The sequence below is a fragment of the Lycium barbarum genome, chromosome 6 (genome assembly GCF_019175385.1).
Source record: "Lycium barbarum isolate Lr01 chromosome 6, ASM1917538v2, whole genome shotgun sequence".
Classification (NCBI taxonomy): Eukaryota; Viridiplantae; Streptophyta; class Magnoliopsida; order Solanales; family Solanaceae; genus Lycium; species Lycium barbarum.
The window spans coordinates 32,004,945-32,077,033 of NC_083342.1; the positions used below are offsets into that span (position 1 = coordinate 32,004,945).

The following is a 72,089-nucleotide window of genomic DNA, read 5'->3' on the forward strand; positions in this document are numbered from 1 at the left end:
AATTCATGAATTGAGGGTTCTTACTATTTTGGGGGGTTTTGGCTTAATTGATGAAATTGAAGGACCAATTGTGGATAGAACTCCACGAAATTAAGGATAATGACTAATGAGACCACCTTTAATTCTGGTTTTACCCTCGTGAGTCGATAAGGGTATTTTGAAGTAATTCTCAAACCGATTCTCTTTCCGATTAGTTGAATTGTTGTGGTCATTTACTTACTTAGCACTGTTAATATTAGACTTCGATCGTTCTAAAGCACTTCGAAAGGGGAAAGCTCAAGTGGAGTAGTACGTGATTCCTGTTCGGCATTTGAGGTAGGTTACAACTTACTTTAGTTAGACTTTGATTAGTGAAACGTATGTATGTGTAGAATTCACGGCAGAAAGCATGATTAGGTCTTCGGACATGATATTGGGATGGATATACTCTTAGGTTGGTATGACTTCTGATTATGTGGGCTTGTCGCCGTTATTTTACATATTCTGATGTGTGGTGTACTTGTTAATGTGATTTAGGTAATGTGAGATGATAGATTCACTATGATGATTGAACTTTTTATTGTTTCCATTTTCCATGGTTGTTGTGATTTATGCCTATCTTGTTATGGCTTATAGTGCTTTGTGATCTCCATAGTATACTCATTGGCTTGGTTTCATTGCTATCTCATTCTTGCATTCATACATTCATGCATGATGGAAATGTTGTGGAAAATAACGGAATGAAAAGAACTATGGAACAATTGATGGAAAAGGACTTTGGAAACATATGATAGAAAGTGAAATGTGAAAGTCATCTCTAGGCTTTGTGCAGAGTGGCTAGATTTATGGAAGTCACCTCTGGGCTTTGTGCGCAGTGACTGGTACATGGACACCACGGGTTCCCCGGGTCATGACTACCGAGACGTCGAGATTTCTGTCCGGAGCATATGTGTACAGGTTGTGTTATTGGCCATTGCATCACATTGACATCCATCTCATTGCATTGCATATTTCATCATCTTATTTTACTTCTATTGATTGGATTGTGGTTGTACTTGTGTTTTGGCTATTTTGAGGAATAGTGAAAGACTTGGCAAACTTGTGTTTAGGTGCTACACCATAGGCTATGACTCGGTTATTGATCAATTGTGAATTGTGTGGATGTTTGTGCCTGTCTGCTTATCTTGTCTGATTCTGTGTTTTACATGCGTGAGCTAATCGTAGTCGGCCTATGATGCTTACCAGTACGCGTGTGTACTGATACTACCTTGCTGCACCCTTTTCTAAGTTCAGATTGTGAGGCAGGACCTTTATCGAGACCTCGTTTCTAGCCTTGAAGCTATTTGACCGAGATTCCGAGGGTGAGCCATCTTCCCGCCTACAGCCCTGGATTCTTATCTTCTATTGTCTACTACTATCCATTAGACAATATTTATTTATGTTCAGATAGATGTACTATTTCTAGACATGGTTTGAGTAGATGTTCTTGTATTACTGACTTCACGTCCTTGGGTTGTATTATGACTAGTACTTTCGCACTTATTATTATTTATGGAATTGACTTAGACTATTTATTATTGATCTTGCTATTTATGCTATTTTGGAAATTGAATAAGTAATTGACTAAGGGGATGGTTCGTCCACCAAGGGGTTAGTATGGGTGCCAGTATGGGTGCCGTCACGACGGTATTTAGGTCGTGACATGCTTTATCCTCGATTTCCATATTAATTGATTTAGGTAAATAGGCCAGCAGATCTATAAGAACTTTTACTCTAGCACAACTATGTCTGCCACTGTAACACCTCATGCATTCGGGCTAAGGTTTGACTCGTAAAGGTTTGACTCGTAAATAAACCCAATATGAGTAGTGTAGAAAGGATGTTTGAAACCTAATCAAGTCATACGAATAGTCCGTGGGCAAAGTAAAGTCGGAAGCTACCCTACGGAGCATGTTTTCAAGTGAGTTTACACCAGGTCTCACTTAAAGTGAGTATACGGAAAAAGCTATAAGGAATTTGGAAAAACTTCCTTCATGAACGTTATATTTCTTTGAAATACCTTTCCAACGATATATTATGGAGGTCAAACGAACATCTGTATAAAACGTTATGTACGATTTACTAAACAGTGTTCTCCCCCTCCGTAAAAATGGGCCGTAAAATTGGCAGTAAAAAATCCAGAAATATCCATCACACTGTTACATTTCACGGTATAATTTACGGGTCGTAAGATAGGCCCAAAATGAGCGTAAAACAGGTCCAACAACTATAAAACTTCATTTTTTTTTCTCTTTTTCTCTTCATTCTTCACATCCTCAAGCCCTAGAACGACCATTCTCTCTTCCCGTCATCCTCCTACACCAAGGTAAGCCTTTTCCAATGGAACGACCTGTTTGGTAATAGCGCTTTTGACCCATTTACCCCTGTTGATCCTTCCCCGAGCCCTATTAGTATGATTTTGAACTACGGGGATGGGTGGTACGGTTCCCGAGATAAGCGGGCGAGTTTTATGATGACTTATGCGAAATAGAGCCCTAAAGTGAAAAATATTTGACTCATAGTTGACTTTTGGGTGAACGGACCTTTTTCAAAAATCTATCGATTCCGAGAGGTCCAGATGGTCGATTATGACTTGGTGGGATGTTCAGTTCAGTTCCCGAGGTAGTTGGGAGCGTTTTGGGTTATTGGTTGGGTAGTTGGTCTTTGGCCATTGGGTGTTGACCTAGTCAAATAGATCCCTGTTGAGAATTTCAAGACCACGAGTGAGTCCATAGCGTACTTTTATGTATGGTTGCATGTCTGGTTTGTATCTAGGAGCTCTCGGGGGATTGTTGGATTTTGGGATTGAGTTAATGAAAAATCAGGATTATTCTGGTGTCTGCCGTAGCGGCACCATTTGCATGGTAGCGGTCCCGCTATAGCGAGGGTCGGCCGCTATAGAGAGTAGGTGAGGATCATAGTGAGTCGCCGCAGCGGACGAGGATCCGCTATGGCGGACGAGTGATAGCGAGAGGAGGGCTGCTGTGGCAAGCCTGCTGTAACGGACGGCCAACCGCTGTAGCGAACGACAGGACCAGAATCCTATTTATTGCCTAGTTAAAACCCTTCATTTCCTATCCCTTCATTTATTGTTCCTAACCATCCTTGAGGCGATTTGAGGAGGTGTAAATTAGATTTCTCTTGAGGGTAAGTTCTCTAACCTAGATTTCATTCTTTTACCTTTCTTAAGCTTGAATCCGTGATAGAAAATCTATAGAACGTTAGAAGGTAGATGGGTTTTGATGTTTGCTTTATTATTTGAGTTTTAGTCTTTCTAAATGAGATTTGTTAGTGGATTTGACTAATCTAAGCATGGAATTTGATGAATTAGTGACTAATAGGCTTGAATTTTCCATTTATGTTGATGAATTGAAAGATTGAAAGTTAGGGTTTATACCCAAATTGGAGGTTTTGACTTGAATGATGAAATTGGCCTAATTTGAGTTAATCAAGCAATTGAATAGTAGAATTGAACTTCTAGAATGTTGGGTTACTGATTTCACCTTTGAAATACCTATTTTGCCCTTATGGGCCAATTTTCCCCTTTTTCATAGTTGTTTTTTATTCGAAAGATAGTATAGCAAAATGGGTATCGTTGCTTCTTATTCTAACTTAGAATTTGATAATTGATATATTTTAAGTACTTGGAGGCTCTCCGGAAAGGAAAGGCGAAGGTTTAATTGTTCGTGGATCCCGCTCGGCTGCCGGTAGGTTACGGCTTATCTTATGGTTAGACTTCAGTTAGCGAAGCATGTGTAGAGTTAGTGATTATCAGAGAAAGCATATTACACCTTCGGGTATGAAGTTGGGATGGATTACCTAGGTTGGTACTGTTGTTTGATTGTGGGTTTGTTGCCTTGTTGTGATCTATTGGCTTGTTGCCACGTGTGTGATATTAGATTTGATACTTAGTCACCTTATCGTGATTGTCAAACTGCTATCCCTCGCTTATTAGGTATTATCTTGGATAGAGGAAAGAACTTGACTTATTATTGATATTGTGATATGTGTCCATGTGTGGCACGATTGATTTGATATGTTATCATTGATGATATTATGCATAGCACTCATTCTCATCTTTCATGATACTGATATGAGCTGAGACTTGGTACTGATGATGATTAGAGAGATGAGAGGCCGATGCCCAAGGTGTGTACTGGGATCGCGAGAGTGGTACATGGACTTCGCGGGTCTCCCATAGGTCATCACTGTCAAGGCGTGGCGGTATTCTTCCCAAAGCATGTGTGTACGGAGGTTACATTGGCCATTGCATTTCATTGCGTTGCATATGCATTCATTATCATCATCTCATTTTACATCTATTGATCGGATTTGTTGGTTGTACTTGTGTTTGTGGTTATTCGGAGGAAATGTGGGAAACTTGGCAGACTTGTATATAGGTGCTTCACCATAGGCTATGATTCGGTTATTTGATCTTTCTGTACTTGAATTGCTATTCTTGAGCTGTGTTGTGTTTATACTTGAATGTGAGCATGTCTATTCTTCAGTCTCTTACTTTATATATGTTAGCTAACTGTTGTCGGCCTATGATACCTATCAGTAAATAGTATTTGTACTGATACTACCTTGTTGCATTCTTTTATGAGTGCAGAGCACGTGACAGGTTCCATATCCACTCCTCGCGATTGATTCCCGAGGCATTTGTTGTCGAGTGTCTAGGGTGAGCACATTGATGGATCCGCAGTCCGGAGACTCTTCATTATTACTTGCCTTATCTTCCTATTACAAGACAGTATTTCTTATTTTGAGACTTGTATTTATTCCAGATTTGTAGTGATGTAGTTTGTAGCTTGTAGCAACCCCCTAGGGAGGATGATACTAATCAAAATTTATCCATACTAACTAATTTAAATATTCGTCCCGAAAGTATTTTTGCAAAATAGACTAATAACCAAATTTAAGGATAAAATTTATTTTTCAACATGTTCACAAGTAGACCAAAATAATAAATATATATGTACTCGAGCATACCACAAAATGTAGAAGAAACAAATTTAAAACAATGATTTTATCATGTGGTAGCGGAAATAGGCCCATATGAATAAGTTTCCAAATACGACATATCAACATAGTAGGATCTAAAAGAAACCTTCTTAAAAAAATAGAATATCCAATCGTAAAAAATGGACAACACCTATTTTGAGTTAAATCAACACTTTAGAATTCATCCAACACGTAGTAGAGAAATATTTTTCATGCTACAACATCCAAGGCTCATACCAAGCATGAAATTCAACTCCCAATCTCAAATACAAACTAGTTAAGTTCCCAAGTTCAACATAAGTACTGAATTTAAAATATCACAAGACTTGGGCATGGACACTCCCAAAATAGTCAAGTCATTCATCAAAACCAAGTTATAAAATATTAGCATCATGACCCAACTTTCATCCAAAAGTGCATATCTAAGTGTATCACATGGATCACGTACAAGTCCCCAAAAGTATACAAAATGAATGTGCTCATGCAAATGTGATCTTCATCTAAGCATCCAAAGAGTTTACTTCAAATGGTCATCCTCAAGTCTCTTTCGGAACATCACCTACGATAGTAACAAACTATCGTTAAGCATAAAGATTAGTGGCACATAAACTTAACTAACACTTAAAATAAAAATATAATGTAAGGAGTACAAGAATATATTCTAGGAATAAGCTTGTCAAAATCACTATCAAGAACTAAATGAAGGTACAATCCTTTCAAGAAAATAAAATATCAAATATTAAAATAGTTCAAGATATCAATATTCAAAATCTCAAATATCAAGAAGATTTCCAAAGCAAATCCAAGAAAATTCACCATTTGGTTAATTTCGCCCAACAAGAAGGACCGGAGTCTCAAATCAAGTAGGGTAGTCACCCAATAATTAAGAGAATCAAGAACCATGTTGAAAGTGGCTTCCCTATTCATACTTAAGATGGACCAAGATCCATAATTAAGATGAAATGTGAATCCAAAGTTAAGATCGGACAAGATTCGAATAATCTCAAGAGACATGCCAATATAAGTGACAAAGTCACTATCACAAGAAGGACAAAGTCCCAACGAAAACGCAATAATGGTCAAGCAATCCGTATATGTGGGCAAGTTAGTTTGTCTTACAAAAGCATTCCACATGATACCAAATGATACTCAAAGTTGCCGAGTGACTCAAAGTGTTCATACTCAATTAAACATAGCAAAATAAGAATTTAACTAGCAACAACCGAATAGGATAGCAAATTAAATTAAAGACAGGAGTTACCCAAGCTTAAGATATTCAACATACTTCAACAAAATAAAATATGAAATTCAAGAATATGTGCAAACCTTGGAGCTTTAGTGCCTTTAAAGCTCAAAGAAAAACACCAAGAAGTTACAAATCCCCAAAGCAACGATCAAGCAATTATATCGACTTCCTTAGATTTTACAAGAGCCTTTTGTACCTTAAATACACAATGGAATACTCACTTAAGGTCTAGAGTTTAACAATATAGAAGTTAAATCATGACGAACAAAAGCGGGGCTAAATGGGTCACCATTATTGCAAATTTTTAAATAGAAAAATTTCTGGACAGCAGTTATGTGCTGCCTTGCAGCCCATTTTTGACATAGTAAATAGAGGAATTAGAATTTTTGCAAAACACTAAAGTTGTGGAAAAAATTTCTTATCTTTTCACTGCATTTTGAATCACCTAATTCTGCCTTCTACGTAAAAAGTTATGATCTGAATACTAACTGCTGCCAGTTCAAAAACGGGATTTAATTTCCTTACTTCAAGATTTCAAAATCTCCAACAAAAACTTGAATATTTCACCCAAAATATGTGGAATAACAAGCTTACCATAAGATTGATTGAACTTCTTCACAAACCCAAAATCTAGGATTTTCTAAACAAGGCTTAACCCATCTTGATTCTTGGTGGAAACCTTCCAAAATACATTCAAAGCATGACAACTAGAAAGATTTTGATGATGGTTGGAGAGTAGCGTAGGTGGATTGGGATTTCTAATGGGGGGTTTAGGAGAAGACGAAGAAGAACAAGTAAAGAGTGGGGTGAAAGAAATGGTTTTTTTTTCCTTGACGTAGAAAGGTACCCCTTTTATCAAATGGGTCCAAGATCAAATAAAATATGACAAGTCTAATTTTTTTTTATTTCAAACAAAAACTAAAATTTTAAACTCAAGAAAAATAATAAAAAGTATTCACTACAAAAGCAAGATTATTTAAGTGCCAATGATAAATTTAGGGTGTTACAGTAGTAGTGGCTCTTGTACTGTCTTTAGACCAGATTCCTTGGGGTTGTATTAGTATTGTGTTCCGCACTTATTTATATTTACGTTTGAGACGTATATTTCCATTGTCCTATTTACTTTATTGTTGTTAAATCAATGATTTATGAAAGGGTTCGCCTACCAAAGTGGGAAACGGTAGGTGCCCGCACGACTAAGCGATTTTGGTTCGTGACATCCAAGTGATTCCAAGTGTTTCTAACATCAACACATGAATTCTAAGTGAAAATCCATTATTCCTAACCAAGGGTTTTCAAGAAAACCCATCTCAAGGTTCTAGATTCAAGCTTTTGGAAGTCTTCTTCAAAGATTCAGACTTTTCTCAACTTTGGAGCGATTAAGGTATGTAAGGTTTCTAACCACGTGTGGGAACATCATTGTTCTTCCCCACTCTACGTTCATCCATGAAAATATGAAGTTCCACAAACCTAGGGTTGCTACTCTAATTCATGATGACCCTAAGTTACATGTACCATGACATACCATATTCGTATTAATAATTCGTTATTATATTCTTGATATTCCATTTTGGTTATTAGAAATTTGTCCGTAATCCATGAACACCATGCTTTGCATTCCATGGGTTCTTAAATGTAAGATATGAACTATTATGTTTATTTTCATGAAAATCTACATGCTTTCCATGTTTTCATACAAGTTATACTATATACTTATATTCATGCCATATTATACTGACGAATCATGTTTACAAGCCATGTTTACGAATCATGTCTACAAGTCATACTTACAAGTTATGTTATACAAACCATGGGCTCGGATGCCGCCTATATCCATGTTCATGTTTTTGGGAGTAGCATAAGTTTACAGAGAAGGCTCAGACAACCTGAAAATACATATGCCAACATAGGGTAAGGGTTGATCCGACGATATTAGGATGACACCTTCAAAAAATTGAATTGGATCCTTTCATGTCATGCTCATGCCTCACACCCTGGCAAGGTATAGGATTATTGTCACGCCCCGAAACCCACCCTAGACGTGACCGGCATCCGACGTCGTGAACAACATCGGAAGAACCTCAATGAAACAATGATAACACTTGAACCCGCCAGGTTCAATATTCGCCTCCAACGGTTTATAAAAAAATGTAACAAATCATGAATATATATGAATTAAATCAGCGAAAGTCGTTATAATTTAAATAATTCACCCAAAACATGATAGTGTGCCCGAAAGAGTTAAACGACAACTCCTCTTCTACCCACATTTGAATGTATACTAAGGAGCTTCTAAGAATAAGGAGTAAATGTCTAACCCATAGGGACGCAGCCCGAAAACTAAAATAAATAAATGGAATTAAATAATTAGAGTGTCCCACGAATGAACGTGTGGGCTCACCAAATCAGTAGCAACAACAAGTCCTTCCTAAACGCCTGGAGTATCAAGAACCTGCTCTTCTCTGTTACCTAACATACCATCAAAAACAACAATGGTATGCTTGAGTACTTCGTACTCAGTGAGTGTGTCGGGGACAATAAGTAATAAGAAAATAGAGTACATAATACATAAAGAAATTAGTCTTGCCAGTCAAGTGAGAGCAATGTAAGAACAGTTATTCAGTTTATGTATCTCAATAATAAGTATCAAAACCGATTATAAAGCCTCTTGTCAAGTTACAACTTCAAATATGGCTTTTAAATCAATTAAGATAGTCATCAACAATTCCATAAGAGAATAAGAATGTCACACATGCCAATACAGGCCCAAGAATCAAGCATACCGCGCATGGCGCACCACACCGGAACATATAATTCTCGGTGGCTATCCTTCCTCCCGAATAGTTAGGCATAAATCACACCCCGGGTAGCGAACCCAGCGGTGGTCACTCTTCCTCCCGATTGGCTAGGCAATAACACACCAGGATCCATAGTGGCTACCCTTCCTCCCGAGTAGCTAGGCCAAACACAACAACAAAGTTCATAGCATAGAAGTCGATTCACAATTTGTCTCAAAGTAGTCACACCATCAAATAGCATTAAAGCTCATTATGCCATTACGAAAATCCATAATTTCATAGATAATCACGAAAACGTTCCACTTCTTTAAACAAGATTACTTTGTCATAGTTCCTTTGTAAAATCTTCAATACCAATAATTAACCATTATCACTAAGCATCTCTCATAGAGGAAAACATTCATAATATCTTATACATATATAGGGTTTGTTATAATCTAAGTTTAATGTGGGCTCGTCCTCTCACACACATTAACCATTAATCAAGGCATGTAGTAGATTTCAAGAATGTAAACCAATTCATTATATCATTCAAAACAAGCTTTTATAAAGAATCAATCTTTCAAGAGAGTTTGTAAAAGAGACATATGAATTACTTTTATATTCAAAAAGGATTTTATTTTTAAAGATACATACCTTAATCCCGTTAAAAAGCTACTAAATTGAATTCCCAAGGTTCAACAATCACAGACGAATTCCACACGCCCCTATCTTCTTCTTCTTGAAAATACAAGAACTTAGGATTTTAGAGAGATGATTTGCTATCAAGAGGGGATGGATATGGTGTGGAATGATCAATATTGAGTGAGACCTCACCTTAGGGTTAGAGAGACTTTTCTGGGGTTCTTTTCCTCAGAAATATTGATTTGAAACGAAGTGGGAAATAACACAACAAAGTAGGACTTAAAGAAAATTCGGAATCATAAAATAATTCCCGATCCGTGCTGAGTCCGCGTCGCGGGTTCAGCACCTGATCATGTTTTTATTTTGGTCTGTAGCTAATTTCTTCCGTGCTGGGTCCGCCATGCGGGCCCAGCACATTTTTTTTCTTTTTCAACAATTGACCTTCGCTCAGTAAAACAATCATAATTTTTTCTACATAACTTTGCTGGGGCTGGGAGACCTACCATTGGAAATATATTTCAAAGATCTACAACTTTTATCTAGGAATTTTTTCCAAATTCGCAACACATTTTCATGAAAATCGCCCAGAAGACATACCTACCAAAACTTAGGCGAATTTAAGAGCCCTTAAGAACTTCAATTGTTGGTTTCAAGAATGGATTCATATAGGTATAATATCATCTTAACACTATATTTTTACACATTCACACCTAACTCGAATTTACGGGATGTTACATTTTCTCTACTGGTCAGGCCAGGTACCAGACTCCACGTACCCACGTGGTGATTTCATGTTGTCGGTCATACTACGGCTCTCCCACAAGATACATATATACATATGTACTTAAAAAGTTATTACTCATGTTATAAATTATTCATGTCAGATGATGCTCATGTTCATGTTCAGCTTCCAGTTTCAGTTTCACTTTCAGTTCTATTATTTAATGTGCCGCATTTATTTCATTAAGTTGTTTTACATACCAGTACAATTCAAGTATACTGAAGTCCCCTTTATTGCCCGGGAGCCTGTATTTCACGATGCAGGTATTGATTTACAGGACAGCGGATCTGCTCGTTAGGACATTGCTCGTATCAGCTTTTTGGTGAGCCCCATCTCATTCGGGGTTTTGTCATTATTTATATTTCATATTCATGTTAGTTATGCAGTCAAGGTATGTCGAGAGCCTTGTCCTGGTAAAGAGTTTAGCAGTCAGACTCACGTTTGGAGGCTTTATAGACTAGTTCAGTTATGTCATGTCAGATATTCAGTTGAGTTGGCCTTGTTGGCTACGTTACTATACTTTCAGACTATTTTCGCATTTATGGTATATTATTTTCAGACTTATGATTATTAGGTCCCATGTTTTAGTCAAATCATGCATGTTTAACTTATATTCCGCATCAGTGCATGTCCCATGTTAATTCAGTAAGCCACGTGGTTCGCTCGGTCACATGCAGCAAGGCACTGATCCAGATGTTGCTAGATCCAGCAGGTCACGATTAATAGTTGCTAGATCCAGATGTAAAGTCTTCTACATTGCAGAATCTAGGGAAAACAAAGATTCCTTCACATAATATATTAGTAGAAGGTTAGGAAACGATATCCATGCAATCACCTTTGAAGTTTTTTCATCAATTTTGAATTTTGAATCAGATTCTAATTGAAGCATTTGATAAGAGTATTCATCCCTTGACTTCACGTAATATGCACTCTTCAACATTAGATTCACAAAATCCTCCATTAGAGATAACCTAATCAATACATGTCTATTCTGAAACAATCCAATTCGGCACTCTCGTTTAATACCACATTCTGCAGGGATAATTCTCCTAAGCTCGTCCATGTTTGTCCATCTAAAAGAGAATTTCCCAATCACAACATGTTGTAGATTTTCCATGATTTCCATAATTTCCACTTCCTTTTGTGTCCACCCGAGAACTAGCTCCCTATTGCGGTACGTTATTGTCTTCATCGGTAGTGTTAATATTGATGTAGGATTTTGCATGAAATTATTTATGATCATAGGCTTAAGAAATTGAGCATAGTTAAGCTTTGGAGGTTGTGTAGGGTTTGTATTGTTGGATGTTGACGATGAGGGATCACATGAGGGCTGGCCAGCCATCAGAGGAGGTTGGTCAGTGGCTGGACTGACTATAACTCCGGTGCTAACAATAAATTTTTTGAGGTTTTTCATGTAGGGTTTCCACTAGGCTAGAGAGTTTTTTTTTTCACTGATAAACTCTTCTACTGACATAAACTTGTTGAAAAGTTTAGAGAAATCTATTACTTAAGTGAGCCTAAATGAGATGAAGCATTCTGGTTATGTGCCACTGACACAATGTATGTATAGTTCCAGACATCACTTCTCTAATGGCAATTGTCGTTCTTTAAACTTGATCAGTTATAATGGTTTGCGGAACAATGCCTCCCATTGACTTTAAAATGTAGTGGATAGCCATTTGAAAGATTCTGCTGACTCATTAGACAAAACAAGTACAGCTAAAAATTATATTTTGTCAATGATTATTTATTTTAATAAATAATGCAAAAATAATACAATACTTGTTTGCTCGATATGTGGTATCAAAAGAAAGGACATCACCAAAGTTAGCTATACGCCCTTGAGAATCAAGTTGAGCATCCCAAAAAAAAAGAGTCTCACTCGCTTTTTTATTATTAAATTCTTTAACAGCACTTAGAGCATCCCCAGCTTCCACCTTAGATTTCATCAACTGGTGTATAAAATTAAAATAATCATTCTTTGCATATCCTAGAACATTAGTGTCACGACCCGACTCGTGGCCATGATGGGTACCCGGAGCTGACTACCGAGCACCACTTATCATGCTGACTACCGAGCACCACTTATCATGCTGACTACCTGGACATATATCACTCTCAACATAACTTATCATGAACCAACCTCCAAATACCTCCCAAAACATATATATAAGCATAGGCCCGTAAGACTATAAAAGTGATATACAAAATACAATGAAGTGATCACATGACATCTACAACCCACATATGGGTATCTACGAGCCTCTAACTGGAGTACTGGAATCGTAAGGACGGAACAGGACACCGCCAAGCCCCAATATGTACACAAAAGAATATACAAAGAGATGGTGACTCAGGAGTAGTGGAGTGCTCCTGTAAATCTACTGAAGATCTCCTAGGTGTTCACACCATCTCCCTGTCTACCTGTGGGCATGAACACAACGTCCATAAAGAAGAGGACGTCAGTACGAACAATTACTGAGTATGTAAGGCATGTACAACAGCATAATAAGGACATAAGAAAACATAAAGCTGGGACCAAACCTGCAACTGGATGTCTCTTAAGGCGGAGTCACGCATGCTAACTTTTATAATAAAAATAACATCATATCATACATATATAAGTTTCCCGACCATATAGGTACGGTGTGATCATCTTTAGCCTGAGTCAAGGCCTCTCGCGTCCGGGGTAAGCTGCCCACTGCAGTGGTGTGTCTGCCCGGTCATGTAGGCACGGTGTAATCATACATAAAAATACATAAGCATGCATGAGAATCCAAGTGAAAGCTATAACTCTATCGGAGTGACGTAAGGTCCGTAACCTACGATTATGTTATGGGATAGTCATGATCGTCATGTCTCACCTTGAAGGAACTAGTAGCATGAGGGGAGACTAACAACAAGAAGCAACATCAATGAAATCATAAGGGTAAGAACATCGGGCTCATCATAGCATCATTATTATCATCATCGTTATCATAGAACATGTCTCATCTTTATCTCATAAGGAGCTTTTAAGAAGCTTTAACCTTCCTCTTTTAGAGTGTAAGAAGATTATGGGAATATAGAAAAATAGTCACGAAATAAGAGTCATGCCCTTGAAAGAAGGGAACTAGCCTCACATACCTTTACACCTCTCTAACTTTATCGATTAAACGCTTCCCTCCAATGTTCACGATTCTACATTCAAGAGAATTCGTACTAAGGTTAGATAACCATAAATATGCGTAAGCTTAAGCTAAAGCTAATGAAAATTGAGCAGCATCTCCTTTGTTTCTACAACTTTCTCCATATAATATAACAACTCCCAACGTCAACAACAACACCCACAATATCACAATCAATAAACTTCGTTGAGCTGAACGTTGTTCAACTCTCAAAATTCCCTCTCAAAGTCACCCATAACCATAGTTATAATATGACACCACATTCATCCTTATATAATACTTCTTTAACATTATTTATATCATTTTTAACAATATTATACTCATAACATGTCAAGAACTATGATTCAAGTCAAGTTACTATCCAAGAATACCATTATTCTCATATTTGAACTCCATATTCTGCTTTCTTCTTCAATCCAAATCTTTCGACCATTCAATATTCTTAATAACATGAAATGATCATAAAACTCACCTTTGATTATGTAGGAATGGGCTTTGGATGAAAACACTTTACTTGGAGAAAACCCTAACTTCAATTCCAAGGAAATTTCTGGCTTCCATGAACCCTTGTTAGCCTCTTTGCACTTGATTCCACTAATTATTGGTGTTTGATCTTGGGTTCACCTTGAGTTTATTTTAATTAAATGTATGGAACCTTCTATAGGTCTTGAGAGAAGTGGAGAAGATGTAAAATGAAAAATTAGAAGTGGGAACTTATATTTATACTGGGAAAATAACTCAGCCCGATGAAATTATACGGTCCGTATAAGAGACTGTATTTCACCATCAGGGAATTTCCCCTTTCTGTAAGGTTATACGGACCCTTATACGGACCGTATAAAGTTATATGGACCGTATAAAGTTATACGAACCGTATAAAGTTATACGGACCGTATAAGTGGTCGTATAACTCCACTTTTCCGAAATTATTCCCGCTATTCCGTTTGATCTCCAATCCTTATGGAACCTTTTTAGCACTTGTTTAACACTTCATTAACAACCTAAGGAGCGTTATAACCCTTCCTCAAGACATTATTAAATCAACATTAGTCCCGTTCTTTCCAAAACCTTTCCAAAGCACGACTTATACTTTGCCTTCCTCAACGAACTTTCTTCTCTTGCCTCAAATGTCTTTGAAATCTTAATTAGAATCAATGATTACGCTTTCTTACTTGTAGGAACGTCATATACTTCTTACCCTGCGTTAGTCTATTTACCGCGCAACGACATGAAATTTTTTCGAGGTGTAACAATTAGCCCCTCCAGCTTCTTCTGCCAAGTAAGAATAAGTTGAAGTTGGCTTTATACCAGCATTAATCATATTTCCAATAACTAGCTTTTTGGTTTTAGTTACGAACGAGCTGATATTAGTAAATGTCTCTTTTTTTGTGAAGCCATCTCATGGTCATGTTTTTTAAGTAATCTATCCACATGAAAGGACTATTTGGAATTTGACGCTTAAAGCTTATCATTGCAGGAAATTTTGATTGGCGTGTCTATATGATTGCAAAGTGCCTTACTAAATTTTCTTAGCGTTTCATCTTTTTCCCATGACTATAGCATACGAAACAGTTTTCTCTAACCACTTCAGTACCTTAAATATATTATTATTTATCCTTCCGTACACTGAAACTTTTGAAATGTGCACATTCACAATACAAGTTATAAGGTTCTTCCTCGTCTTTAATTATTTGATTTTTCATTTTCCCTTTTAATTTAATTATGACATCTTCTAAAACTTCCTTTTGTATTTTTTTCTCATCCTCGGTTTATGTTCTAATAATTTCTAATAATACTTATGTCATTATTTACCTTCTTAAAAGTTGATATTTTGATATTTCAAACAAAGAGAAAAGTACTTTTTACTATATGTAATAAGTGTTAGTGAAAAGATTTTGTCGTCCTTAGTTCCATTTGAACTGGCAGCTTGTTAACCAAAGGATTTGCTCTTATAAATCTACCCTTATATTTTCTATTTTTTGCACCATATACCAAATATGTTTTCAATAAATCAAGAAACTTCCAAATCTTTTTTGGTAATACATGGCCCCTTGGTTCAACTTTTTGAATGTGAAGTATGTATTATAACTTTTTTCTCTGTCATATATTTAGTCTACATTTATTACTTAGGTTGTCATATTCAATTTGGTAAATATAGCAAAGATTGGGACCCTTTAAAATGCTTAAAAATTCTGAATGGTTATGATGTCATCTAATAGAAGCAACTATGCACTTAGATAAGAAAAATATAAATTTAAAGAATTCATGTGGTATTAGAGAGTACTTTGTAGAAGATATTTTCACTTTGTAAATTCTAATATTATAGTTAAAATTCTCCTGATCTTATCTTAATAATCTTTTATTTTAAAATTATAAATTAAGTATGATTTTTATAACATAATTTTGTATGATAGAAAATAAATTTCAAAATCAATCCTTCAGAAAAAACGGGAAGTTAAAATTATTAGGTACGTCGTTGCATTGAGACATGATCTTTTAAATTCAGTTGACTCTAACTTGCTTGGGACTGATAGCATAGTTATGATATTATTATGATGTAAATTTTATAAAATAATATTCCACTTAGACTAAAGAAAAGGAAAAGAAATGTCATTTTCTCACATGCATTTTTTGAAAGGAAAAAGAAAGTTTAAATTAAGAAAAGTAGCTACTTTTTCATATTTTGTATGATTTAACTAGAATTAGCATATACTAATATCAGTTTAATGTGTCAATTTTAAAAAAAATAATTATTTTATTAATAAGTAAATTCACTAATTTTTCAACAAGAATAAATGTATAATGTAGTTTGATGTTTTTTACTTGAACCAAATTTTATATATATATATATATATATATATATATTCCTTCAGAAATCATGATTGTTATTAATTGAGCATATGTAAACCAAAGTCCTTCAAGCAACTTTTCTTTTTCTTGGTAGATTTTGAGTTGAATCTTAGGTTTTCTGGTGCACTAGCTTTTAATACATTACGGTTTCAAACTTTTAAGAATTAATATATTAGGATCTTTCAAAATAAAAGAAACTGAACTTTTAAATTTTATTCAATTTACTCAATTAAGCTGGGGTAGGGTTGGCGGTTGGGGGTTGGGGGGGGGGGGGGGTAAAGAAACAGATGTAATTTTACTTACTAAATGATCAGCTTCTCAATCCTACCTTTACATTGTTTTCAATAACATTTAACTTTTCTTTAATAGTTTTGTGACTTTGAAGTTAATTTTGTTATTTATCTTTTCTAACTCTTGAACCTTTTTTTTATTTAGCTAAACAGAGGCTTTTATGGTGATATGATATATTTTCAAGAAAATGATGCAAAAATGCGCGGTGAATAAAATAAATTATTTTTTTATATATCGAAATATTAGCTGAAAAATAATAAAAATTCTTAAATCACCATGGAGAGGAAGAAAAACAGAATGGTCGACTCCTCTTATAGTTAGTTTGAAATTATTTTTAATACTTCAAATCATGTTAATTTAAAAAATATCACATTATAACCATAATGGAGTTTTCTACTTTGATCTTGGACCCTGACTCAGCACGGACTTTTCGAGACTAGTAATACGTGTGACCATAGAAAAGGAGAAAAGTACATGCAATAATAATCAAAATTCCCTCAAGTTTATGTTATGTAATAAAATACAAAAGACTAAACTAATAGTGATTGAAAATAAAATTTACTTTTCTATATGCTCAAATGATAGCTTTAATAATTTCAAAATCTAAATATAGTATGGGATCTACTCCTATCTATTGCATATGTGTTTTTTTTTTTTTTTTTTTTTTTTTTGTTCTTTTTTCGTCATGCAGGATTCCTTTTCAACTTGCACAAAATAGAATCTTTAATTTTAGTTATTTCTATATGCATATGTACTTACTGAAGTATGAAGTTAAAGAATCACATGCTTTAAGCCAATTTCTTTATTCCTAACGAGCTTAATTTGAACTCCCAACCACTTCAAGAATTGATGCAAAGCTTTAGAATATATCTAAATGCTAGAAGAAGAATGAACGAAATAAAGTTGATCTGACGACGGCAACCCTAACATCGTGGTGTTACGTTATTAATTTTGATTCCTTTTTAATTAAAAATAGGACTCTAGATCTTAGTTTATTATACATGGGTGTATACAGTTGGTGCGAGTAAATTTTTTCCTAACAAGAGTTAGCTAATTTCAAAATCCTACATATTAAGAAAATAATTTACTCGTACAAAAGGAAGAAATCTTGTATATATACATACATACATATATATATATATATATATATATATATATATATATATATATATATATATATATCACTAAGAAAAGTTCAAAGGACAAAGCAGGAAATTAATGTTGTTTTCAAATAAATTTTTAACAATCCTACTTGGTACTTCCTCACTCCTATATTTCTTCTTATCATGTAGTTATATTTCTAATTAATTTTCTGTCTATCTCCCAAAATTTTCGTTTTTTTTTAATCTGGACTCTGTCCAGTCACGAATCTTGTTATACTGTTCATCTCTTTCTCTTAACCTTTGTTCTTAATAACAGTCTTCTTTAACCACACCCCGGTAACCACGGCTAACATTGTCCTTTATCATTTGGACATTAAAATGGTCTCTTTAAAACCTAGGAATTTACAGGTTAATCCATCGAGGTTATTAAGAAGTTAAGAGAATAACCATATACTAAGAATAACAAATTCATGATGACAAGGAAATTGCTTAAACATAATATTCATATAATCACACAATAATTTACATAATAGGGAGATTAGTACAGAAAACATAATAAATAAACTTACATGATTTGAAGAAGGAAAGAGGTTTCCCTTTCGGGGAACCCCAAAAACTATTTCACACTAGGGGGTAGGTATTAAAAACTTAATACTATTTTACAATAGGAGTTTATATTACAAAGGTTTTTGACTGGGCAAAGGATTGGAGCATTTGATGAAAGAGAAACGGAATATGGAAGTTTTCTAGAGAGAGGCGGTTGGTGCTCTTGTTCGTGATGTCTTTGCTTCTCCGCAAATGCTGCTATTTATAGGCGTCTGGCGGACTTTAACTCCGGATTTCAAAATGTTGAAGAATCTCTTGAGTTCAACCGGGTGCTCATTGGGCCCCATCGTCACGTGAACTTTTTCAGAAGAAGAATTTATTTACTTGTCTGTTAGCTGATCTGTCCATTTACTGTGGCTGCTTTATTAAAGCTACTTTTAATAAAGCTCTCTTTTTCTGCAAATGTCTCCTAGCCGTTGCTTTTGTTCAACGAATCTTTCAGCCTTCTGTCTTATCATAACTATTCCTCCACTACCTCTGTCTGATTATTTCGTTTACAGATATATATATATATATATATATATAATATGTGTCTAAATTATGTAGTGCAATAGAATCAAAACTCATTCCCGAATCGACGTCGTTTGGGTCTTGTGAATCTTGAAATGCACTATTCTGAAAATTTACCATATCTCCTTCTTCTGAACTATGGACTGGTGACATCTTTGGACTTGGAGATAATTCTGGACTAGGGTTCTTGATTATATGCTTGTCTTGTTCTACTTTTGTTTGGAAAAATCTTTCCAAAGTCTCTTTAACTATACTTTCTATGTTGTCATTTTTTTTATTTTTTGCAAGTATGCTTTTTTTGGTAGAAGTAACTCCTTGCGTCAGTGTCTTTGGTAGTCTTCGTCTTGTCTGGATGGATGAGCATCCCGCATCTTCACTTTTTGGCAAAGTGACAGCCATCAACGGATTTGATAAGTCTTTACCGGCTACTGTTTGAACTGGACTAGCTGTATCTTTATCTGATACAGTGGATCTATTTGCATTCATTGGGGAATGCACACCCGTCTCATCCATTTTTGTCTGAGATGGAGAACTCTGGGATTGTACTAATTCGAACTTAACTGCTTGTAGTCTTTGTTCTAACAGTCTTGCTGGTTCCAAGAGTTTCATTTTTTCTTGGATGAGTGTCTCTTTCTGCTGGTTAAGTCTTCTGACGGTCTCAGTCATAGTAGAGCAGTGATCGCAAAAAATCACCTTGTCTGTGTCTTTTTGTATATTGTACTGAGGGGTTCTATCTGGATTTTATCTGAGAGCTAGAGAAATATAGTAGTTTGGATCCAACACTCCTTTAGCATAGTCTAATGCCTCAGTGAAATCATTAAAGCCTTTAAAAAGAGGTTTTCTTATATCTTTAATAGAATCCAAAACTTCTATCCAGGTCTGAAAAATGCCATTAATTCTACCATGGATTACAACATAAAATTTAAATTTCTTATCTAGATTTTTGTCTGTAAAATACTGACAAAGTGCATTTAGAGTAGCTACAAAATGACTAGAGTCTTTTTGTTATGTGATATCCACAAATTGTCTATTAAACATGTCTGTTGTTTGTCTATTACATATTCTGGTAATACCTTAAAAGTTAAATCAGATGGCGGAAAAAATACTAAATTATTGGTTCCAAAATGTATTCTTTCTAAGGCGTTTTTGTCTAATGTAGATGTAGGTCTAAAATGAAGATTACCTAGTACCTTTTGTCTGTAAATGTCTTGGGTTGAGGCTATGCCTTTTCCCTTGTCTGCTGTCTGAGAACTTGATGGTCTCATGCTTTTCAAATAAAAAATCAGTTAGATGTGATTTTTAATCTACTTAATTGATCTGCTAGGTTATTATCTTTTCCTTTTATATGTTCGAATGTTAAATTATAAATTGAAATAGTATCCATAAAGTTTAACCATCTTCGTCTACTGCTATTTTTATCATTAATTTTTTGATAGAATTTGACTATAGCTTCACAGTCTGTTCTTACCAATATCTCTGGTTTATTTAGTATATATAGTCTAAAACTATTTAAGCCATATATTACAGTTAAAGTTTCGGCGTCTATACTACTCATATTTCCTTTTTCTCGGTACTTACCACTTTGATAAGCACATATCTTTTCTTCACTTTTATTGCTATATTTATTTGGTTTTGCCTTTAATACTGCTCTCCATCCTTCGAAGCTTCCATCTGTTTCTATAATTAAATAGTTTGTTTCTAGGGGCATATTTAAGTCTGGAATATTTTTTATTTTTTCTTTAATTTTTTGTTCTAATCTAATATCTTCTGTATTAAAGTGTTTTTGACCATTTGATCCCGTTTTTTAATACAATGGCCCTGCTATTTTTCCTAAGTCTTTTATAAAACTTCTAGCATAATTTACTATTCCTAAAAATTTTTGTAATTCTTTAACATTATCTAGTTTATCTGGCATTTCTAAGGCCTTTTTAGCTATATGAGGTTGCAATTTTATTTTGTCATCTCCTAGCACCACTCCTGAAAGTTTATATGGTTTTTACATAATTCCATCTTTTTCTTGCTAATTATAATTTCATTTTCTACGAATAATCTAAATACTGTCTGTAATGTTCTTTCATGTCTTTACTAAATACTAATATATCATCTACATATACTAGGACAAACCTTTTATAGTCTCCAAATATACTATCCATTTTTCTTTGAAAAATTGGTGGAGCTATCTTTAATCCAAATGGCATTACTAACCATTCGAAATGTCCTTCAGAACATGTAAATGCAGTCCATTCTATACTTTCTTCATGCATTCGTACCTGCCAATATCCTGATTTACAATCAAATTTATTAAATATTTTCTTTCCTTGTATTCTATTTATTAATTCTGTTTTGTCTGGTAACTTATATCCATCTGTCCTAGTATTATCATTAAGTCTTTTATAGTTTATTACCATTCTCGCTTTTCCTCTTACTATTTCGCTATGATTTGATTTCTTACCATAAATGCTACAGATCTATGTTTAGAAGTAGATCTTCTTATTACTCCTAAATTTAATAATTCTTTTATTTGTACTTTAAAGTCTTCCACATCTTGGTTAGTTGCTTCTATTGAGGCTGTTTTAATTATATATTATGGATTTATTATGTCTAATTTACATACAATTTTGTTATTTTTCCAGTGTTTTAAAGGTTTTTCTCCTACAATTTCTATCTCATCTAGTATTCTTATTATATTATCTAAATCTTTTTGGTTTTTATTACCCCTATCCTTTCTATCCCTGTTTTAAAATTATATAATTTTGTTTCTATGTCTATTAAAGTATAATTTTTTCCTATTAGATTATCGTCGTCTAGTATTTCTTCTTCTTCTAGAATTAAATTATTTATTTCTCTTTTGCTTCTACAGCATGTATTGTTGTCTTGACAATCCTTACAACAACTCTCTTTTTTCTTTTGCAGGTTTATTTGGTCTGGAGTAGAGATGTTCTTATGTGTGATTCTAGTTTCAGTTTTATGAGCTTGTACAGGTGTATGAGTAATAGTTTTTAGAAAAATTACTCCATCTCTTGTAATCATGCAACTTCCATTGTTATGTAACATAAAGTCTAATCCGATGACAAAGTCTATATTTATATTCAAGTCTCTTACTCATATTCTATCCATTTTATAACTAAGTTTATAAAATTCTGAATAAGTGTTGATAAAGCTAATGTATGCCTTATGAACATAATGTTTATATATATTATGAGTTCCATCCATTTGCATGGCTGCAACTGGTTTGTCTAGAACTTTTATTAAATTTGGTGGAACTATTCGTTTATTTATTATACATTTAGTACATCCCGAATCTACTGATGCTAATGTCTCTATTTCATAGTCATCTATTTTAATTCTTGCGAGTATTTTTTATTATTCCTAATTTTTTATCTTCATTACATACTAGGGCTCCATGGTCTTTTATACTCATTAGTTCAGCTGTTGAATCTTCTGGTATTGTTCTTAGTGGTTGTATATTAGATAAACGTATTTCTTCATCTTCGCTATCTGCTTCTTTTTGTTTCCCCTTTTCTAATTTATATAACCTGGTTTCTAATTCGTTCATTCTAGTTTCTAATGTCATTATTCTTATACTAATAGTAGGGTCTTCTATTTTTTTATGTCTTTCTTCTTTGTGTATATTTGTCTTAAATTCTTTTTCTATACACACATGTACATCCTTCTATAAAACAATTTTTACATTTTGCTCTTTTATCTCTACTAGGAAACCATTTACAAGAAAAACATGCATTACTATCTAAACCTTTATTTCTTTCGAAGTCGTGACTACAGTCTTCTGATATATTTGCTAAATTATCCATTTGAATTGGTTCTAGGTCTAGTTTTTCTAATCCTATCTCATTAATTAATTCTTCTGCTTCTGAGTCTGGTGAGTCTGGTTTAATCTTTTCTTCAGTATCTACACTTACTATAGAGTATATACTTTCCGTGTCTGACATATATTCATCTACATTTATTAAGGTTTCTTGAAAGTCTTCAATTAGCTGTGAATTTCGTGTCTTATTATTTATTCTTTTTGGACATGTATTTGCTAAGTGTTCTACACTTCCACAAGTAAAACATTCCAGTTTATTTTTATAATTTCTATCTGTTCTGTATTTTTTCTGTCTAAATAGGGTTTTCTGGCTGATGATTTTCTAAAATAGTATTTCTTTCTATTGTATTGAGGGTAGTTTCTATTATATTGGGTTCTGTATTTCTTATACTTTTTCTTTTTATAATTGTCTTTATCGTAATTTTGAGTAGTGTATACCACGCTTTTACAAAAATTCATCTCATTTTGTTTTAATTGTTTTTGTATTTGTATATGCGTGCATTTTTCTTGTAGTATATCCATTGTATATTCTGTTTCTACGTCCTATTGACCATTTTAAATTAGGATTTTGTACTACTCCGTCTCTTTTATTCCATCTGTCTTCTATTTCTCTTCCTAGAGCTCCTGATAATTTATTAAATAATTTCTTTCCTAGTTCTTGGTCAAAAGCATTTCCACTAATTGTACAATAATAAAAATAATCATTTAAAATTTTTTTAATATGAAACCAACTACTTATACTTATCTGCTCTAATTTAATTAAAGCATTTCTTTGTAGTATTACTAATCCACTATTTGGATCTTCTCTTGTAATTAAAGTATGTATTTTATTAGTAAAATTGTATGGATTTGCTCCCATGGATACTAAGTATTGAAATTCCATCGGAAAATCTTCCTTATATGCTTCCCATAGAGCTTTAGTTGATTCTCCTAAAAATGTCTCTAAGTATTTATACATAGTTTCAGCATCTGTATCATTATAAGTTTTTATATAGTCTGCTACTACTATTCCTTTCCAAAGGTCTATTACTGAATTTCATCTTTGTGGATCATGAGCTGCTATATTTAATATTTTTCCTTTATTACCTTCTTCTTGGAGAAAAATAGGTTCTTCTATAGGCATTCTTTTCCCTGATGGTTTTATATTGTCTATAGGTTCTCCTGCTGTTCTAAAAACTCTTCTTCTAGGTACATTTCCTGTGCTCGTGTCCACTGTGTATTGTTCTCCTGTTGTTCTTTGAAATGGACTAGAACTAGACGCACTAAATTCCATTAATTCTTTTTGACTTATTATCGAGTCTATCTCTATTTCGTCATTACTATATTGCATATCTTCTAATATTTTATCGAATTCGTCTGATTTCTTTTGGTATATATGTTCTACTCTATATCCCCAATTATCAGTTCGAGCTTCACATAATTTAAAGTGACTTATGGTTTCTTCTATTGTTAATTCTCCTAACTTGCATCTTTTACATCTAAAAAGTATATTTTTGTTATCTTTATGGAGTCTTTTTGCTTCTTCTATAGCTATGTCTACTTCAAATTCTTCTTGTATTAATTCTATGTCCATAAGGGTTGACTCAGTAGTTTCATTTTCATCTAGAGTACTTTCTTCTTCTATGTCTCTTTGTGATGTATAATTATAATTGGTAAATCTTATAGATGTCTCTCCTCTAGAATTAGTGTACATTAGGTTTGACTCTGGCTATAGAATCTTCTTTCTACTAAAGTCTTCTAATTTCCATTCTAACCCTGCGTATTCTTCAGGATTTATTTTTATCGGTTTAATTAAATTTATTCCTCTATTTCCCATTAATTCTACGACATCTTCTACTTTATTTTTAAACTTAGCATTACTATTATTCATCATTTTTCCTGAAAATCCTATGCACATTAATAAATTATTACCATTACAAATTTCTTCGTATCCTTTAGTCTGTATTCCTATTTTTATATGTTTTCCAAATTCTGCTAAATTCATTATAAAGTCTGGACTAATATAAAAAATTCCTCCATTATTTGTCATATCTACCTCTGTTATTCCGATTATTGACTTCTTCATGTCTGACCATCTATCATCATAAATTACTATTAAGACTTTAGTTCCTAAATTTTTTCTAGTTAGTCCTTTTAATCCTATTACTATTAATCCCATATGCATTAGCGTCCTTCCAGTATTTTTTATTTGTCTTAAAGCATCTGGATTTATTAGATTTATAGTAGTAAATTTAGTTCCTATGGCTGACAACTGCTCTTCTCTATAATGTCTATATATATATATATATATATATATATATATATATATATATACACACACACTATGGGAGGTGATCAGCACGGGCCCAACATGCGACTATAATTTTTTTTTCTCAGCTTATTTATTACTTTATCCATTGCAATCTATATGATATAATATAATTTAATATAACGTTTGAATGACTATAAAACTTTTTATCTAATTTTCTCTGACAAATAAATTGGACAAAGAGCTTACAAGAATAACCATAATAAATTGATATTTAAAAAAGATAATATTGAATTACCTTAGTAAAGGCTGGGTGAAACCTATGACAACCTTTTTGGAAGAGCCTTTGCTTTGCTCCCTCTCCCTCAATGAATATTTGCTTACCCTATTAGTAGTTAGTAACCGTCTATTTAAACACCATTACATTTTGTTTCAAATGAATTCCTATAAGATTCATACAAAATTATAAAAACAGAGGTAGAAATGAATTTCGTTAATCGTAAAGTATGAAATTTAATTTACTCTATTAATGTTGGATAGTTTGAGTACTTAGAAGAAGAAAATTACCCATATCTGATTAACTTGGTAAGACACATCACACAAGGATTAGGGGCGGAGGGAGGAAGGGCCAAGACGATTCATCCGAAACCCCTTCAGCGGAAAATTATACTGTTTATACATGATTAAAATTATTATTTATGTATATATAGTAGACATTAAACTCTCTTTGGCTTCTTCGTGTGTTTACTTTTTCATATTTTGGACCCCTTAGTGAATCATGGATGCTAAAGCTTTAGGGGTGGTTTGGTTGGAGGTATTAGAAAAAATAATGCATGCATTAGCTTTGTGTATTACTAATACCTTGTTTGGTACACTCTTTCAACCCATGCATAAATAATACATAGCAAACCATGGTATTTACAAACAATGCAAAGGTTTTTAATACATGCATAAGCATGGCTAAAGACACAATTGCCCCTAAAATCTCTTAAAATTTTTCCAATTATTAAGTTGAAGGGTATTTTTGTAAATAATCATTTAAAAAAATTATGCAATGCATATTATTTTTAATACACCAAACCAAACAGCGTATAAGAAATACTCTCAACATAACTAACGTTGAGGTATCAAACGACCTTTAATGTGATGAGGTATGGGGTTCATTGACTTCACCTGATATTTATATAATTTGGGCTTAATACATATACAACCCCTTCAACTTATCCAAATTTTTCATTTAAACACCTGAACTTAACCTTGTTCCTATTGAACACCTAAACTCAAACTAAATTATGTCTAGTAGATATATATTTTGCAACTCCAAGCAAACTGAAGTAAGTGTATATCACTCTTTGCCAACGTGGCGAGTAAAATCAATAAAAAAAAAGACACGTCACAAAAAAAGAAAAAAACCAAAATTGAAAGACCCCGTCTTCTCACTTAAAGCTAATCTTTCTCCATTTTCCTTTTTCCCTGCTAGCAATAAATTACGTAAAGCTCCTTCAAATAGCTTCAATGTCTCAATTCTTAACTTCTGAGCATGAGCATCAGTTAAAAAATTAAAAACAAATAGTTTCATCATTCTTCTTCTCTTGTTTCTTTCTTTGGTGAAATCCGTAATGTGGATTCAAATTTAAGATAATTCAACTAGAATTACAAATATCACAGAAATTTAAGATAATTCAACTAGAGTTACAAATATCACAGTAAATTTCAAACCCCGAAAACAAGTAAAATATTGTCAATGGCGTTCGCGATGGTTTGGATCTTCAAAACCAATTATTGATGTCCAATTTAACGTTAGGTACCCTTAATCAGAAATCAATGCTTTGAAAACTCGAAAAGACATAATCTATAGCCAGCTCTAAGCCGCTCGCCGGAAGAGAGATGTTTTGGTTATTCACGGTGATTTATTCAAAATCCGTGAATAACTGGGTTTGTTTGTGAAGAGGACAATTTTTTTATTTATTTGGAAGAAATAGAAAAGGAATAAAAAAAGCAAAAGCAAAAATAAATTAGGCAAATTTGAAAGCTGATCACGCGTTGAGGAGGAGTGACAGATATGCCTTCTGCCACGTCAACATATTGTGTCCAATAGAGACATTTTGGTTTGAGTTCAGGTGTTCAATAGAAACACAGTTAAGTTAAGGTGTTTAAATGAAAAATTCAGGCAAGTTCAAGGAGTCACATATGTATTTAGTAGGCGTTTGGCCATAAGAATTATTCACTTTATTCCGATTTTTTTTCCACTTTTTTCACTTTTTAGCGTTTGGCCATAAGAATTCCGAATACAACTTGAAGTTGTATTCCGGAATACCAAAGACTCCAAAAACTTATTTTTCAAAAAATTTCACTTTTTTCACTTTTTTACAACTACATTTCACTAAAAACTATAATTTGAAAAACTATGGTCAAACATAACTCCAACTCCAACTCTAACTTCAAAATTTCAAAAAACAATGATATTTTTTTTTTTTGGTTTCTATGGGCCTTAGCCTATAATTTGTTTTGGGAAAGACATTGGCAGGACGTAAGCAGACCATGAGATTGTCAGTTAAAATAAAATAATATATATATTACTACTTATTAGAAGCACGAGTTTGGGGCACTTTCGTCGTCCGTTGATGGGCCCCATAAAAAAATAAATTATGGGCTCCATATATATTAAACAACAACAAATGTAAAAATAAATAAATTATGGGTCCCATAATTATTAAACAACAACTAATATTTAAAAAATAGTGCAAATTAATAATGTAAAAAAAAAAGTGCACCCCATATTAAAAAATCAAACAATATTCATGTAATTTTGAAAGTATCTCATTAAGTCAATAATGATGGATTCATTGCCACGTGCGTATTCGTAGCATACACTAATATATATATATATATATATATATATATATATATATATATATATATGCATAAAAATAGTGTAAATTAATAATGTAAAAAAAAAGTGCACCCCGTATTAAAAAAATGTTATATCCCATATTTTCATACATTGGGACGTTTTAAACTAAACGTGACAAGTTAAAGACAAGACTATTTTAAGATACGAAGTAGAGATTTTAACTTCCGGTTTCGTTTCAAGTCACAATTTAACTACAAATTTCATTTGACATTTATATATTAATGGAAAAAAATGGGATTAAACTAACCATAAGTGGGATTGGGAACAAAAATCTGCCCATATTTTATTTTCCATGTGTAGCCGTGCATAATAGTGCCATGGTCAAAGGTTCTTGACCCAAGTTAGTGGGATACACATGTCCAAAGCATGGGGGAAACATATACACAAAAAAAAATCTGTGTTACTCCACCTTAACAACTCATTTCAACACTTACAAGTTGAAGATACATAGTGAGAGAAAGAGAAGCTCTCGGCTAGAGCTAGCCGAGAGTGGTGAGTGAGATTCAATAAAAAAAATCAGTTTTCTTCCATCAAATCAACTCCTCATTTAGTGTACAAGAATATGTAGTAGTTGTTGAAACGAAACAAAGAAGTGTAGCACCTCAATAGTGTTGAAGATTCGGCCAAAGTGAAGAACAAGATTGTAAGGTAAGAATGCTTATTGTTCTTGTGTTTCATGACGATTTGAATGTGTAGTTCATGAAGGTTGTTGTTGGATTGTTGTTGTAGTTGAAGTAGAGAGTTAGCCGTGAGTATTGGTGAAGTCATGGTTGATTTCATTTTGCTTGTATTGTTGATGAATTGAATATGTATCAACATAGGTAAATGAACAAAGATTGTAGAAGTTTGTTTGTGATGTAGCATGTTGGATATTGGACTGTTTTTCTAAAAATTAAAATGAGCCGTGTGTCGAAGACTCTAATGAAATCATGTTTAATCTTCTTGTACATATATTGGAAGTGGATTGAATGTGTTGTAGTTTGGATAAAAGGATGAAAATCATGAAGTTGTTGGAATAGTGTTGAAGCCGTGTAAAGGGACTGTTTTAGGGGAGATTATGGACTGTTTTGTGTCACATTTTGATTGTTGTTGTTGTTATGGACATTGTGGTGTATTGTATGCATGTTGAATATGTGAATTAAGGTGTTAAAGAAATGAATTATGTTGAAGTATACGAGCAGTCCAAAACAGTGGACTGTTTTAGTGCTAGAGGTGAATTTGTATGTGTTGAGTGTTGATTCTTGTTATGAACGTTTAGTGGAAGTGAAGCATAATGATTCAAGTTGAAATTGAGATGAATTGTGGGCTGTTGTAAGAATGGAAATGATGCTAAAACAGTTCCAAGAATCATGAAAGTAATGTCATTAAACATGTTGTTGTCGTTGTAAGGTTTTAGTGTCGACAATGTAGCTATTTGCGTACGAATTTGGTGATATATTTATCGTGTGACTGCTGGTCGTATTTTACTAAAATTATATGAAATGAAGACATGAAATAATGTGTAAGAATCATATGTGGTTTGCTTGGTATGTTCGTAAACGTTCACAAGAATTCCGGGCATCTTTATGTTGTTGGTTAGGGACTGTTTTGGGTGTGTTGTTGGTTAGGGACTGTTTTGGACGTGTTGTGGTTAGGAACTGTTTTGGACATGTGTCTTCTTTAAATTGGAAAGACAAATGATAGTTAAGAATATATATTGTATTTACGTTGTTTGGGTTGTTGTAAAGTTGTTACATGAAAACGTTAAGGCTACGGATTATTAGGAGTAACTTGAGAATGTAGTAGCCGTATGTGAATCGTTATGGAATGTTGTGAATGTGGGCTATTTGGAATGTTATGTGGGCTGTCCGGATTGGTATTGAGCATATGATTATTGACGTTGGATCGGTTGTATGTAGTTGGTTTGAATGCGAACGAAACGTGGTCTAAATGTTTGAAAGGGATTGTTAACGTTAAAGTACGTATTGAATTCCCTCGTAGACTAATTGTAGCTCTTGATATCTTGATATAGGATAAGTGTTTTTGGGCAGCAAGTACAAGTTATAATACGACTAAACGCTAAAGGTATGTAAAGCTTATTCTTTCTTTTCTTGGCATGTCCTAGACGTAAGTATGAAATGATATGAACCTTGGGGTAAATTCTACTCTCTAGTTCCATGCATGACTTATGATTCTATATTTCCTTAATGCTATTGTCACAAGCCTACTATATGATTGACTAATGAATGATGTATAGAAGTTCCTACTCTTAAAGAATTGCACAAATAGAAGCATACTTGACTTTCAAAAAAAAAAAAAACTACATCATGGAAATTGATACATGTACATGAAAGCTGAAACGTTCCTTGCTATGGCTTGTAATGAGAGTTGAAAAGAATTGAATATGATTATTATCCTAATATTTTAGAGCTGGTCAGTTACTTATCTATTGAGTCTCAAAAGATGATTTGCATATATGTGGTTGCTTATTATTCTGCTCGTGCTTACCGCTATATCCTTCACTGAGTCCCGGGCCAGGACACGTTTTCGTGCGCATGTTTACTATATTAATCACCGAGTCCCTCACTAGAGGGTCGGGACACGTTATATATATATATATATATGATGATATGATGATATGATGATGTGATGATATGATGATATGATGATATGGAGATGGTGGCCAGGAGGGCATATATTCCTTATTACCGAGTCCCTCAGGAAAGGGCCGGGACACGTCTATGTTTATGTTTATGATGCTATGATTTTAATTACCGAGTCCCTTATTAAAGGGCCGGGACACGTATATGTTTATGTTTATGATGATATGATTTTAATTACCGAGTCCCTCATTAAAGGGCCGGGACACGTTATATATGTTATATACAGAATGATTTTGCAGCTTTGATTACAAAATTCTATATTGATATTGATATGAGAATGATACAGATGAAATATGTTCAAAGGCAAGTTTTATAAAATTCTGTTTGTTGCATTGGGTCCTACACACCTTGTCTCAGTATGAGTCTATCACTATGTTTCATGCTTTACTTGCTCAGTACATATTCCGTATTGACCCCCTTTCTTCGGGGGGCTGCGTTCATGCCCGTAGGTACAGACGCTCGTTTCAGAGATCCGCCAGCTTATGATACATATTCAGCTATTTTTGATTGCTCCTTTGTTCCGGAGCCTAGCTTGTGGTATAACTCCCTTATGTTGAATTCATATGTGTTTATTTGGGTACGGCGGGGCCTTGTCCCGCCATATGATACGGTCATTACTCTTAGAGGTCTGTGGACATCTGTGTGGGTCTGTATATAGTTGTTGTTGCGTTGTATGAACATGACTTATGTTTGGGGCGTACCCATTCGTGATGGCAGCCTTGTCGGCGTGCATTTTGTATATGTTTTGGGGCCGTTGTGCCGTTTGTTAGCCTTGTCGGCTTTTGATACATTTGTTAGCCTTGTCGGCTTTTGTTATATATATGGATATGGTTGTGCTAAAATGTGTCCGATACAGTTTGATGAAGTTTGAGACGGCATATAGTATTTATGGCCGTATATGCTATTTGGATAAATGTGTTACGATTTGATATGTTTGTCTGTCTGGGTGCCCAAGTAGGGCACCAGTCGCGGCCCACGGGATTGGGTCGTGACAAAAATCAAACAATATTCATGTAATTTTCAAAGTATCTCATTAAGTCAATAATGATGGATTCATTTCCGCGTGCGTTTGCTACGTGAAGCCCATATTAAAAAAAGTGAATCCCATATTAAAAAAATAAACAATGTAAAAAAAAAGTGCAGACTTTATATTCATAGCAAACACTAATATAATAAAGTTTTAGATGCGGAACATAAATTACAATGTTATATCAATCGTGTTTTGAACATAGTATATATATATATATATATATATATATATATATATATATATATTATATGCATAAAAATAGTGCAAATTAATAATGTCCAAAAGGGTGGGCCCCATACTAAACAACACCAAGCAATATGAAAAAATATAAAAAAATAAACTATATAAAGCATGGGTTTAGACCCATGCTTCGTCGCCCGTTGCCCCTTAAAAAAAAGGGTGGGCCCCATACTAAATAACACCGAGCAATAAAAAAAAAAAGGAAGAAAAAAAAGTGGAACTCACCATCTCCGAACTCATGGGAAAAAAAAAGTGCACCCTATATTATCAAAATCAAGCAATATCCAAAAAAGAAAAGTGAACCCCATATTAAAAAAAATATAATGTTAAAAAAAAGAAGTGTTGGCTTTGTATTCGTAGCAAACACTAATATAATAAAGTTTTAGATACGGAGCACAAACTACAATATTATATTAATCGTATTTTGAACATAATATATGTATATATATTATATGCATAAAAATAGTACAAACTAATAATATCCAACAAAAAAAAGGGTGCACCCCATAAAGGGTGGACCACATACTAAACAACATCAAGCAATATAATAAAAAAAAATTGGAACCCACCATCTCCAAACTCACTGGAAAAAAAAGTGGACCCCATATTAACAAAATCAAGCAATATAAAAAAAAATAGTATTTCTTCGTTTAAATAGAAAATCAATTTCTACTTTGTTTCGTTTTAAACATGTAAAATTAATTTAATAATTTGAATTAGAATTATCCAAATCAAAATTTGGTAAAAAGGAAAATAGTTTCCTTTTAAACAAGTCTTCTCTTTTAAAAAATATTAATAAATTTGCAGACTTTATATTCATAGCAAACACTAATATAATAAAGTTTTAGATGCGGAGCATAAATTACAATGTTATATCAATCGTGTTTTGAACATAGTATATATATATATATATATATATATATATATATATATATATATATATATATATATATATTGTATGCATAAAAATAGTGCAAACTAATAATGTTCAAAAGGGTGGGCCCCATACTAAACAACACCGAGCAATATAAAAAAATAATAAAAAAAGAAACTATATAAAGCATGGGTTTAGACCCATGCTTCGTCGCCCGTTGTCCCTTAAAAAAAGGGTGGGCCCCATACTAAATAACACCGAGCAATAAAAAAAAAGGAAGAAAAAAAAGTGGAACTCACCATCTCCGAACTCATGGGAAAAAAAAAGTGCACCCTATATTATCAAAATCAAGCGATATCCAAAAAAAAAAAAAGTGAACCCCATATTAAAAAAAATATAATGTTAAAAAAAAAGTGTTGGCTTTGTATTCGTAGCAAACACTAATATAATAAAGTTTTAGATACGGAGCACAAACTACAATGTTATATTAATCGTATTTTGAACATAATATATGTATATATATTATATGCATAAAAATAATACAAACTAATAATATCCAACAAAAACAAGGGTGCACCCCATAAAGGGTGGACCACATACTAAACAACATCAAGCAATATAATAAAAATTTTTTTTGGAACCTACCATCTCCAAACTCACCGTAAAAAAAAATTGGACCCCATATTAACAAAATCAAGCAATATAAAAAAATAGTATTTCTTCGTTTAAATAGAAAATCAATTTCTACTTTGTTTCGTTTTAAACATGTAAAATTAATTTAATAATTTGAATTAGAATTATCCAAATCAAAATTTGGTAAAAATAAAAATAGTTTCCTTTTAAACAAGTCTTCTCTTTTAAAAAATATTAATAAATTTGCCAATTTTATATTCGTAGCAAACATTAATATAATAAAATTTTAAATACGGAACACAAACTACAATGTTATATTAATCATGTTTTGAACATAATATATATATATATATATATTTCAAAGACAACTACATATATATAAATGTATTATAATTCGAAGTGTTGAGCCCGTGCGCAATATATATATATATATATATATATATATATAGAGAGAGAGAGAGATAAAACCAAACAAAATCTAGTAGGACAGTAACTACTAAATAAAGTAAAAAAGAAAAAAAGAAAAATTTGAGAAGTCGAAAGTCGAGCGGCGGCGAGCAACCGAATCATTGGTTTCAGGTAACCCCTTTTCTTCTAAACTTTTTATACTTCACTTGATTACTCTCTATGTATCAAATATCTCGGATTATTTATCAACATCTTCTCTTTCACAATTTAAATAAGGGATCACTCGAGTCTTGAAAAAGTAGAACACGCTGATTTTACATCAAAATAAGCAGAATTTATTTATTGGTAGAAAAAAGTTGTAATTTTTGTTGATGAAAACTAAGCTATCATTGGGTATCTAAACAAGCTTTAGACCCTGTTTGGATTGACTTGCTTTTTATAGTGGTTGAGTAAGATAAAAAAATATTTTTAAACTATGTTGCTCTAACTCTTTAAAAATAGGGATAGGTGCGTGTCGGATCTGACATGGGTACAACATCAGTTTGGAGATTCCGAGCAACATAGCTTTCAAGCGCTTGTTTTTAAGCCATAATAACAAAAATAAGCCAAAAAGTCTTATAAGCCATATGTTATAAGCCCATCCAAATAGAGTGGTAATTTGGTATTTAAACAAGTTACCTGAGCAAAAGAAATAAGTTAAATGAAACCCTACCTTAATGGCCCAAAATAATATAAGATATTAAATGTAGAATAAGAATAGTAGTTATATTACTACTTTGAATCAGAAAATATATATCTGATGTTGCGCGTGCATCTGAAAGTAGTTACCGTACACTATCTTATGCGAAAAATACCTTCTGAGAAAGTTCTATCGATCGTGCTGTACTTAGTTTATCTCATGAATAGTATGTTTTTGTCCACTGTTCATAGTTACTCCTTATTCATTGTTCTATGAGAAATAGAAACTTATTTTTGTATCATTAATGTTTGTTTCTTAATTTCTTATCTTTTCTCGTTAGATTATTTTTGAACTATGAGATTTATCAGCAGCTTTTGTGCACCTTGTTGTCTGCAATTGTTATAGTTGAACCTCTCTCTCTAATCCCTTCTCATGCTGATGATGTCTGCAGGTGAAGTGCTCATTTTTATTTCAGTTTTGAATTAATGATCGTCTAAAGTTTGATCATCTTTGATACCATGGCTTTATCTATGGAAGGTTAGTATTTCATTGTTTTGCATGTTTATTTCCACTGATGAGAATGCCATCTTAAGATTACAAAAAATGAATATTACCTAAAAAAATAAAAAAGAAAGAAGGAACTGACGCTCTAACCATGTGGCAGAGATTCTCATGGTTCTTTCTTTGTCCTTTTTCTTTGTTTTTTAATTTATTTTCTATAATAAATCAGCGTACGAGCCCTTTTTTTGATACGTCGACTTTGTGTGTCTGAGACAAAGGATGATGGTTATCTTTTGTAGTAGAGAAAAATTTATTTGTGATTGTGTTTTGCTAATTTAAAGTTGTATCCTTGCGCACTAGCCTCTTTTCGTGGTTTCCCTTTTCTTTATTTTTTAATTTTTTTCCTGTAATAAATTGAGCATACAAGCCCTTTTTATACTTAAACGTTATGTGCGTGCGGAATGATCGCAGTTTGCTAATTTAGAGTTGTATTCTTGTTCACTGGTGCCCATTATTTGACTTCAGGCTTCCTTTGTTTATAATGAGAGGAAAGAGGATGGTGGCGAATTTTGAATTTTAGACTCCCTCTCCTTCTCTTTCCTTGCATATCCTTCTATGATATCTTCAATTCTGGAGAAGTTGGATTCAAAGTCATTTTCTAGTAGTCTTTGAAATCCTCATTCATCTTTGAACCCATCCTTCAAGCAAATTAGGACATCTAGAGTCTTCCTGTGACTGAGCTCCTTCGTTCTCCAAGCTGTAGACGTCCTTGGCACTACAACTGCTTTTACATCACGAGCCATGATGAAAAGTACGGGAAATTGCTTTGTCTTGTCCTTCCACCTTGTCAGAATATCATATTCATTTTCATCTACGTTATTCTTGTTCTAAATAAATTTTAGTTTGTGAAGACTAGAAGTGGAACGTCAGGATTGGGGAGAGAGTCTGTTCCAAAAATCAGTTGAAGCGAAACGATTAGAAGAACTAGAAGATGAAGTAGTAATAAAAGGTCTTACCACCTAACACTACCATATGACCTCATGCATGTCATGAGCTAATTTTGGTAATATTGATTTACATATATAATATATTTACATCTGGATCAGATTCAGGCTCTATTTAAAGTGTTATACAGAAAACCAATAACCCTCTTTAATTTATCTAACCTGCTAAATATGTAATTAAATAGATAGGAGGTATGAGCACAAAAACATGTTTTAAATTTATCGATCGTAACCCCACTTGTGGGATTACACCGGGCATGTTGTTGTATCAGGTAAAACAATTTCACTAATAAGAACACATTTTTAATAGCAGGATAATAAGTACCAAGAAGAACCTCGTTAATAACAACAGTATTTTGGAAGAAAATGATAAACTTTTCACAAAACATCCAATCTCTACAAATTATAATTGCATTAGACATCGCACAAACATATTGATTATATGTTTCAGTTAGTGGATCTTTATATTTAAATGCAAGGGATAGCATTTCAAAACCGAGTTCCATCTAGTTTGTACATCTAATTTTAACCAGTGTTGTGAAAGGCGAGCGCCTTCTCGCCAAAGGCCAGAGGCGTGGCTCTGCCGCCTTTTAGGCTGTGGCGAGGTCACCTTCAAAAGGCGCGCCAAAGGCGCTAATGGAGCCGAGGCGAGGCTCCAGTGAAGGCGAGGCGACAGTGGGGTTTTTTTTGTTTTTTAAAAAACCAATTAAAACAAGTTGAAGACTTAAATGAAACTTATTATCAAAAGAAAAACAGCTCGGCTAGGGTTTTTTTTGCCTCCTCCTCTCTTCTCCTTCAAGCTTTTCAGGTACGCTCTCTTGAGTCATTGAAGTTCTAGACTTTTAGTATCTACTATCTACTTGTAATTTTTGAATTGAAATATTTGCTAATATGTATTTGCTAGTGAGATTTTGATTATTTATATATGCAACTAAATATTTTAACTTTTTGGTATTTATTGGTGCCGCACTTCAAAAAGGCGAGCGGCGAGCGCACTTCAAAAAGGCGAGCGCCTCGCCGCTCGCCTCGCCTTAAGGCAAGGCAGGCCCTTGTCGCCTTTTGTCGCCGCGCACCGTCCAAAGCACTGATTTTAACCTTTTAGGTCTAAGTTTATGGGCATTTAAATTATGGTTTTCTTGGGTAAGAAATATTATTAACAATGAAATTAATTACATTCTTAGTTTTTCTAAATATATCTTCATCGATTAAATTAGCATATGGCATTCACATCTAATATGAAATAAACTGTGAAATTCAAACATGAATGGCTCTTCTTGTGAATGGATGAAATTGGTGAACTGCCATCTTTGTAGAAATCTTTGAAGAGACATCTTGATGATATTAAGACTTTGTTACAGACCTTAATCATTTATATCTATTTAGTGGTTGTAACATAAAAAAACAAACACACTTAATGGTTAAAATCTGAATGATTAAAAATCAACGAAAGATAAAAATTAGACGTAAAATACAAATGAACTTAATGACTGAGATTGAATGATTAAAATGAAGGCCTTCATTAAGTGCAAACAAATGAGGCCTAAAACATGTGAGAAAATTAGACAGAAGTGAATTGAGAGTAACTTTGCTTGATTATTTCCTCAAGCTACTGCTCTAAATAGTGAATATATAAGTGTTAAAATAGAAAGAATAGTTTATACTCCATATTTGGGTTAGTCAGTCCTCTCTCTCGGGAAATGGGTCATGACTAGTCACTGTTACGCAACTTATACTCCGGTGACTCTTTTCCGGTAATCTCTTAGTAAGTTATGGAAAATAAAATCTTCTTGTTAGCCTTAAAAAAAAAAGGAATCTTACTTTTAGCCGACAATAAGTCTTTCAATTTAGTAGACATTAGTGAAGATTGTAATAGATGGTTTCTTTTAATAGAACATAGTCGAAGATTCACAATCAGGATAACAATTGATGAAGAGAACATGCACCTTGTTTGCGAAGCTCTTAAACAAGCATCAATTGGGTTAGGGGACCTCTATAAGAGATGGGAAGGAAATTACAAGCATACATCTACAAGGTCTATCAAAACTTCAAAAAATATGGCAAGTTCGTAAGGATAGAGACATGGCTTGGGGATAGAAAGTACTCATTCATAATCCTGGAGTTTGATTACAACAAAGGATGGGGAAATATTGCTAACAAGATTCTTGGGGAAACAATCTAAAAGAGGGGGGGGGGGGGGGGGGGCAATCAGTTTGGAAACATTTAATCTAAAGCTTATACTAGCAATGGCCGGATCAAGTAACCTATACACAGTGGAGGCAAATAGAATCAGAATCACCACAACCATAAATTCCAACTTCCCTCTGTTCCTTTCCAACTGATCCATCGGGATTTCAATGACCCATTCAATTCGACCTCCAACCCGGAGGTTATTCAGAAATGATTATTGAATAAATATACGACTCATAGTTGGTCTCATTTAACCCCTCTCTCTCATAACTAGTGGTGACAAACGGGCGGGTTGGGTCGAATTTGGGTTGAGTTTTAATCCGCCCATATTAGTACGGGTAAGAAACGGGTTGGATAAAATTTGGGGTGGGTAAATCACAGTCTTGACCTATTTTCTTTTTTCTTTTCACGGTCTTGGCCCATACATGTTAAGATCAGACCAGTACATCATACAATATGTTGATGTGGAGAAGAGTCTTGTTGAGCTTTCAGCTAAGGCCTTGTTTGTGATTGCAGTCATTTCAATAAGAACTTGAAGCTTGAAATACTAAAGTTTTAGTAGTATATGAGCACGAATCATTAGCATTGTTTATTGCAGAGTCTCTTACAGTGTAAGTCATTTTGTAGAGCTTCTGCTTTGGAAAGTTATTCTTTAACAGCTGTCCCCAAAAAAAAATAAAAAAAATTAGTAGTCCCGTGAGGCTATTTGAATGCCAAACATTTCCTGAATAGGGAAAACCATGCTATAGCATGTCAAATTGAAGTTATTACTATCCAAAACAATTGGATGTTTCATAATTCTTAGTTATGTATGTTAAAACAAAAAGTCTTAGGATAAATTAAGAAGGTGCAACTCTTCTAGATCTATAAAACATTTTTACTCTGGAAAATTGTGTCTAAGAGTTCGGGAAAATTCTCCTTGCTTCTAAGAGTTTGGAGAAAAGTCTACTGGTAGTTAAACCATGTGGTCAACCCGTATTTTATCCTTAAATACTCATATTCCTACGGGTAATTACCCACTTAAAATGTCACTCATCCAACCTGCTAAAATATGGGCGGGTTGAAAAAATATGGGTTTATTTTGCCAGCCCTACACATAACCAATTTTCATTTGGCCTCCTATCAGGGCAAGAGGCGACTTGGGTCAAGGCGGGGAATGGTTTTGAATGGTTGAAGACTTTCGTTGGAGTGGTGTACTCTAGTCATAGGCGAACTAAAATCGAAACATAGATGTTTAGGGCTTTTAGAATTCCTTTGCATATTTGGTTGGTAAATACCAATGTTTTGGAGAGGGAGAGGTGATAAAAAGCAACGAGGGCCTGCTTCACAGAGCGAGAAACGAGAAACGAGAAACGCTCGCCTTTTTGAAGTGAAGCGCCAATTAATGCAAAAAATCAAAATATATAAATAACCAAAACTTCAATAGCAATAACATGTTAGCAAATATTTTAATTCAAAAACTAAAATTAGATAATAGATACTAAAAGTCTAGAACTAGATAGTCAATAATTCATAAGACAAGCAAATCCAAAACTAAATTAGAAACAAGGTAGTTGGACTAACCGAAAAAGGAGTTGCTGTTGGAGAAGAGAAAGGAAAGAAAGAAGAAAGAAAGAAAAAAGATCTCAAAAAAAGAAAGAAAAAAGGAGAAGCAAGTACCTGAAAACCCTGGCTTTGGACTGAAAATCGTTGAGGAAGAACCAAAGAAGAAGAAGTTGCATAGGGGTCTGCCCGAAAACCCTAAAGAATTGAGATTTGCATTCTAGTTTTTGCGTTTAAAAGTCTTTGTTTTCTTATAAAAAGGCGCCGCTTCTCGCATCACCTCTTCTAGCCGCCTCGACGTTTCTTACTGCTTTTCAGAAAACGTCTTGCCTCAGAGCAAAAAGCTCTAGGTCCCTGCTTCGCCTCGCCCTACGCTTTAAGTGCTGAGGCGAGCTACTTTCAAAATACTAGTAGATACTTTTCGGACTATGATAGATCTGGTGGGTGGTTTTAAGGGGGGGGGGGGGTCATTGACATTGACAAAGACATTAATAACCATATCTATTGTGCTGGTATTGGCTCTGATTTAGAACCAAGAGACAAGGTTAAGTTGGAGGCAGCGGAATGGAAATTCAAAATTGCTATTTTGAATGATTCTCATGTCAAGCTCTCAGTGGTCGAAAAAAGGGCCATCCACGACGATGAGGAAGGGGTCGGTTGGTCGAAGAGTAGGCCCCTCGAGCCACTCAAACCCCTCAGTTGTTCCATTAGTCAATTAGTCAATGGGCACATGGGGGGAGTCAATTCAGGCCAAATTTTGAAAAGAGGACACCTTTCAATAACTAGGACATTCTTTGCAAATGGACCCAACAACCTAACAAGTCTCTAGAGTCCGCGAACTTAAAATCTCTAATGGGCCAATTAACTGACTGAGATTATTATACAAAAGGCTGAAAAAGCAAAGCTACAGTGAGAGAAAAGGGTAAAATGAAATGCAAAGCAATTGGGTCGGTTCATGATTCTCCCCACCATACAAGTCTCTAATACCTCTATTGACCCAACCAAATCTTTATTGAGCTCAAAGCCCTTCAGCTAAACATAAAGACACTTGTGAGAGAAGAGGCCACGTCTCAGCTTGACTGTGATGCCGATGATGAAGAGCACAACAGTACAACCATGCCACCATTCTACCATCTTCAGAGTTAGACTTCTTACGAATAAGTGGCTTTGACTTAGACTTCTTTCCTCCGTTCCATAGCGACAATTTCTCTCTTCCTTGCACGAGAAGTTCTCACACAGTCAACAGTTAGTTCAGAAACCTATATTTATAGAGATGTCAAAGTGGGCCAAACTAGTCATGTGCAAAGCATTTGGGGTCAATGTGGCGGGATTCAAACATTAGATCCAATTTTAAGGATGGAGCAAAAAACAGACAATTTTATTGTAGCAGCAGAAATCTGGGAAAGGGGCTAGGAAGAAATCAAGAAGGAAAGGGAAGAGTTAAGTCCAGGAACAAATTTGCTTGGTGAACTATGATGGTCGAGACCACTAAATTCAAGTTCTTTTTTTGATGAAAGTTAAAATTCTCAGTTGGAACATTGGGGGGTTAAATAATAATGGTAAGAGGGACCCAATGAAATCTCTAGTTCGCAAATGGAAAACAAGAATTCTATGCCTACAAGAGACGGATTGAGAATTTGTCTTTTAAACCCAGCGAAGGCAAGACCACTAGGTGATTTTTCCTCACTTACCTTGGTGGGCAGAGTTACCTGGTACTTATGTTGGTGGGAGGTAGCAGATACTCCGTGAAATTAGTCGAGGTGCGAGCAAACTGCCCTGAAAACCACAATTATAAAAAGTTGGTCTTCGAACCTGGCTAGACAAATTTGGTGCTCAAGATGGAAAACTGGGTTTAGCTTAAGGCAAACGACAACAAGAGAGTTATTGTTCTGTGGGACAATGCAAGGGGTCCTCAATTTTTGTACAAGAGAGCAAACATGTAGAGTTTATGTGGTGCCCTCACACAGATCTGGAGTTGGAAGTTTTTTGGCATGAGCTCGTGGCAATAAAGGGTATATGGAATGAAAACTGGGAGAATGAATGACCTATGCTAGAGGTATATGAACTAAAAGAAGATCTCATTTTAAAATTTAAATACAAGTAAAAGTGATAAGTTACAATAAAGATAATTAATTAGAATAAAGAATAGAACAAATGTATCAAAATTGTCAAAAAATTAACAAAACTTGAGCAGGTTGAACGTTGAATTTCAAATTTCAAAATCTTAAATTCTAAATCTAGAGCTAAACATTGAAACTTGAAGCTTGAGAATTGATACATGTAGGAGAGATTGAGATGGGAAGAACATAAGTTAGATGTGTGAAAAAATAACTTGGAGGGGGATTTATATAGTTTTTAAGTGTAATGGCAAAATTGTCAATAACACCCAAGGGTGTGGCCTAGTGGTCAATGAAGTGGGTTGATAATCATGAGGTTTCCGGTTCAAATCCCAGCGGAGGCAAAACACTAGGTGATTTCTTTCCATTTGTCCAAGCCTTGATGGATAGAATTACTCGGTACCTATATTGGTGGGAGATCGCAGATACCCCGTGGAATTAGTTGAGGTGCGGGTAACTGGGCCCGGACACCACAAATATACAAAAAAGAAGGTGAAATTGTAAATAAATTTAATTTAAAAATAAAAAAAGTGAAAAAGGGGGTGACCAATGGACTGAAAATGGCTACCTTTTGTTCCCTATCCGGTCTTGGTTTATCAACCAGTCCCTTTGTGGCCCTATTTTCAGGATTGGTTCCCTGGGCCGACCCAGCCAAGTTGCGTGATTTAGATTAAACTACTGTTCGTTTGAACCAACTTAGTTCTTTTATTTGCTTGCTAGATGGAAGTACAGTTATTCTTGCTTTGAGATGTCCATATGATGTTTTTTTTTTTGCAATAGGTAAGATGTCACTCCAATGAAGTGGTGGATGCTTTTGTTGAAAATATTCTTTAGGAATTAGGGGTAATATGCCATTGGCAGAACCTCTGCTCATAGAACCCTGTTGTAGCCTATCCCTTGCATATAGAGGAAAATGGAAGAAACCAAATGTAGATGCTGAACTTGACAAATCAAGTAGAGCATAGAGCTCCACCTGTGGAAAGTTTCGGTGTTTGCGTGCTAGGGAGTATATATATGTTGCTTCATGATTGTTACTATTCACTGGAAACCAAATGACCGAAGTTAGTTCCCATGTTCTTCAACATTCCTACATAAATGTTCTCAAATAAGACTGGCATTCTCCGCTGCCAACTAAGGCGTAAATACTGTGTTCAGCTCCTTGGGTAGTGGGCGGGAGCTTGGGATGACAAAATTGATCTATATAGTTGAGAACTTGAGAGCCAACCTCTTATACTCCAAGGACAAGGTGCAAGGATTACAGATAGTTCCTACTGAGAAATATTAATATATTTTATCAGCTGAAGGTTCCTTGGGATTCACTCTCTAATCGAGAGAAAAAAATTATTGCTGAAAATTTGAACTGCTGCTGTTTGCATTGCAGTGAATGCGCGTGGCTAATTTTGAAGTTATGCACAGCACCAAAAGAAAAGAGAGCAAAGAAAAGAAGAGAGTGCTCTTTGTAATTGAAAGCTTTGTATTAGATACAAATTTTGCTAAATGATTGTCGTTGAAACCACAGGTCTAAAAGTTGGCCCATATAGTGCAATCATCTCATGGATTGCGCTTTCTTTAGGGGATAAACCTCTGCTGATTGAACTTGTATGATGATATTGAATGCATTGATGATTTTGGTCGTACTTTTATCACCTTTTGGTGAAAATTCTACAGCTTCTGTTGGCTGACCTATTTATGATTGAGTTACTGCTCTTTCTGTGAATTTTTTTTTATACTTCAACTTGCAATTGAAAATGTCATTAACTAATATAACTATGATAGTAGTTTTGTGTACGGAAGCACAACAGCGTGAGCAGAAGCAGAGGAAGAAGTACACAGCCACCTTAGAACAATTATCGGCATTTGAGGTATTGCTTGATGAGGTTTATGTGGATCTTCGCCCTAAACCAAGCGATTATGATGTTCGAAGAGATTTGCTTCGAATCTTTAATGAAATAGCAATGGAGATTTATGGTAATTGAATAACATTTCCTTATTATGCTATTTGAATTTCGTAATCTTTTGATGTCTATATAAAGTCCCACAATGTTCATCAATTTGTCAGGCTGCTACTATTTCATTGTTATAAGTAGTAGATGGTTGGGGGGGGGGGGGGGGGGGATTAAAAGTTTCAATCCATAGCATAGTGCCATACTCTTACTACACGTTCTTTGTTTCAGACTATTCTGCTGATGCTCCTGTCATCGAGGTGTTTGGATCATTCTCAATGGATCTATTTTGTGCTAAAAGTGACTTGGATCTATCTATCAACTTCACCGACAGAAAAGTTAACATTACACGGGAGAAGAAGATTCAAACTCTGAGGAAATTCGCAAAAAAGTTTTATCTACTTCAAAGTAACCTTTGAACTTGTTCTCAACTTTCTATGATTTTCATGTATATTGGTCCTTCAAGAGTCTTGTAATCCTAAATGTCATCATAGTGAGGGATGAGTAAGTTAAGGAAGGACTTTGAAAGCAAGTATTTACTGTTTGTATTGGTAGGCTTTGGATGGCAATATGGAATTGTGGTGCATTGGCCATTATGTGATGCCTTTTTATAGTATACTAGTGGCGGCACCTTAAGGGCTCTTTGTGGAATTTCCTCAGATGCTAGTCTTAGTTTAATTAGGTTTTGGTTTGGGGTGGGGACGGGGGTGGGGGGGGGGGGTTGTGTGTGTTGGGGTGCTTAAACATGTGTAAGGAGATAGGGAGTATTTGAGTGGTGGTTTGTGAGATTTGACTTGCCTAAGTCCGCTACACTAGGTAGAATATCTAGGGTGGTTTCTCTTAGCAATTTATTAATACTAGGTTCTTATAATAATTTCTCTACCTCCAAGTCAGTTAGATGTTTTAAACTTTAAGCTTCTAGAATCAATTTTTTTTTTTTTTTGACTTCTTGAATCAAATTCTTAGATATGAAGTTTTTTAAATATCCTAGAACACCCATCACTTATGTAATTAAGTAGTCATTTAATATTATTGTTACCATTATTAGAATTATCAATATTATTATTATAATATACATATCAATAATGAGTAGTTGAAAATTAATAATTTGTTACTTTTTTTATGTGAAACTCTCTGTACTTGTTTGAGAAAGTAATATATCGAGAAACATTTTTATCAAATTCTTATTGTTAACCTAATTTCAAAAATTTATTCTTATCATATCATTATATTCCTAAGACCCTAATATGATTATCCTTGTAATGTTATTGTCTCCTTACTTTGCGGAGTTCCATATGTTACTCCAATGACAATTAAAGCATGCTCAGGGTAGGGGTATTACACTCTCCCTCCTAAGAAATTCGGTCCCCGAATTTATTCTTGTCCTCCTAAAGGCTCGGAGTGTTGCGGGCATCATATCCTCAAGTCATCCTCGACTTTCCAAGTTGCTTTTTCAGCTGTGTAGTTCTTACATACCTTTATTTATACTATATTCTTCAAACGTAGTTTTCAGTTTTCACACTTGATGATCGACTATAGCCACTGGGTCCTTCTTGTAAGTCATGTCCTTTTCCACTTGTATGGTAGTTCACTGTTTCAATCCATGCAATAATCTCGTAAGGACCAATGAACCTCCAATGTAACTTGCCCTTCTTATTCAACCTCATATCTCATTTCATGGGCGAACTTTTAAGGACACTTTATCTCCAATCCTAAACTCCAACTCTCGCTTCTGCGAAAGACTTTTGTCTGCTTTGTGTTGAGATCTAATTGCATGCTCGAAACTTGCTAAAATATGTTATAAAAGAGTGACGTGAAAAATAGCTTTGTGAACCTATAGTAACCCAACAATCTCTTCATTACATACCTTTGCTTCCTTAGTGGTACTACCATTCATCTTACAGATAAAGAGTATGCTAACTAGGTTAGATGGACAACTTTCAGCCTTGCCACATCATGTCCAATAAGTGCATGTCATATTTTGTCATGACATTGATGATAACTCATTCATGATATTCTTGTCAGAAGCACGTGACTTGGTTTTCTCTTGATCATAACTGCTTGCATACAATATTGGGTTCTCACTCTTACAAGCCTATGTCAAACTTACTGTATTAGAGTTTATCGTCTCTTTGTTATAACTCATAGTTCCTTGATGAGGAGGTTACCATTACTTATCCTTGTAACATGCTGGTCCCAGTGTTGTTAAAAGCGCCACTTCATCACTTTAAGCGATGAAGTGAGGTGAAGCGGACCTCCAACGCTTCCTGTGACTGAGGTGACTCGGGATGAAGGAAGCGATCTCTTCTTTGACTTAATTGAGAAGCGGTGCAGCATGTGCAGCGCTCGCCTTTTTCTTTTCTATTTTGGAAAGATCGAATTCTAAAGAAGAAAAACAAAAGGGTTCGCTGACCTATTTAGAAAAATTAAAGTTCTGCTTGCTTCGACTTTCTTCAGCTACTAGGGTCCACGACTTCCTTTACCTTTCCTTTTGCTGTGCGCTGCTCTTCTTCCTCAAACTCCAGGTATGCTTCTGTTGTGTTCACCGCTGCTGCTGCGTTTTTTTTTGTTTGTTACTTTTTCTTCTTCGTCTTTTCTACGGTGTTCATTGCTGTTGCTGTGCTTTTTTTTTTTTCTTTTTCTTATCTTGTCATTCTTCTTCAGCTTTTGTTTTATTTCTTTGTTTTTCTTTTTTCCGGTTTGTCAATTTAATTGAATTTTAGATTATTTCTATTTCTTGTTTTCGGTTTGTCATTCTGTCTTATTCTTTCCGTTTTGTTTCTTCTGCTGTGTAGTCTTCTTCTCTTTGTTCGTTAATTATTCTATTTCTTCTTGTCTTTTTTTAATTAGTTCTTCTCTCTGTTTCTTTATTTTATTATTATATTTCATTGATTTGTTTTCTCTTAAAAACTATTTTAAATGGCATTCTTCGATGAAAAGAAAGACCAAGCTTAGGCTCATGGGTGCAAAGTTAGGGAGAAAGATATAAGCTCAATTCGTGACTAGATTACTAAAGGTGGAATTTATCATCACAAACAACATCTCATTGGTGCTAATAGCAATGCCATATCTTGTCCAAAGTGCTCAGAACATGTGAAGGAAGACGTGAGAAAGTATATTGAGGAAAAGATGAAATAAAACATCAAATGATGAACCATCAAGCATTTGTTTTTTTTTATTTTTTTATTGATAAGGTAAATAATTTTATTGACAATTGGGAAAATCCGTATACAAAGCCATATACCAAAATGAAAGAACCTACATCAAAATAAGGTTCTCAACAAAAGAGATCCAATCCTCTATACAAATAGGGACTTTGTAAGTACACCAAAAAGTAACTAGAGACATGACACTCCTATGCAATTTTGCAAAATCTTGTTACACCCCATCAAATGCCCTCCTATTTCTTTCTTTCCAAATCACCCACAAGATTGCTAAGGGGACAACGCTCCATGCTCTTAGGGCTTCTCATTCCCTTCCTATGAGTCCAACTTTGCAAAACCTCCTTAACTGTACCCGGCATCACCCATTGCACCCGAAACAAATTGAGGGTTACCCTCCATAATCGATTAACCTTACAGTGTAAAAGAAGATGATCAACATTTTCACCTGTGCTCTTACACATAAAACACCAACTGACATGGATGATCCTCCTCTTTCTCAGATTCTCTGCAGTTAAGATCGTGCCCCTAGCTGCCAACCATACAAAGAAGCACACCTTCCTTGGTGCTCTAGGAATCCAAATAGCGTCATGGGGGTACATTCATCTCTCACAAGTAGCTTCTTATAAAAAGAGCTCACCCTGGAAATTCCATCTCCACTCTCCTGCCATCTCCAAACATCCAGTAAGTTGTTTGGTGTGACTAGCCCATACAAAAACTCAATCAAATTATGACATTCTTCCATCTCCCAGTCTTGGAGGTTCCTTCTGAATCTTAAGTCCCAATGAAAAAACCCCCCTTGTGATGCTTTGAAGGAATCTCAACTCCTATTTGCTCTCTAAAGTCTAGGTGTTTAGTTAGTCTTTTTAGTTGGCATTGTTTTGCCCCTGTAAACAATGTGGGTAACTTTCTAGATTTTATCAGCTCCTTTTCTCTAGTTCAGTAGAGATAGGATATCTTTAGATTGTTCTACAGGTTTTGCCAAGCCTGCCAGCTTTTCCCATCTGTAACCTTGCATCTTCTTGATGTTTTACTAATGAATTTTATTACTTTACCAGAAAAAACCCCCCTTGTGAGACCTATAAGTTTGTTGGACTGTTTGTGACTAATCTTGATGATGAGGATGATAATATGGAAGAAGGTGAAGCTAATGATTTGCTGCTTTTCTAAAAAACACAAAAAAGGGGAAAGGGAAATATTCTTCAAGTTGTGGATCTACCAGAGATTTTACGCAGAATCCAAAGGATGTGTTTAGGGCAAGGAAAAGCAGTGGAAGTCAGATGGATGTTGTCAAGAAGATTTTGAGGATTCGTGGAGTTACAACGTTTGCATGATGGATGTATGATGCAGGGATCCCTTTAAGTCGTGTCAATTATAATGGAACTTTTTCAGCCTTCATTGAGGCCGTAGGCCAATATGGTCCAAGAATGAAGGTCCCCACTTATTATAAAGTTAAAAGTTTCTTATCTAAATAAAAAGAGGTGGAAGAGACGAACAAAGTTATGGAGGAACACAAAGTACAATGGAACAAGTAGGGTGTTCCATTATCATGGATAAGTGGACAACAAGAAATGGAAAAATGATTATCAACGTGTTAATTCTCCAAAAGGAAGTTTGTTTCTTGAATCAGCCAATGCTAGCGACTTCTACTGGTTCCACCAAAATGTTCTCCTTGTTTAAGAAAACTATAGAGAAAATTGGAGCAAATAGGGTTGTTCAAGTTGTTAAAGATAATGCTAGTGAAAATGTTAAAGCAAGTGATATGTTGAATGGAGTGTACCCGCACATTTATTGGACTCCATGTGCAACTCATTGTACAAACTTGACGTCTGTTAACTTTTTCAAGGAAAAATCCTTCACTATAGTTCTTGCGATTGACGAACACGCTCCTCTGCTGCCTAGGAAGATCCATTTAAAATAGTGTGGTTGAACAATTACAAGTGCCTAGATGAAGCCCATGGAGTTGGGAACCACCAATTGGGAAAAGAATCCCGTACAGCTACAAGTATTTGCCTATTAAGCCATTAATAAAATATCATCTGCAAATAGTATGCACGACAGAACCTCATCTCATATACTATCGTTTAGCTCATCCATAATTAGGTTAAGCAAGTAGGGTTTTCTAGGTAGATCTCTAGGTAAATGGTTATGGAAGCTCCTCTATATTCTTTCTGCTATTCTCATGCTTGTGATAAATCTTTCGTACGTATTTGTGTTTGTATATTACCTTTGAATTCCTTTCTCGTCCTGTTCCGGCCAAAAAACTTTTCTTAGCATTCTATCATATTTTTTCTCCGAGTCAATAAATATCAAACCATTTAATTTTATGTCAATCCCAAATTAATTATCAGCTCTATGATCCTTCTATCTATTCAGCTTTATTTAGGTCCATGTGCAGTTAGAGGAGTTATCGTTGTTAGGTTATGTGTATGCTGGCCTCCAACCTACGGAAACCATCTTTTTTATGCGGGCTTGAAGTTGACTATGCTTTTGCAGAATTCACATGTGCAAAGTTTTCAGTGAATACCCGAAAAATTTAATAGCTCAATAAGTTAAGAAAATTAGAAAATTGCAATATTGCCAAAATAACAGACTATTGCCGTTCTGATTGCAGCTTTTTGCTCCACAATATTTCCTTGTAGTGGATGATTTATGCTTCACGTGGAACATTCTGATTTTCTGATGAATGGTCAAACTGCTGAACTTCTTTTACTTGCACATGTGTATGTGTGCCTATATTCTAAATATATCCATCAGTGAAAAGATAAATATCTGTCATAAGATAGACATTACCATTCTCAAAAAAAAAAAAAAAATGTCTCTCATAAGATAGTTGTTTTATTAATTTTTTTTTTGAGATGTTTATTTAAATATATATCTTATGGTCATTTTCAGTGAGAAGTCTATTTTGTTTGGTTTATTCATGGCTGTTTAGGAGCTCTTTTCTTGGATCGATGCTTGAAGAACTTTGTGCTAGGAAAATTGTCCCTCTGTTTTCTTCTTTAGCCCGGTCAGATAAATATATTTTCGTGTTCAAATAAAGAACATAGCAACGTATTTAATTTAATAAAATTTATATATTCAAATTCAGTAAAAGTCTAGGGATAAAGAATAGAAGATATGGAGCAGTAATGAAGCAGTGGAAGGGATCCAGCCGGCATTGGGGACATGTCTGGAACTATACTCACAGGGCTGATGCAATGTGCATTAAGTTATTCAACAAAACCCCCATCATCTACGGGATCTCAAATATTTAAAATGTTAGAGATAGAAAGCTCTATATGCAGTGACCAATAGATAGACCTTGATGCATTTGCTGTAATCTTGCACTGATATGAAGTAACTTCTTTGAAACCTCTATAAAAACATACATATATAGATATATCTTATAAAAGATAAAAGACTTTGGACTTCGTTTCTGGTGTTCAAGTAACTTTTAGATGCTCATCCTTAGAAGTTGATCACATTGACATGATAGTTAAAGCATTTTGTATGGTTATAGATTTCTATTAATTTTTTCGTGGTTCTGATATTTAAAATTCTGCCTCAGGGAATGGTTTCGTTTATGGTGTCATTCCAGTTACAACTGCCAGGGTGCCAGTTCTCAAAGTTGTTGACCGAGGAACTGAAATTGAATGTGATATATCAGTTGAAAACTGGGATGGGATTTCAAAATCAAAGACAATTTACATGATTGGTGCCATTGATGAACGTTTTGGGAAATTGAGCTTCTTGGTAAAATATGCTTGTCGTCTCGTACACACACACACGCGCGCGCACGCGTATATATAATATATACACGAGAGTTTCAGCTTCCTTTGTTCAGGTCAAAGGTTGAAGGATCAAGTTAAGGATCACATTACATATTGCAATATATTATGAATATCTTTCTTTCCCTGATAGGTTATAGTATCCTGGATATATATATCACAAGAAAGTTTCAGCTTCCTTTGGACAGGACAAAGGTTGAAGGATCAAGGATCACATTACATATTGCAATATATTATGAATATCTTTCTTTCCCTGATAGATTATGGTATCCTGGGTTGGGAGTCCTTCCAAATGGATGGAGCCTTGGCATGAGGTCCTACATTTGTGATCTCATACATATACCTGGGAATCAGGAATATAAGAAAATGAAAGAACCTTCTGTTTTTCTTTTATTTGGATCTTTTCCTAAATATCTGTCCTAGTTTGGCCTCTCCATGCATCTCCTTAATGAAAGTGGTATATCAGTTGGAAAGTCTGACTAACCCACCCATGTGACATCCACCTGAAAGCATTATGGTCAAAACTACGGACAACTTCTCAGCAGAGGTTACATCCCTCCCACGGGCAGAACACTGGTTGCATGCACCGACGCCCCTCATTGACGATTACCCCCACTTCTATGCTTTAGTTTCTTATTCCTCCCTTTCCTGGGTTACTTTCTGGATCTCATATTCTCAGTCCCCCCAGTTTCTCCACTTTGCCTCCTTCAGTTATTTTCCCATTCACACGCTAGGAAATTGGGTGAATTGGTAGAACTCTGGAAAGAAAGCAAAATGCGTATACTTTGCCTCATTTTGCAAAAGGATCCTGATGTGAAGGCTCCATGATCCTTTTAAACTAATGCCCCAATTATATGTGGAGGAAATTTCGAAGTTGAGAATGAGCTTTCATATGTTGCAAACTTGCTAATTTTTGGAGTTATTGCTTTGTCGTTTTGTCAGAACTTCAATAGAATTTCTCGTGCGCGCAATCTGGGTTAAGAGGTTAGAGGACTTTGAGTTCTAGAACTCGTTTTCTATATGAAAGAAAGCAATAAATATGTGGCTTGTATAAGTGTCTGTTCATAATCCATAAAAGGAAAAGAGAGCTTTTATGTGTGCTAAGAATTGACAACACACAGATGAAGCTTAATAATCTGCTTTTTTCCTCTTTCTGGGCTCAATTTTTGGAACAACTTGTCTAGATGATAGCACTGCTGTAGATTTTATCATTCAGTTCCTTTATCAGCTTAATCTAATAAAAAATCAGTTCTACACATATACGATCTTCATGGACATCTTTTCAGTTTAGTTAAATACATGTATTTAACTAAGCAGTCACATGTATGAGTTGTCTTCAGTTTTCAGTTTAGTTAAATACATTCAGTCCCTCTCTTTTCTCTTCCTTTCCTTTTCTCGATGTTGAGCAATCGTTTCTAATGCCTCAAATTTGACCTGAATAAGTCAAGTAGAGTGCACAAACTATTGATCTTAAACAGTTTAATTCTTTGATGTGACACGTGTTGGCTGTGTCACCTTTGTTTGTGATTGCGATTCTCTTTTCGGACTTGTCCAATCTCTAGACCCATAATTTTCTTTGGGATAGATATCCCTTATGAAACCATGTACGGCAGTGTTAAATAGAGCAGATACTTGGGTGTGTTTGTTTACATGCAATGTTCAATGTTTTTCACTAAAAAGAATGTTTTGCATCTTTACTTCACATTTTCTGTTGTTAGATCTCATGAATTTTCTCTTTGCAGATGAAATCATGGGCGAAAGCACAAAATATTAACAGTGCAAAGGATCAAACATTGAATTCTTTATCTATAATACTCTTGGTTGCTTTCCATTTGCAGGTATGCTTTTCAGGACAAGTTCATCATTTGCAGAAACCCTTGAATTATCATTATTTTTCTCTTTCCTCGTTCTCTGTGGCAGACCTGAACGTTTTGTTTATCATGTTCTCAATTCAAAATTCCCATGTTTTCTTCATGTTAAAGAAACTTTAGGTGTCGAGCATATTTAGTTATTCTTTTAGGATGTTTGGCAGATGTGTTTTTATCTCCGCCTGTTAGACCTTCTTACAGTTAATTATGATAAGGGCTTCTGAATCTTGAACATGCTAATGCATCCCACAAATTGTCATGTTGCTTGTAAACAGTATAGGACCTTGATACGGCAAAGTAGGGAAACAAGTAATAACTGGATGGGCTAAAACTAATGGGGTGATGAATATGTCGGGCATGGATGGATTCGAAGCCTACTCATTTTCACCATCTTTTCGCCTCTACTACGACTTTTCTCATAGGAAATGGAGATGGGAAGGTGACATCAACCAACTTTTCCTTTTTGCTAGCATTTTTAATCTAGAATCAACTTGCTGATCTTTCTTCATGCAGACGTCAAAATCATTTTATTTGGGCTCATGGGGTTTGGTGTGTTTAGCAGATATATGTTTGCCTTTTGGCATAACTATGTTCAATTTCTAGAGATTCTTTTTAAAACATTTTGGAGGACCCAGATGTTGTACCAACCTATTTAAATGTGGGTGCATGAAAAGCAAAAAAGGGTGTCAGTGCTTGGCTTGGATTTGATTATTTGCTTAAGTACTGGGTTCCCTCACTTCCCTATTAGTTGCTATGTTTTCTTCACTGCCGTATTTCCTTTTTCTAACTAATTTGATATGCTGCACTTGAGCCGAGGGTCTTTCGGAAACATCCTCTCTTCCTTTTGTGTGTGTATTCCTGATCCTTATCAAAGTATAATTAGATCTTTGAATATTTATCTTACGACTCTAGTTGTTTTATTACATAGATTAGTTATGAATTTTTTCTCATCATCACTTACTCGGCATAATCGAAAACTTTGCAGACACGAAATCCACCCATACTGCCTCCATTTTCCGCCTTATGCAGAGGTAAAACTTTGACTTATTACATTTTGAGTTTCCCATAAATCTATGTAGACTAGTTAATTCTGGTTGAAATTTCTCAATCCATCATAAAGGGCAATTAGAATCTTTTTGGACTTCAGCATGTTTCTTTTGAAGATCTAGCATTTGATTTAGTACTTGCTTTGTTGTTAAATAGTACTAGTTTACCATCACTAAAACAATATCATGTTAGTTTTACTTCTGGCATTTTAGTTTTGGTATTAGACGTATGATGCTATGTGCTGACTGATAAAGTGTTGTGTGAAAGTTAAAACTGTGAGATCGGTTTTGTATTTTGTTGTGGCATATTCAGAGCTGTAAACCACTGTCAAGTCACATCCATGGCGAGTGTGGTGCCATCACAAAAGTTAAAGTTACGGGAAAAGAGGTCATATTTAGAGGCTTTTAATTAGGAGGCAAAGGTTTTTCTGATCAATCAGTAGAACGTATGCAAGTGCTTGTTCAGATATGAGGATCGCAGATTGTCATCTTTGAGGAAAACCATAATGTTTTTCCCTCTTGGTGCAGCCGTTAGCCAGAAGGGAAGATACACCAAAATTTTTAATGACAAACATTCATTAATAATTGACCTTGTTGAGTTCAGGATATAGGTAATATGAATATGTCATTCTTGTGCATTATTTCAGGCATCTCTTTTTAGTTATTAGGCATGAAGCTGTCTCGTTCTTTCTATTTCCAAGTATTGTATCCAACTTTTAGTTTTTGTTTGACTTGGTCACTGATTATTTTAATTTGACTTCCCATCTGTGCTAGATGTTAATGAGTCGGTAGCAGTGGAGGGGTCTCTCTGTAAGTTTTCAAACTTCGGAATAAGCAATAAAGAATCAGTGGCTGAGCTCTTTTTTTCTCTATTAAACAAGGTTGGATTTTGTATTCTCTGTTGGTATAAAATGGTTCATGTACCATGCAGGCTGCTATTTTTACATATATGCTATTTATACATAGTGTGATTTGACTATTGCAGTTTACATAGTGTGATTTAACTATTGCAGTTACTGTCAGTTGAGAAGCTTTGGTCCCAAGGTTTGTGTGCCAGCACATTTGAAGGATCTTGGATATCTAAAACATGGGGTTCTAGAGTTGGCCATATAAATGTGATTGTGCTTGGCTTCGTCATTTCTTGACATGTTCTTAACGAGCAAAAAATTTATGTTAGTTAACGGTTTTCACAGGTTGAAGATTTCGCTGATAGATCTCAAAATGTTGCAAGGGCGGTAGGAGAACCAGAAGTTAAAAAAATCTACAGCCGTATCCAGCTTTCAGTCCAATACATTTTTGATTTCTTGAATAAAAAGATTGAAGGGGACTCTTTAAGGAAGTTCCTATTTGGCCTGGATGTAGCCTCCAAGCTAGTCACAGCTGGTCCTGTAAATTTTATTACCAAAGAAATACAAGCTCGTGCTTCTGGAAACAAGGAGGTGCAATATGTTGAATGTTCAAAAGGAAATACAAAAACTGTACATGTTGATTCTATCTTGACAAAAAGCATGTCATCTGTGGAAAGTCCGGGAGGGATGCCACAAGGAAAACGGAAACGAACGGATGATTGTTTTGGGGGCACCTTCTCTGAGTGGTCAAGAAGGCAGCCAGGAGAAGGCTTATTGAGAGAACAGCCCATGCCTCACTACTTGACAAATACGCGGGAACCAGTTTTAAACAGGGAAATGATCTCAAGAGAAGCCGTGTACAATAGCCCGCCACCTGTTTCGTTTGAACCTACCTATGGAAGGATAGGATTAGCAGAACCTTCTGGTGAAGTGCATAGTAGAGAAATAATTAGACACCCAAATCTGATTGCTCCAGCTGTTCGTCATACGTTTCCGTCCAGTCAGATTTCTTACGAGCCACTCAGACTTCCTGTTGGTTATTCTAGTTCGGTTCGTGATTCTATGCATTCCTCATATTTTTTGCCCCCCGACCCTAGGAGGTTTTGATGTGTAAAGTTAAACCTAATCGTTCTCAATCAATGTAATTCCGCCTCTCTTGGTTTCTGACTTTTGTAGAACATGTGGATGTAGAAATTGAAACAGATACTAATTTAAGGGGAGCAGCCAAATGTTTAATGTACAAGAATTGAAGGTTTTTTTGGTCAAAAGAAGAATTGAAGTTATGTTGTTCTAGCCTTTTTCTTCCCTTTTCTACCTTCAAAGCTCTGATTAGTATACTTCGCAGTCTAGTTTGCCTATATTTATGAAAGTAATGAAGCACTTTTGTTGTGTCTTAGGTATTCTAGTCTGTAATCTTCTGACAAATCCTCGCACCAATTTTTCTCTGTGTGAATTATCAGTCAAATAGTGCTTCAATACTTCTGTTACATTTTGAACCTCTTTGTCACACTTCATTAGAAAAGAAGAAAGAGTATTGCGCGCACACTAAGTTGAAGAAATTTACTCGAGTTACACACTGTAGAGTTGTCATGACAATTGTGTTTTATTGTTATTTACCCTTTTGTTGTTACTAGCATCACTAGTTATTTAAGTGGGAATGCTTGCCTTTTATGTTTGATTGCACAAGATGGTTATTGATCTTATTTAACATCAGCAAGATACTAGAGAAGTTCATGGCGTTGATTCCCCTTTTTTTTTTGTCCATCCTTGTTGCTATTAAGGCCCTTGCTTTTGAGTCACCATGAAATGTGTTCACCCTTTTTATTAGGATCAAGCCTAACAATATAGCTTAGTGGCTATGATTTCAGCTTCCTATTGGGTTTGGTCTAGCTGATATCTGAAAGAAAATGTTCTACTTGTTTTTTTCTTTTTCTGTGAATATGAACTTAAAACTTTATCGTAAACTAGAGTTGGAAATATGTGTTGGATTTTAACAGTAATAAGATGTGTAATCCAGAAGGTGCATCTGTATTTCTTCAGATCCGAAAGAAAGAGTTCGAATTAGACAAGTATATTCTTGCTAACGGGTCGTTTGGTACAAAGACAAGTAATGCAGGGATTAGTAATCCATATATTAATAATGCAGAGATTGTAATGCTGAGATTATTTTTTATCAAGTGTTTGGTTCGCTGTATTAATAATTAGATATACAATGTATAATCTAAGCTTATGTTTGGTTTAAAACTGTACAAAATCTTCTTTACAATTATACCCTTGAATATTTGTGGGATTTCTATTTCATGTAATTCAAAAAGGGTTTGAGGGGTAGTTTAGTCATTTTAGGGGTCTTATCCAGGTATATTTAAACTTGGTATATGTAATCTCTTGGTTTCCTCGGTATTAGATAAGCCCTCCTATGGTGTATAAGTAATCTATATATTAGGTATGATTAAATAGAATTGAATAACCAAACATTGCATTGAATAGACTAAATTTTAATAGAAGAACTTTTTGAATTGTACAGCCTATCAAATGACTTAGTGGTTACTGAGGCGTTTTCCTGATTGCTTATCATGATGGAAATGGGATTGGCCATTTCGTTAAACCAAAAGTTGTTCAATGATGGTTGACAACTTGCGTATTGGGATGAGGAGAGGTTAAATTATTCTCAGCCATATTCGAGTTGAAAACTTTTCCTAACTGGTTGATGCATGTATACGTTATAGTATGTTGTGGGACCAGCAATATTAATTGAGGATAGGATAAGAAAGTTTTGGTCCTATCTAATTATAGTTGGCAATACTATCTCATTTGACGCAAGAGAGTGTAAATTAATATCTATAAGGATTAATCTTTCCATATTTTTGTACGCTAACCCACCCTTATTCCATTATTAAAATGTCTCAGTTTCTTTTTTGCGACGGCTATCCCGGGATATTAATTAATTGATTGATAGGACAGGACAGTTAATGTGTACAAGAAAATGCTTGCTCATGGACATGATATGCGTGAATTAACAAAGGATACGCTTTTGTTGTATGCAGTAGACCTGTCAACCGGTTCCAACCGGATCCGGACCGGGAACCGGTTAGGAAATCGGCCAGTTCCGGTTCCAAAACCGGAACCGCCTAACCGGTTCCGGTTCCAAAACCGGAACCGCCTAACCGGTTCCGGTTAACCGGTTTTAAAGTCCAAACCGGAACCGGTCCGGTTTGGATTGGTTAAAATATTTTTTTTTTATTTTTTGTATTATATATATATATTATAGTATTTATTTGTATATTATAGGTATATTTACATATGTTATATAACTTTATAATTAAAGTTTAAATATTTACTGACTAACAGCCTAACAGCAAGTCAGCAATACAGAATAGTGCTTTTCGTACACATATATATGTATAACTTACATACTATACTCTATATACTTATATAGTTATATATATATGTATAACTTAATATATATACAGCTTAATATCTATATATAGGTATAACTTAATATATATACATATCTACTATATATACAATATATACTTAATATATATACTATATATATTTATATAATATATATACTTATATACTATATATACTTATATATGTGTATAACTTAATATATATAGTATATATACTATATATACTTACTTATATACTATATACACTTACTTATACTTATATACTATATATACTATATATACTTATATACTATATATACTTATATATGTGTATAACTTAATATATATAGTATATATACTTACTTATATATACTTGTATATATGTACTATATACTATATATACTTATATTCCTAACTTAATAAAAGTAAAAATATGAACACAAGTAAATAGAAGAAAGCTCAATGAGCCATATATTTTATTCATTCTTGGATAACATTTATTTGCAAGTTGTATTTTTTTTTTAACTTGCAAATAATACATGAGTTATACAAAAATAGTAGAATAATAAAATCACCAATTTTGAACCATTTCGTTAATTTCCCCCACATCATATTCGGTCATGGAAATATCTTCAAAGTCTTCCATTTGGTCCGGTCCACTAGCTATCAAATCTTCAATTTCTTCCTCTTCGCCTTGCTCCGCTTCTGAGTTTTGGTTGCGTCGCTCCGATCTAATCCAATCTCGAATGCACACTAGTACTTGCAAGCTAAAGCCGGATAATGAATGTCTATGGTCTCCAATTTGTTGTCTTCCTTGGCTAAATGCGCTCTCCGAAGCCACGGTTGATACTTGAACCGTAAGGATATTTCGAGCCATTTTTGAAAGTACCGGATAGCTTGCCTTGTACTTCTTCCACCATGCTAAGACGTCCAAGTCATCCTTGATATCCACATTTGGCTGCATCAAATAAAAGTTAAATTCATCAAAGTTTGCAGTAGAAGAAGAAGTTGGCTGTGAATGTAAAACTTTTAAACCCGACAAGCCCTTTTTGCTACTCTGAGAAGTAGTAGGGCGTGGAGCAACGGGTGTAGCACGTTCTTCCAAACTAGAATAATGAGTAAAAACTCTTCTAAACTCATCATCAATAGCGAGATCGGCTTCAGCTAAAGATGGTTGAACTCCCTCTTCAATTTCTAAAAATGTATAAATTTGACTAACCAAATTTTTAGTATAAGACACTTTTAAACAAGGATTTAAAAGGGAACCCAATATAAATAAAGTTGGGATGGGAAAAAAATACTTCTTAAATTTGATTATCATTTCAAAAATAGCCACTTGATAATCGGGTTTATATTTATACTCTTGTAAAACTCTAGCTATTTCCGCTAAGTAGGCTAAAATTCCGGTTACCGTGGGATAGAATTGTCTAGAAAAAGCAAGAGTTGCATTATAAAAATTTTCTAAGAGTTCAATACATTCTTTAACATCTTCCCAATGCCTAAAAGTTAACCAATCCTCACTATCAATATTATACTTGTTGTGAACTTGTTGTATGAGAATCCTATACTCATATGCTTGTTGTAGCATAATGTAAGTGTAGTTCCACCTAGTCTCAATTTCTACTTGAATTTTCCTAGGTCTAAGGTTATTTTCCACACAAGCATTATTAAAATCTCTAATTCTTCCCCTATTAGCATTACAAAAAAGAAACGCAACAGCATTTCTAACTTTTTGAACAGAATCATCAAAATGCATAAGACCATCTTTAACAATTAAATTTAAAATGTGACAACTACATCTTACATGAAAAATATTTCTTAGAGGAGGGTTTATTTCTCTTTTTAAAAGACCAATTGCCTTTGTATTATTAGAAGCATTATCTAAAGCAATACAAAGTGTTTTTCTATAAATGTTAAAAAATCTCATTATAGTAGACATTGAATCGGCTAAAAATTTTCCATCGTGACGACCTTTTCCTTCGTCGTATAAAAAAGCTATAATTCTTTTTTGCATAACCCAGTTGTCATCAACCCAATGACATGTAATAGCAAAAAAATCTAAATGGTTAATACTAAGACCCAAATCAGCGGTAAGACAAACATTACAATTTAAAGAATTAAATACATGGCGCAAATAAAATCTATATTTTTTAAACAAATCTATAACATCGGCTCTACAAGTACTTCTAGGAATACCCTCAAATAACGGGTTATAACAACGTTGAATGTAAGTAACAAACCCCAAACCCGAGGGAAAGGAAAATGGTAAACAATCATAAGCTACCATTTTAGCTATTTCTACGCGTTCTTTTTTCTTGTCATACTTAAAATTTCTACCGGTTCGTGGGTCTATCGTCATTTGAATCCCCCCCCCACATTTGAACCCGTTTGTTCTCCCCAAATATCCATATGTTTGGTTCTCATATGAGCATTTAGTGTACCCGTTCCACCATCCTTACCAGTTCCTTGCTTAAAACTAAATACTTGTGCACATAGGGTACATGTAACTGATTGGTTTTCCCTATCCTTAGTCATAAATTTCCAAACTTTAGCTGTTGGCTTACGAGTTCTAGGCGGTTTGTCTTGTGTATGTGATTGTGCAGGACCTGTATCTCCTATGGGATTTTCGGGGGGTTGTGTTTCATCATCATCATCATCTAAGTCTTCATTAAAAGTGTCGGTAAAATGTTGTTGCATTGCCTCATGACCTAAAAGTGGATTATTTCCACCAACATCAATACCTAAATTAGGTGTTTCTTCCACAAATGTTTCCTCATTAAGCGCACCCCTAACAGTACGACTACTACTACCGGCACCACGTCTTAATCTCTTTGACATTATTAAATAGAAATAATTTAAATCACAATCAAATAAATCACAAGAAAATAAATTACAACAAATTAAATTTGCTAGAATTAAATTGCGTAAATTAAATTTCGAAAAATAAATTGCTAGAATTAAATTGCGAAAATTAAAGATAGAGTTGGAACGAAGGTACCAAATTGCCGAATTAATTTCCAACAAAGCGAAGGCGGCTAGAATTGCAAATCCAACAAAGCTACTTCGGATTGTTGCAAAATCACCAACTCCACCAACAATATTATAATTGAAAAATTAATAATTGAAAGTTGAAACTATAATAAGACTTTGTGGCTAATTATTGCAAAGTAACTATAATTGAGAGATTGAGATTTGAGAGAAAGATGAAGAAGAGTGAATTGAAATGAAAATGAAGAAGGGTTTATATAGGGGTGGGGGAGGGGTTAAAGTGTTAAAAAAAAATATTTGGGGGCCAAAAATTAAGAAAATGATCGTTTGGCAACGGCCATTTTTGCAAATGGACCGTTGCCAACGGTCCATTACCGAGGCCCAACGGCTCTTTCCTTTTTATTTTTTTTTATTTTTTAATTTTAACCGGTTTAACCGGTCCGGTTCCGGTTAAAATTTTTTTGGAACCGGACCGGTAAACTAATATCCGGTTAACCGGTTATACCGGTTCCGGTTTAACCGGTCCGGTTACCGGTTAAAACCGGTTACAATGAACCGGTTGACACCTTTAGTATGCAGTATAAGTAGGATTCACACCCACGCATACACGAGTCCGGAACTATAATACCCCTAGAAAAAACATTTTGAACCAAAATACCCCAATAAAAAAAAAGCTACAAAACTACCTATAGCGCAGTATTTTACTGCGCTATAGCACTAACGGAGACGGAGCCGTTAACTGCTATAGCGCAGTAAATTACTGCGCTATAGTGCGTTTTTTTTTTCCAGCCCTTTTAGTTAACCCTTCTTCCATTACACTTTTTAACGTATTTTGATCATAGATTAATCATGCTTCGCGACCCCGAAACATCAATATTTTATATAGAACCTACTTATTTTTGTGCGATTAATAAGGTAGGATCAATACATCAAGGATACGCAAAAGTTCGGATGGCCGTTTTAGTGGCTGAAAAGTGCTCGAACGCCATTTTCGTTTGAAGGTTCGGCGACATTATCTTGAAGTTCTTTGCGAATACTTAAACTTGTTCATCAATAATTAATCAAAAGTTTCTCAAAATGACAGCATTCATACAAAAAAAATAAACTTAATTTGTTTGGACCGACGAATATGAGTTTGTAAGAAAGTACGGTTTAGGATAATTGATGGAAAATATTATGAGGACCGAAGGAATTATGGAAAATTATGGCCGAATCTCAGTTTCGAGTTGCCTACATATCTCGGGCTGCACGAGAATCAGGCCATGTGTAGTTCGAAAGTTTTTGTGGATTCATAATCTAGCGGGGGGTTGTAGACAGGTGACGAGAACGTTCAAGAATGGAACATATGCTTATAGCCTCCTAATTATAAATGTGATGCACAACACACCCATAAGTAGGACTCTACTAGACACGGTGTAAATTCTTCAAAGATGCCCCAGTGTCGAGTTATGGAGACACTGGGTGTAGAAAGGAATATGAGATTGTGAGAAGAGTAAATTTAGTAGAGTTTTAGCGGAGGATGTGAAAGAGAAATTAACCTATGTATCACGTGTTTGTGGACATAGGCGGATTGAGTTCGAGAGTAGATTCGCGACCTTTGCTTGTGAGTTTGGTATTCCTCTTCAGCCAATTTGCCCCAGTTCACTGCGTAAGATAAAGTTCCACGTTGTGTTGCATCTCTGCTGGTTGTATTTTCTGCCAAAACTGAAATTCATGTCAGAATTAGTAATAAAGTTGAAAGTGTAAAATTATAAAGAGTGTAAAACGATAGTAATTATGAGTGTGGCAATAAAAATGAAGTCGTGTGGCCAATGTTGTCTCTGGTTGTCTTCAGGGACTTGAATGAATGCATGATGCGTATGCTGAGGATGTGATAATATCTCTAGTTGCAGTTGAAGATGATAGTGATAAGGCCTCCCGGCTGTCTTCCGGGACTCGATGATAAATGATATCTGCGAAATTTAAGGTGAACTCGTTAAAGTAGGTAAAGTAGATGATGAAATAAAGAAATGAAGTAAGGAGTAAAATAAGTGTATAGCCGTTTGGCTTTATGCAGGTGAGGCCGTGTAGCCATGCGATGTCTCCGGTTGTCTTCGGGGACTTGATGATATGTCTCCGGTTGTCTTCGGGGACTTGATGCTATGTCTCCGGTTGTCTTCGGGGACTTGATGCTGTGTCTCCGGCTGTCTTCGGGGACTTGATGCTGTGTCTCCGGTTGTTTTCGGGGACTTGATGTTGTGTCTCCGGTTGTCTTCGGGGACTTGATGCTATGTCTCCGGTTGTCTTCAGAGATTTGATGTTGTGTCTCCGGTTGTCTTCGGGGACTTGATGTTGTGTCTCCGGTTGTCTTCGGGGACTTGATGCTGTGTCTCCGGTTGTCTTCAGAGATTTGATGTTGTGTCTCCGGTTGTCTTCGGGGACTTGATGCTGTGTCTCCGGTTTTCTTCGGGGACTTGATGCTGTGTCTCCGGTTGTCTTCGGGGACTTGATGCTATGTCTCCGGTTATTTTCGGAGACTGGATGCTATGTCTCCGGTTGTCTTCGGGGACTTGATGATGTGTCTCCGGTTGTCTTCGGGGACTTGATGCTGTGTCTCCGGTTGTCTTCGGGGACTTGATGATATTCCTGTAAAGTTCAAGGTAAAATAGTTAGAGTTGATGATGTGTAGCCGTCTGGCTTATGCATATGAGGCTGTATAGCCAAGTTATGCCCCGGTTGTCTTCGGGACTTGATGATGCATCTCCGGTTGTCTTCAGAGATTTGATGATGTGTCTCCGGTTGTCTTCGGGGACTTGACAATAATTCCTGCAAAATTCAGAGTAAAATGGTTAAAGCTGGTAAAGTATATGATAAAGTAATTGATAAAATATGGAGCAAAGCGGTAGAATGGCCGTTTAGCGTATGATGTTGATGGTATCGTGACAGGCTGAACTAATGACGTGCGATCCTAATTTAATTCGCCTCCAACTTCGTCAATCTACAAAACAGGTATATAAAGTCATAAAGTTATTGTGATAAAACAAAATTAAAGATAGAGTTAGAAATAAAGCCGTTTGGCTTTTTAGGCGAGGCCATATTGAGCCAGATGGTGCTTTTCTGCCATGATTGATAGACTTGACTGTTGATCTCGCGGTCTTAAGTTCCTGCACTCAAAGAAAAATTCTTAGTTTGGGAGGGGGAAGTTGATTCGTGTTGACTCGAAGCTTGACTTTGTTGGTGCTCCATTCGTCTTGTTTTTTTGGATCTTGAGATCTCCGTTCAAGCCTCGGTAGATGAACAGTAGTGAAACAATTGCAAGAAAGTATTTTATTTGAAAGGTAGGTATGTAGGTATATGAATAAGGAAACGTGACTATATGTATATAAGTTGTTAAATATAAATATATATATATGTAAATGTATGTATCCAAGGAAAGATATATATGTATGTAATGAAAGATATATGTGTAAATATATGTATGTAAGTTGTAAAATGTTCTGTCAACTTCGGACTGTGACATTTCTAAAGCAATTGGTTTATAATATTTCCTGTCTGGTAGCCTTAATCTTGTCAATGTCCCCGTTCTTTTGTCTATATTTTTTTTTTCAAAAAAATATGCCCCAGTTTGGTTCTGAAGGGTGTACTAAATTTATGTTGCGGTGTGACCGAACCTTATATGGGTTGCCTACGTATCCGCTGAGGAATCAGGTCAGAACGTAGTTCGTAAGGGTGAATGGTCTGAAGTTTTTTTCTAATAAAGGGACCGAACCCGATGTGGATTGCCTACATATCCCACCAAGGGAATCGGGTCGGCGTAGTTCTACTATATCTATGGTAAAGGGTTTGTTGGATTTTATCTAGGTGTGACGGATCTGTATGTTGATAGTCTATGAATTCCTCCGGGGGAATCAGGCCCTATGTGGTTTTCTTTGTGTAAGGATTTTTTGGATTTTCTGTTATAGCGCAACCGAACCCTATGTGGGCTGCCTACGTATCTCACCATGAGAATCAGGTCAGAACGTAGTTCGTATGCATAAGGTATTTTGGACTTTTTGTTCTAAATGCAACCGAACCCTATGTGGGTTGCCTACGTATCCCACCACGGGAATCAGGTCGGAACGTAGTTCGTATGCATAAGGTATTTTGGACTTTTTGTTCTAAATGCAACCGAACCCTATGTGGGCTGCCTACGTATCCACCGAGGAATCAGGTCAAGCGTAGTTCGTAATATAAACGGTAAAAGGTTTGTTGGATCTGTATGTTGATAGTATACGAATCCCGCCGAGGGAATTAGGCCCTGTGTGGTTCTTTGTGTAATGATTTTTTTTTATATTTTCTGTTATAGCGCAACCGAACCCTATGTAGGCTACCTACGTATCCCACCATGGGAATCAGGTCGGAACGTAGTTCGTACACATGCAAATGGAAAAAAAAAAAAAAAATCTAACCTAGTATGACCGAGTCCCTATGTGGGCTGCCTACGTATCCACCGAGGAATCAGGTCAAGCGTAGTTCGCAACCGGTTGTTAAAGGAAAGGTTGCAAACTAGGTTGTCTCACCTAGCGTCGTCCTTTGATCTGTTCTTGGATTGCTAGCTTTCAGGCTTATGTTATCACCTATCGGCTATTTCAATTCTTTTGAGTGGAATCTTGTCTTGTCCCCTAGTTTCTTTGTTATTCTCTTGGGATGTATGTTGTCTTATTCGTACATTTCATGTCACAATCGTAGAGTTGACAGATTTGATAAGTAAAGTAGAAAATAACAATAATAGATGATTAAGGAAAATCAGAAATGCATTCATTGTTTTTGCAATTTAAACTTCCGAACGATGAGGCAAAGCAAAAAGAGTTTTGAGGCACGATTTAAGCCTCAATTTTAAAATCATGCTATTTCTAAAGTTTTCTACATGTTCAAACTACCAAGACTCCCGGAGTAGGAATCCAATTCTCCAATGTCTCTCCTGGTTCGGCATCCCGGATGGTCGGTGTCTCGGTGTCAACATGAATCAACTTTTTGGGGATTAAATAAAAGAAACGTAAAGTGCAAACAATGTTAGTCTCATTAACATATGTCTAGGTAAAGTCATGATCACGTAAAGTCAAGTAAGTCATTTAGCAAATAATTTATCAAATAGAGTCAAACAAGTTGTCAAACAAGTATATCAAACAATAACGCGTCCTAATATGCATGTGACCTCTTTGTGCCAGAGGTAGGCCTAACGTTTGTTTGAAGGGTAAAGTGTGCCATAATACGTCATCCTGTTGCTTTGGTTAATTAAACAAATTCTATTTCCCAAAAAATAAAGTACAAAAGTTGTGTAATATTTATTACATATCAAATGAATACAACATGGAGTGTTTCCTAATCTAAGTAAAGTAAATACAGTTTACTATATCTAACTTCTAGCTCCATTTGTGATGTTCTTGATCTTCGTCATTTGTTGTACTCCAATGCAAATCTATACCTGTCATAGAAACGTTAGTCATTCCCTCCCTCCTAAAGTTTAATTAATTAGAGCAAATAGTCAATATTTAGGCACAGTTATCCTTCAAACGTGCATATAAAGTATGATTATTGTCGCTCGGGGTCGTGAACCCGCTTGGACGTTTAGGTAAAGTCATCTAATGGATTTAATACACCAAGGGTATTAAACCTCCTAGGTCATGAAATGTATGCTCTTAATAAAGTGTGTTGGTTTAGCTCTATCTTAGGTTGACTAAGAGTTGGCTTCTTATGACACAAGGTTCCCCCAAGCGGACAACTTGGGAGTGGAAAGTCTGTGGCCGTCGACCGTCGACTGCACCGCCGATCAACTAAATCCACAAGATCAATCCAACTAAAGGGGTAATTTAGTAGTGAACGGGCGCGAACCGCGAAACCGTTTCAAGTGTGTGAATATGTGTGAGTTTTCCAGAAGTGGAGGAAATATGAACGGAATGACAATTTTATAAAAGCAGTAACACATAAACAGTTTATATCAAACAAACAGTTTATATCAAATAAACAATTAGTAGCATGTAAAAAATAGTTAACAAATAAATAAAGTAATTTCGAATAAGCACACCAAGCCTATTTAAACTAAGCCCATTATGGTTAGAACCTAAGTATTCCCCAGCGGAGTCGCCAAGCTGTCATACCCTTTTTTAACCGGAGTCAAATTAGAAGTACAACATATTGGTGATTCCTATTTTTTGTTTATTTGTTTTAAGGAGTCTCCACCTAATTATTTATGGTGAATTAGGACACCTAAAGTTTATTAAAGTTATGTTGAAAGTTAACTCTGTTTAAGATCTGCGAAACTTAAGATTCTAGGTAAGGGTTCAATTAGTCTAAAGGGAAGGTATTAGGCATCCTTTAAGACCCATTAACAATGGTTAACCGACCGGACTTACGATTAGTTAGGCTAAGTGTGAATATAGTGTCATAGAAAAAAAAAGTAACTTTGTAAATATTGCTAAAGTTATAAATAGACATGTAAGGATGCTATTTAAAATAGGACTTATAAAAAATGATAATTTGTATAAAAGAGTACTTCTAATGCTATTTTGAAGATATGACTCATAAATGTTGTTAAGGCTTTAAACGAAAGTATAATAATGTTGTTTAAAAATAGTACTTGTAGAAAACATAATAATTGTATAATAGAAGATTCTAAACGTTAAATGAGATTTAAAGATATTGATAAAGCCTAAAATGAAAATATAGCAATATTATTCAAAAGAAAGTAAGATTCGTAAAAAATAGGGTAATTTGCTTATGATTAATGCCTTTTAAAAGATGATTTGTCAAATGTGATCTTTAGATAAAAAAAATGATATTACATGAATATGACGGTGTAGGAATGCCTAGACTTATATTCTTAAATATGATGAAAGGCCATGAATTTCTTTATATTTTTTTATATCACTCTTATTTAGAGTTATTTGGGCTAAAACATGCATGATTGAAAATGCATTCATAAAATATACCTGAATTTATATTTGCGTATTAGTGGTGTTTTTGAAATTTCTAATACAGTAAGAATGAAAACAAGATCTTAATTCAAAATATGTGCTTATGGCTTCATCCTTGAGAATCAATGGCTTTAATATAGATAAATATTATAGATACTATAAATACATTAATATGGAAGAAGAAAAACGAAACTAAGGATATTATTGTTTCTTCCTGCCCATTTTGTTAAAATCAAAACTGGTAATTCCGCTAAGGCTCGCCTAATCTAAGCAAATAAGACAAATAAAGTGTTAGTCATGTAATTACAAATTAAATGCACAAATAAAAAAAATTAGGAGAGTAAAATGATTGAACTGGGCTCAGCTCGAACAAAACCGCAGCTACTGTTTACTCCTAATTCCGGGCTGAACTTAGAGTTGCCATAACTCCAATATTCTCCCATGTGTGTTCATGCAAAAGGAAGAAAAGAAAAGGATTAGGTCCATATAACGAGACAAATAAGCGACAAAAAAAAAAAAGAAAAAAAACAACGCAGCATCTATAATGAGGTACAAGGACTTCATAACTTGGGCTTAACATCCAACTAATTGTGGAGGACATTTATACGAACCAAACTAAGAAACAAAAATGATAATTCAACTGGATATGCAGCCAATGATTTAGAGTAACCACTGTTCATCCCGACCTGGAATCTTGTAGTCATATTTTAAACAAATGGAGCTTCCAAGGCGCTAACATATTTTATTTCAAGTTGACCCAGAAAATTATGATGGCCCGAGAACTCAGCAACGGTAAGCGACCGAAGATGCAGCAATTCATGGCACAAATTGCATCAGCAAAATGGTCAAAATGAGGCAGCAAATGGCCAAAATGCAGCAACAAATCAACCCCTAAAAATGAGGTGCAAATGGCCGAAAAAATGCAGCAGCGTTGGCCTCAATTGCAGCAGCAAAATCAGTCCCAAGATGGGGTGAAAAATGGCCTAAAACGTAGTAGAAATGGTCTAAAAACGCAGCAGTAAATGTAGCTACTGTTTGTCTTAAATCAGTCCCCAAAGTGCAGCAACATTAGGTATAAATTGCAGTAACTGCTTGGTTGTAATTGTGTCTTAAGAATGTAGCATTTTCAGCCTCAAAATGCAGGAATCAGTTGGCCAAAATGCAGGCAGTAATTCAGCTAAAAATGCAGTAGTTCATGGCCCAACATAGAGCAGCGGAATGGCTAAAATGCAGCAGCAGTTTCAACTCCAAAATGCAATAGAAAAATGGCTAAAGTACACCTAAATGAGCCAATTACCATGCCTAACAATGTTGAAGGGGAAGTAACAAGTAACCATGAAAACCATAAAGACTAAAAGAAACAAAGCATCATATTAAGTCATATTTTATCGAATGACATCGACCACCAATTACTAGACTGTACATTTGAAGTGTTGGAATTTAGACTTATCATCTTATAGGGAAGAGCACATTTTCATTTAGCAGGTAAATCAAGGAATATTCACGCACACAAGAATAAATGGCATTCTTCCAACTGTTCCTCCCTATTAATTTATCCAAACAGGATGTTAAGCACAAATCATCGCGAAGAAAATGATAAATCTTTTAGGAGGAAGAATCAGTATGTCTCATGTTTTATAACTTTGGACATCACCAACTAGCATAATCCAAACTTAAGAAAGAACACTACAAAGTGGGCGGATTGTACAAATGGATGTTACAACTGGAAATCACACATGGTACAAATTTTATATTGTTCCTTTCACCAACCACATTTAACACTAGTGAATATTACAACAGGAGCATCTAACTCTATGAATGAAGGATAAAGCGACGAATTACGATGGTGAGGCAAGAAGAAGATAACGATTGTCAATGCGCAAGAGCTTCCCAAGTTAACTCAAGGTTTGTAGTCATGCTAACGAATAAATTGTGCTAAATACAGGATTGAATCTTCATTTAAACAGATATGCTATGTTCAATTTGCAAAAATAAGGTTCATGCCATTTTTAGGTCTTCCAAGCGAGTACTCAAATCACAGATTGCTTTCTTTTGAAAAATAGAACAGTCTGAATCAGATATCAGCAAATGATGGCACATACAAACTGATTATTGGCAAAAACAGAGGCAGAAAGGTGACGGACTAGATACTTAATTTGAACACTAATCCGAAACAACAACTATAACGACTGAGCTAAATTATAACGGTAAGCTAAACACCCGAACCAAACTTGGATCGCAACTACAGCTAACGCACTCAACACACACGAACCAAAGAACTGCTGAATATAAATGCTAGGACAACGTTTACATAAACAGTACCAAACACTTAAAGGACTACTGAAACCACTTCGCAAAATAGCTAATCATCACGTCGAATCAAAAACATACTAAATTAAGCGAATCTAAATACATCGATTTACATAGAACAGAACTTAAAAAAAAACAGAGTGAGAAGGAGAATTTCTGACCTGTTTCGCGTACAGTGAAATGGGGGCGTCGAGGTCGTCGAATCTACTCTCTCGTTATGAATAGACCCGAACCAAAAATTCCTTTTTCCAACAAAAATGTTCTTCTGATTTAAAGGAGGTTAAAGACCCGATGAAAAAAAAAATCAAACTTTTGTCACAAAAACATTTGTGTCCCTCAAAATTGAAAAATCATTTCCCCCTTTTCTGAGTTGATTTCGGGTTCCAGGTCCCTCAAAAAACGTTGAATCCCCAAAAATACTGAAAAAAGGAAAAATCCTCCTCCTTCGTCTCCCCTCCTTTTTTTTTCTTTCCTAAAACAATGTTCCCGTACCTAAAACAAACGAATCCTCTCTACACTTGCATGTACTCCTTCGATGCTCACGTTTCTACCTTCATTAGGGTCATACTATCATTAGCACCGATAACTAGTACACATGGCTAAAGCTAGAGAAAATCGGACAGCATCTCCTTTATTTATGCAACATTTGTCCATATCGTAATTCAACTCCCAAACGTCAACAATACATTCATAATGTCATATCAATGGCCATTAATCATCTACATTATTCACAATCATGATTCAATTCAAACTATTTCTCAAAACGTCACTATTCATCATTCATAACCCATTTTGCTATTCTCTTTTAATGACCAAACATTTCAACTCTCAAATACCTTAAAAAACATATAAATATCATGAATCTTACCTTAGAAGTTGTAGGAACAAGCCTTAGTCGATAATAATCCACTTTGATCAAAACCCTAGTTTTCCTCCATTTGGATTTCTTGACTTTGGATGATCTTTGATGGGTTCTTACTCTTGATTCACTTGTTTATGTTGTTAATCACTACAAACCCTTGAAAACTTATGAAATAGATGTAGAGAGATGTTTTAGAGAGAAGGGGTGTGGAAGGGAAATGAAATGAAATAACCTTGGTCCCTTACATTTATTAAGCAAATCTGTCCCGACCAAAATATACGGACCAACATACGGTCCGTATAAATTGTACGGGCCGTATGTTTGGCCGTACTTTTGGTCCAGAAAATTTTGGCCATTCTGGGTTGATTATACGGTCCAGACATACGGACCGTATAAATTATACGGCCAGTATGTTTGGCCGTATAATCCCCAGTGATTCTGAACTTCGATTCGTCGATTCGTTTTGTCTCCAATCCCTATGGAACCTTCTTAACACTTGTTCAACACTTCATTAGCAATCTAAGGGACGTTATCATACTTCTCCGAAACATCATTAAGTGCCCATTAAGTCGTTACTCGTATTTCCTTCCCGATACTTATCAAATACCTTGCCTTCTCTTGGCAATCCTCTTCCCCCATCTCTAACATCTTTAAAATCTTATCTAGAGTCGTCGAATGCCATCGCTTACCCATGAACATATTGTGTACTCGTACTCCTTACTAGTTCATTCACTTGCGTACCAACGGAAGATTTTCCGAGGTGTAACATTCTCCCCCCCTTAAGAACATTCGTCCTCGAATGTTAAAGTGTTCGGGAATCCTATAAAAATTTCGCCAGAGTTTCCCCTATAATATGGCACTATCACCTTGTCACAACTGTCACGACCCAACCCCGTGGCCCGCGACTGGTACCCTAACTGGGTACCCGTACATACCTACCCGACCGACTTTCGAATCATACGGATTTTTTTTTTTTTTTTTATAAAACAGCTGTTACAGAAGTAAGCCGATACAGATACGACACGCGCGCAAACATACATATATATATATATATATATACCTGAACATACAGACATTTACATATAAGCAGATAAGGCTAACATACCGACGAAACCCGTAACCCACA

General features: G+C 35.0%; 1 protein-coding gene across 9 annotated transcripts; it reads left to right on the forward strand.

The window, feature by feature from the left end:
* The first annotated feature begins 33,833 nt into the window (after positions 1-33,833).
* LOC132643702 (protein HESO1-like) lies at positions 33,834-55,772 on the forward strand. 9 transcript variants are annotated; one of them, XM_060360241.1, is made up of 10 exons: positions 33,834-33,984; positions 34,944-35,029; positions 43,620-43,811; positions 44,018-44,194; positions 50,498-50,682; positions 52,460-52,555; positions 53,571-53,616; positions 54,406-54,512; positions 54,645-54,675; positions 54,825-54,903. In XM_060360241.1, exons 2-10 carry the CDS (start codon positions 35,011-35,013, stop codon positions 54,827-54,829), a joined length of 858 nt encoding a protein of 285 aa, XP_060216224.1. In that variant the 5' UTR covers positions 33,834-33,984; positions 34,944-35,010; the 3' UTR covers positions 54,830-54,903. The 9 variants fall into 9 exon arrangements, with proteins under 9 accessions (XP_060216224.1, XP_060216222.1, XP_060216215.1 ...); XM_060360232.1 differs by having other exon boundaries at positions 33,836-33,984; positions 54,645-54,746; positions 54,825-55,772; XM_060360235.1 differs by having other exon boundaries at positions 33,836-33,984; positions 43,623-43,811; positions 54,645-54,746; positions 54,825-55,772.
* Positions 55,773-72,089: the final 16,317 nt, after the last annotated feature.

Excerpts from the sequence above, each read along its gene's own strand:
- LOC132643702 (XM_060360232.1), top strand. Across the intron at positions 50,683-52,459 it reads TTGGGAAATTGAGCTTCTTG|ATGAAATCATGGGCGAAAGC; the intron begins GTAAAATATGCT and ends TTCTCTTTGCAG. Across the intron at positions 54,513-54,644 it reads TTTTTTCTCTATTAAACAAG|TTACTGTCAGTTGAGAAGCT; the intron begins GTTGGATTTTGT and ends TAACTATTGCAG.